This window comes from Dama dama, chromosome 23, assembly GCF_033118175.1.
Source record: "Dama dama isolate Ldn47 chromosome 23, ASM3311817v1, whole genome shotgun sequence".
NCBI lineage: Eukaryota > Metazoa > Chordata > Mammalia > Artiodactyla > Cervidae > Dama > Dama dama.
In genome coordinates this window covers 48,937,783-49,009,871 of record NC_083703.1, presented here as the reverse complement: position 1 = coordinate 49,009,871, position 72,089 = coordinate 48,937,783, and positions in this window count along the sequence as shown.

Sequence of the window (72,089 nt, the reverse complement as noted above, 5' to 3'; positions counted from 1 at the left end):
TACTGTGGGCAGGAATTCCTTAGAAAAAATGGAGTAGCCATAATAGTCAACAAAAGAGTCTGAAATGCAATACTTGGATGCAATCTCAAACATGACAGAATGATCTCTGTTCGTTTCCAAGGCAAACCATTCAATATCACGGTAATCCAAGCCTATGCCCCAACCAGTTACGCTGAAGAAGCTGAAGTTGAACAGTTCTATGAAGACCTAAAAGATCTTCTAGAACGAACTAGAACTAACACCCAAAAAAATGTCCTTTTCATTATAGGGGACTGGAATGCAAAAGTAGGAAGTCAAGAAATGCCTCGATTAACAGGGAAATTCGGCCTTGGTGTACAGAATGAAGCAGAGCAAAGGCTAATAGAGTTCTGCCAAGAAAATGCACTGGTCATAGCAAACACCCTCTTCCAACAAAACAAGAGAAAACTCTACACATGGATATCACCAGATAGTTGACACCGAAATCAGATTGATATTGATTATATTCTTGGCAGCCAAAGGTGAAGAAGCTCTATACAGTCAGCAAAAACAAGACTGGGAGCTAACTGTGGCTCGGATCGTGAACTCCTTATTGCCAAATTCAGACTGAAATGGAAGAAAGTAGGGAAAACCACTAGACCATTCAGGTATGACCTAAATCAAATCCATTACGACTATACAGTAGGCGTGAGAAATAGATTTAAGGGACTAGATCTGATAGACAGAGTGCCTGATGAACTATGGATGGAGGTTCATGACACTGTACAGGAGACAGGAATCAAGACCATCCCCAAGAAAAAGAAATGCAAAAAAGCAAAATGGCTGTCTGAGGAGGCCTTACAGATAGCTGTGAAAAGAAGGCAAGCAGAAAGCAAAGGAGAAAAGGAAAGATATATCCATTTGAATGCAGAGTTCTAAAGAATAGCAAGGAGAGATAAGAAAGCCTTCCTCAGCGATCGATGCAAAGAAATAGGGGAAAACAACAGAATGGGAAAGACGAGAGATATCTTCAAGAAAATCAGAGATACCAAGGGAACATTTCACGCAAAGATGGGCTCCGTAAAGGACAGAAGCAGCATGGACCTAACAGAAACAGAAGATATTAAGAAGAGGTGGCAAGAATACCCAGAAGAACTGTACAAAAAAGATCTTCACAACTCAGATAATCACGATGGTGTGATCACTCACCTAGAGTCAGACATCCTGGAATGTGAAGTCAAGTGGGCCTTAGGAAGCATCACTATGAACAAAGCTAGTGGAGGTGATGGAATTCCACATGAGCTATTTTGAATCCTGAAAGACGATGCTGTGTAAGCGCTGCACTCAGTATGCCAGCAAATTTGGGGAACTCAGCAGCAGCCACAAGACTGGAAATTGTCAGTTTTCATTCCAGTCTCAAAGAAAGGCAATTGCAAAGAATGCTCAAACTACCACACAATTGCACTCATCTCACACGCTAGCAAAGTAATGCTCAAAATTCTCCAAGCCAGGCTTCAGCAATACCTGAACCATGAACTTCCAGATGTTCAAGCTCGTTTTAGAAAAGGCAGATGAACCAAGGATCAAATTGCCAACATCCGCTGGATCATCAAAAAAGAAAGAGAGTTCCAGAAAATAATCTATTTCTGCTTTATTGACTATGCCAAAGCCTTTGACTGTGGGGATCACAATGAACTGTGGAAAATTATAAAAGAGATGGGAATACCAGGCCACCTGACCTGCCTATTGAGAAACCTATATGCAGGTCAGGAAGCAACAATTAGAACTGGACAGGGAACAACAGACTTGTTCCAAATAGGAAAAGAGTACGTCAAGGCTGTATATTGTCACCCTGCTTATTTAACTTAAATGCAGAGTACATCATGAGAAACACTGGGCTTGAGGATGCCCAAGCTAGAATCAAGATTGCTGGGAGAAATAATAATAAGCTCAGATATGCAGATGACACCACCCTTATGGCAGAAAGTGAAGAAGAACTAAAAAGCGTCTTGATGAAATGGAAAGAGGAGAGTGAAAAAGTTAGCTTAAAGCTCAACATTCAGAAAACTAAGATCATGGCATCCGGTCCCGTCACTTCATGGCAAATAGATGGGGTAACAGTGGAAACAGTGGCTGACTTTATTTTTCTGGGCTCCAAAATCCCTGCGGATGGTGATTGCAGCCATGAAATTAAAAGATGCTTACTCCTTGGAAGGAAAGTTATGACCAACCTAGACAGCATATTAAAAAGCAGAGACGTTACTTTGCCAAAAAAGGTCTGTCTGGTCAAGGCTATGGTTTTTCCAGTGGTCATGTATGGATGTGAGAATTGGACTATCAAGAAAGCTGAGCGCTGAAGAATTGATGCTTTTAAGCTGTGGTGTTGGAGAAGGCTCTTGAGAGTCCCTTGGACTGCAAGGAGTTCCAACCAGTCCATCCTAAAGGAGATCAGTCCTGGGTGTTCATTGGAACGACTGATGTTGAAGGTGAAACTCCAGTACTTTGGCCGCCTACTGCGATGAGCTGACTCATTGGAAAAGACCCGGATGCTGGGAAGTGTCAAAGGTGGGAGGAGAAAGGGACGACAGAGGATGAGATGGCTGGATGGCATCACCGACTCGATGGACATGTGTTTGGGTGGACTCTGGGAGTTGATGATGGACAGGGAGGTCTGGCGTGCTGCGGTTCATGGGATCCCAAAGAGTCGGACACGACTGAGTGACTGAACTGAACTGAACTGAGACGAGTTTGACCCAAAAGAAAAATCTAATGAACTGCTGGCTGAGTGTGATCTTGAAGAATCTCTTTGAAAAACAGTTTGTTATTACCTAGAAATATTCAACATTTTACTCTCTACAATCCAGTGTGTTGGTCAAGGTGAGTAATAACTTTGTAATAAACATAATATAGTAAAGTTTAATGTTTTGAGAGGAGCCAGTGATGGTAATTAATCCACAAGTCACGTGGGATTGCTGCTTTTATGGGCAAGGCTTAAAAATCATGAACATTACACGCCAGTCAGGATGGCTGCTATCCAAAAGTCTACAAACAATAAATGCTGGAGAGGGTGTGGAGAAAAGGGAACCCTCTTACACTGTTGGTGGGAATGCAAACTAGTACAGCCACTATGGAAAACAGTGTGGAGATTTCTTAAAAAACTGGAAATAGAACTGCCATATGACCCAGCAATCCCACTTCTGGGCATACACACCGAGGAAACCAGATCTGAAAGAGACACGTGCACCCCAATGTTCATTGCAGCACTGTTTATAATAGCCAGGACATGGAAGCAACCTAGATGCCCATCAGCAGATGAATGGATACGGAAGCTGTGGTACATATACACCATGGAATATTACTCAGCCATTAAAAAGAATTCATTTGAACCAGTCCTAATGAGATGGATGAAACTGGAGCCTATTATACAGAGTGAAGTAAGCCAGAAAGATAAAGAACATTACAGCATACTAACACATATATATGGAATTTAGAAAGGTGGTAATGATAACCCTATATGCAAAACAGAAAAAGAGACACAGATGTACAGAACAGACTTTTGAACTCTGTGGGAGAAGGTGAGGGTGGGATGTTTCAAAAGAACAGCCTGTATACTATCTATGGTGAAAGAGATCACCAGCCCAGGTGGAATGCATGAGACAAGTGCTCCAGCCTGGTGCACTGGGAAGACCCAGAGGAATCGGGTGGAGAGGGAGGTGGGAGCGGGGATCGGGATGGGGAATACGTGTAAGAAAAAAAAAATAATAATAATAAAAAATTTAAAAAAAAAATCATGAACATTACTCATTTACACCCGTGATCCAGAACTAATGCCTGTGCCTCACCAAGCTGCAAGACAATCTAAAGTAACATAGTCTGCATTCACCAGAAGAAACAAAGAACACAGACACAGGTCTCTGCTACTATCCAAGTATTGTGTTCTTGGAAGGTGAAGTGGCATAAGACTCCTTTGATTACCTCAGGACACCTCTTGCTAACAGCTGCACAAAATAAATCAGGGAAGGCACAGCTGCTCACAGATACAGTGCACAGCACTGGTGGCTGGATCTGAGATGTTGAGTATAGCAGAAGTAGCTTGGCAGGGCCCCATGGCTGCTCTGGATGTGTGCTGCCTGGACAATGGCTCCACTGCAAAACATGCTGAGTGTGCTATTTTCCATTTTTTGTCTTTTTTTTTTTTTTTTTTTTTTTTGTAAAATAAAAAATCTTTTTCAGATTTCTTTTAATTAATGAAAACAGAAATTTGAGTAAGTTTCATTAAAGTGAAGTTCAGTTCATTTGCTCAGTCGTGTCTGACTCTTTGTGACCCCATGGACTGCAGCACACCAGGCCTCTCTGTCCATCATCAACTCCCAGAGTTTATTCAAACTCATGTCCATTGAGTCAGTAATGCCATCCAACCATCTCATCCTCTGTCATCCCTTTCTCCTCCCACCTTTTATCTTTCCCAGCATCAGGGTCTTTTCCAATGAGTCAGTTCTTCACAGCAAGTGGCCAAAGTATTGGAGTTACAACATCATCATCAGTTCTTCCAATGAATACTCAGGACTGATTTCCTTTCAGGCGGACTGATTGGAAATCCTTGCAGTCCAAGAGACTCTCGAGAGTCTTCTCCAACACCACAGTTCAGAAGCATCAATTCTTCAGTACTCAGCTTTTTTTACAGTCCAATTCTCACATCCATACATGACTACTGGGAAAACCATAGCTTTGATTAGATGGACCTTTGTTGGCAAAGTAATGTTTCTGCTTTTTAATATGCTGTCTAGGTTGGTCATAACTTTCCTTCCAAGGAGTGTCTTTTAATTTCATGGCTGCAGTCACCATCTGCAGTGATTTTGGAGCCAAATAAATAAATGAAGTCTGCACTCTTTCCATTGTTTCCCCATCTGTTTGCCATGAGGTAATGGGACCGGATGCCATGATCTTAGTTTTCTGAATGTTGAGTTTTAAGCCAACTTTTTCACTATCCTGTTTCACTTTCATCAAGAGGCTCTTCAGCTCTTCTCTTTCTGCCATAAGGGTGGTGGCATCTCTATATCCGAGGTTATTGATATTTCTCCTGGCAATCTTGATTCCAGCTTGTGCTTCATCCTGCCCAGTGTTTCTCATGATGTAATCTGCATATAAGTTAAATAAGCAGGGTGACAATATACAGCCTTGACATACTCTTTTCCCTATTTGGAACCAGTCTGTTGTTCCATGTCCAGTTCTAACTGTTGCTTCCTGACCTGCATACAGATTTCTCAGGAGGCAGGTCAGGTGGTCTGGTGTTCCTAACTTTTTAAGAATTTTCCACAGTTTGTTGTGATCCACGCAGTCAAAGGCTTTGGATTAGTCAATAAAGCTGACTCACAGGAGAAAATTATTAATTCTTATGAATTTTTCAAGCTGATTGCTAAACACTGTTAATATTTTCAAATAAACTAACTTCAACTATTTGAATTATATTAAAAACAAAGATGATAAATACTACATACTCATGTCTGCCTCATTATTTTACTACATTTTACTATTTCATATAATCTTGAGATTATTTACGTCTATTGTATTTGCATAGTTGTCCCCCCTCATCCACTGAGTATATCCTCCAATACCTCCAATGGACACCTGAAACTGCCAATTGTATCAAATCTCAAATCTATACTACTTTCCTACACATCCATACCTATGATAAAGTTTAATTTATAAATTAGGCACAGTAATAGATTTAAAACAATATCTAATTATTAAATAGAACAATTTTAACAAAATACCATAACAAAAGTTATGTGAATTATCCTTCTCTCTCAATATACCCTACTGTACAAATTTAATGCCCTTTCCATCTTAACTAACCACTCATCAGGTATTGTGTCCATAACATTTGCATTTGAGGTAGAAAAGCAAAACTAGCCTGAATTTTATTTCCTTCTTCACAATTTCACATGTAAAAGATTTGTTCTTACCGTAGATGTTGGCATCCTCAGACTATGACTTTTTTCTTTCTTTAGTCAGGAACTTTCACTTTTTCACTTTAAAAAATGCATTTATAGCTTCTTTTTGGCATACCTGACTTGCCAGCATCACTTCTCTTACACTTTGGGACCATTATTAAATTTTTTAAAAGTCACTTGAATATAAACATTGCAATACCATGACAGGTAACCTGATAACCCAGAAGGCTACCAAGTGGCTAATGGGCAGGAGATGCTGGACAAAGGGATGATTCTCATCCTGCAATGGAACAGGAGGGCATGGGATTTCATCACACTACTCAGAATAGCACCCAATTTAAAACTTATGAATTATGTATTTCTGAAATTTTCCATTAATATTTTTGGACCACAGCTAACTGAGAGTAACTGTAACTGAAGAAAGCACTAAATCTCAAATAAGGAGGGACTACTGTATAGTGGAACTATTTAACTTCTTTTTTCCAATTCCAAATTTAATAGCATCATGTTAGGCTGCACTGGGCATATTAAGCCTTTGTGTGCTAAGTCACTTCTGTCATGTCTGACTATTTGTGACCCCATGGATTGTAGCCCAACAGGCTCCTTTGCCCATGGTATTCTCCAGGCAAGAATACTTGAGTGGGTTGCCATTCCCTTCTCCAGGGGATCTTCCCAATTCAGGGACCAAACCCTTGTATTTTGCATCTCCTGCATTGCCAGGTGGGTTCTTTATCACTAGTGCCAACTGGGAAGCCATATTTACCCCATAGAAAATATCAAAAACTACAAATCAGAGCTTTTTGTTTTTTCCAGAGATCCAGTTGTTAAACATTTTGCAGCACATTACTGCTTCAACTGAAGGTTGAGCCAAAGGATCGCTGAGTTAAGAAGTAGGGTTAAGGAAACCAACTAGAGATGTTGAGGCCTCTGGAGACTAGCAGAAGAGGGAAACATTATCACTCTTTGTCCTGATGGAGCAAAGGGAAGCAATGGTGAGAGCCATCACTGGGGAGAAGGGCCCTCTTGGGCAGGAGCCAGAGTCCTGAGGAACCAGCTACTGCCAGAGAACATCGCGGAAAGAGGCAGAGGCATGCAGAATACACCTCCCTTTCCTCCCACCTCTGATCATATGCCACTGGCTAAACCCATCAGGAATCCAGTTAGCACAGAAACCTGGGGGCTGCAGTCCACAGATGGGTCAAGTTCACCAGAGATGGAGGGCCGAGAAGGACATTTACTAGGGAGCATTCTTAGTATGGTCATGTGTGCAATGGAGGGTAAAGAAACAGGACTGGGCAGAGGAGAAGGTAGGCTGTGAAACAGGTGAGCTCTGGAGCTGGGATTATCCTTCCAGTTTCTCTCAAGATCTCTCAAGGCCCCAGGAAGCATCACTAAGAACAAAGCTAGTGGAGGTGATGGAATTCCAGTTGAGCTATTTCAAATCCTAAAACATGATGCTGTAAAGGTGCTATACTCAATATGTCAGCAAATTTGGAAAACTCAGCAGTGGCCACAGGACTGGAAAAAGTTTTCATTCCAATACCAAAGAAAGGCAATGCCAAAGAATGCTCAAACTACTGCACAATTGCACTCATCTCACACGCTAGCAAAGTAATGCTCAAAATTCTCCAAGCCAGGCTTCAACAATGTGTGAACCATGAACTCCCAGATGTTCAAGTTTTAGATTTAGATTTAGAAAAGGCAGATGAACCAGAGATCAAATTGCCAACATCAGCTGGATCATCAAAAAAGCAAGAGAGTTCCAGAAAAACATCTACTTCTGTTTTACTGACTATGCCAAAGCCTTTGACTGTGTGGATCACAACAAACTGTGGAAACTCTTAAAGAGATGGGAATACCAGACAAGCTTACCTGCCTCCTGAGACATCTGTATGCAGATCAAGAAGCAACAGTTAGAACTGGACATGAAACAACTGACTGGTTCCAAATCGGGAAAGGAGTGCATCAAGGCTATATATTATCACCTTGCTTATTTAACTTATACGCAGAGTACATCATGTGAAATGCCAGGCTGGATGAAGCACAAGGTGGAATCAAGATTGCTGGGAGAAATATCAATAACCTCAGATATGCAGATGACACTACCCTTATGACATAAAGTGAAGAAGAACCAAAGAGCCTCTTGATGAAAGTGAAAGAGGAGAGTGACAGAGTTGGCTTAAAATTCAACATTCAGAAAACTAAGATCATGGCATCCAGTCCCAGCTCTTCATGGCAAATAGATGGGGAAACAATGGAAACAGTGAGAGACTTTATTGGAGCGGGGGGCGGGGGGGGTGGGGGGAAGGCTGCAAAATCACTGCAGATAGTGTCTGCAGCCATGGAATTAAAAGATGCTTGCTCCCTGGAAGAAAAACTATGACCAACCTAGACAGCATATTAAAAAGAAGAGACATTACTTTGTCAACAAAGCTTTCTAGTCAAAGCTATGGTTTGTCCAGTAGTCGTGTATGGATGTGAGAGTCGGACTATAAAGAAAGCTGAGCACCAAAGGATTGATGCATTTGAACTGTGGTGTTGGAGAAGACTCTTGAGTCCCTTGGACTGCAAGGAGATCCAACCGGTCAATCCTAAAGGAGAGCAGTCCTGAGTGTTCATTGGAAGGACTGATGCTGAAGTTGAAACTCTAATATTTTGGCCACCTGATGTGAAGAACTCACTCTTTGGAAAAGACCCTGATGCTGGCCAATATTGAAGGCGGGAGAAGAAGGGGGTGACAGAGGATGAGATGGTTGGATGGCATCACCGATTCAATGGACATGAGTTTGAGCAAGCTCTGGGAGTTGGTGATGTACAGGGAAGCTTGACATGCTGTAATCCATAGGGTCACAAAGAGTCAGACACCACTGAGCAACTGAAATAGCTGGCTTCTCTCAAGATGGAGTGAGGTGGTGCTGGTTTTTGTATCCTGGTAATGATCAGTCATTGGACACAGGAGGCAGTTTCTCCAGGAGAGGCAATCCCCTAAAGGGGCTTACATCTGAAGCTTGTCTTCAGCAGCTGAGAGAATAATTCCTTCATTCCTGAAATGGAATCTGGGTGGCATATCACAGTATCTACCACAGCACAGGTCAGCTTCCTGGACAAAGAAGGGAGGAGAATGGGTCTGGAGAGGGATGAGTAACAAACAAATTCTTCAAAACCCAACTTGTGAATCAGACCCTCTCAGCAGGAATGCCTGAATCTCCTGCTTCAAGTACACCCATTGTCTTTCTGGAAAGTTTGATCACGTTTCTCAGGAGACAGTATTCAATTAGTCTGTTTACTAGATTGTCCTCTTATGAGCCCCATGACCACAGGGACTCTACCTTCTTATCTTTATGCCCGTTCTGACTCAAGCTGGAACTCCAGAGGTACTCAATAAAATTACTTGTCAATTGGTAAGTAATTTACAAAGCTTAACAAGTCCATCCTTCATAATTATAGAGCTATCTCAGATGGAAAGAAAAAAAAAATTATCCCGAGGAGGAGAAATCAAGCTGCTACAAGGAAAAAAAACAAAAAACACTATCCTTATGACAACACTCCAGGGCATATTACTTTCCAAATCACCATTGTTGATATGTTCCTGGAAGTTTTCCAGTTAGTTAGCAAGCCTGATGTGTATCTACAAGCCATCATCTGACTGATTCATCAAAGTAAGTGGGGGGAGGGAAGGAATAAGGTCAGTGAAAATATTTGTAATTTTAGGATGAAATGGAGAGGGAGGGTGGGAGGGTCAAGGGTGGGCAGTGCTGTGATGTGGCACCAACATGACAAAAATTAGTTTGAGCCTAGGCATCAGATCGTCAAAGGTTTCCTCTGAGCATCCCCTCCAAGGAGACTGATAAGAAACAAGACATTCAAGTAGCTGCCGGGTTAGCCCATGAGTGTCTCTCTTGTCCAGTCGGCTTGTCAGTTCTCTGGCATCATCATCAGATGTGTGCCATGGCCATCAGCTTTGTGTCACCATGCTCCTCTGTCTTTCATCACCTCCTGGAGCATGAATGGTGCTTTTCTTTTTTCTTTTTAAATGTTCTTGGCCTAATTCGAGGTACAATATCATTGTTCCCTGTAGTCACATGTTTGAAAAAATACATTCTTCTGGCTTTTGGCACTGCTTGAGGCTCTAGAGAATGAAGCTGAATATTCCAGGCCACAGTACAATCTTTTAAGTCACTTAGAATGCATATTTGCAAGGAAAATTTTTGAACTGATTGGTGAAATAAATAGAAAATAGCTAAAATAGAAAAATCCATATTGAGGAGCATTTCCTGCATATGTGTAGTTACTCTGTAAATATATCATTTTATTAAATACTTTATATGCAGCAACATTATGTTTCATTTAATCCTCATGACAACCCTGAGAAGTGAAACCATTCCTATGAGCATTACATGGCTTAATATACAGAAGTTTTGAGGACTTAAGTGATTTGTCCAAGGTAAGGAGTAGAACTGAGACTCAAATCTGTCTTTGATCAATTCAGAGTTATTCAGGGGAGTGAATGAGAGGACAATTTGGATAACTGGTGCTATATGGTGTCACTTTTCCTTGACTAGCACTGGAAGACCAAGGGGACATGGATTAGGAGAGTAGAACCTAAACCAAGGATCTTGTCCTAGTCCAGAATAAATACTTCCTTCCACAACCCCATTTATTTATCCCAGGGATAAGAGGAGGCTCTAACAAAGACAAAAGGTCTTGCAGTCCTTGGCTTAATGGGTCTGCTTTTAATGGTATTTAAGAGAAACACAGAAAGGAAGACACAGGGAAAGTAACCAACACACCATGATTCTCCATCTTCATGTTTCCGTGAAGAGAAGGTGTTGCCCTTTTTCCCATTAAGAGGATGACTCTAGTCCTATAAGAGAGGTACTTCCCTTTCCAGTGCATTATCTGACCAGAAATTGGAAGTTTCTTGGGTTACCTGGCCTGCCCCCTCCATCTTTCACCACCTCTCTCAGATTAAGCATTTTGGGAAGATACTTTCAGAATAGAATGAAGATTTTAGGAGGCAACTTATAATGCAAAAAGATCCAAAGGGACTTCTGAAAACTAAAGTTCATGTCAGCGTGAGATGGTGTCAGTGAATTGGCTAGTTATTTTGAATATATAGTGGCTAATTATATTATACATTATCCACATCAGGTACTATGAAAGCCTGTTACAGACACAATTTCATGGAGTACTCATAACAATGCTGTTTATGCATAAAGAAGTTGAATATTAGAGAGGCTAAGTAATGTGCCCATGTTTTCACAGCTATTAACTTGGAGGAGCAAGGAAACAGTCATAATTTGAAAGCTCATATTCACAATCAGTAAATTGTATGGTTTTCCAGAAGTTAAGAAAAGATTTAGAAGCATAGAAGTGGAAGACAATAATGACCCCACAAAGCAGGACAGATGTGGAAGTAAAAAGAGAGTGTCCACTCACTTGTGTACCCCTAAAGTGTGAAAGTCAGTTGTTTTCTTTTCATACAGCCACAGGCCATGCTGGCTAATTGTTGGTTCTTCCAATATTCAGAGCTTAAGCTAGAGGCAGATAATAGGTCCAGCTCTTTTCAGGGTAATGACTACTACCACCTATGCGTCATGAATTCCTAAAATTATTTCATCAGGGTGCCCTGATCACAATTTGTTATAGATGTTGTGGGGAAATTAACAAGATGGTGCTAGTCAGGCTCTCTCACCCCATGCTCTCACACCCTCTCACCCCATGTTCTGTAAACAATGACTTTGCATGGTTGTGTAACAGTTGATATCACGTATAGCACTGTGCATGCATGCCATGAGGTGCTCGCTTGGTCACGGTCTCCTTTGTGCTATGGGCCTGTGTGAGCTTCACCATGAAGCCCTGGCTGTTGCTGCACTGGGGCTACAATGCGCAACATCATGGTTATGTTATATGAGGTTATATTATGGCTACGTTATGGTTATGTTGTGGCTGCTGCTACAGCTGCTATGCCAGGGAGGAGAGAGTCTATGTTATGGCCGCTGTTCCAGCCAGGAGGGAATAAACATGTTTGCAATTCCTACGGCTCTTCAAGTCTCCTTCCAGCCTCTTAGCTCACAAGTTGCCTACCATAGGTTCAGCAAACAGTGTGAACAGTGAGGTAATTGGCATCACAAACAGCATCAGCAATATAGATGTTAACACAATTTATTATAGATGTGGTTTATCACCACCCAAATGGTAATTCAACAAAACAAGAATCTAAATAAATATTGTCACTCAAAAAATCACTTTGGCAGTGGTGTGCTGAAACCAGTTCACACTAGCTCACAAGATCCAGTTGTTAAACTTTCAGGAATTTTGTGAGCAGATTATTATATATAACCACCTTTGAAATTTAAATCATGTAAGTTTGCAACAAAATAAACTATATCAAAAGTAAAAATAATAAATATTCAAACCTCATCTCCCCTAATTATCTTACTGCATTTTACTATTATCTATGCTCTTAAGGTTATTGATGTCTATTGTGTCTGTATGGAAGAAATTTTATATAATCATATACACTTTGATTATCATTCCAATTTCATGTTCAATGATGTCACATTGGTAGCATGAAATTGGCAATGGTGAACTAGCAAATACTAAAAATCAGGGTTTTGTTTCTTTGTTTTTGTGAGAGCTGATTGTTAAATATCTACTAGCATACCACTCTCTGTTTACATGTGAACACCACTGAAAGAGGAAAAACCACAGCAGCAGACTGCTCTGCATCTCCAAGAAGGCGTGAACTTCTGGCGAGGAGTATTGCTTTCCTATTGCTATGTAAAAAATTTTCTCAAAAATTAGTGGCTTAAAACAATAAATATTTATTATCTCTCACAATTTCTACATGTCAGAAGTTTGGAAGCAATTTGCAGGATGTTTCTGGCTTGGAGTCACGGATGAGGTAGCAGTCCAAATATCTGCCAGAGCTGCTATCACCTGAACTCTTAAAGTCTTGCCAGGTCCCTATCTTGCAGGATCTGCTTCCAAGATGGTCCACTCACAGGGCTGGAAAGTTAGTGTTGCTGTTAGTATGTGGCCCCAGTTTTTTCCCATACAGGACTCAACACAGGACTGCTTGAGTTTCCTGACACCATGGTGACTCGTAACCTCCAGAGCAAGGAATCTAAGAGACCAAAACAGAAACCGCAATGTTTCTTGATGACTTAGCCATAAAAATCACACACCATCATCTCTGCCACATGCTGTTGGTCACAGGAAGAATTTCTGACACATTTGGAAGGAGATTACACAAGCACAAGTACCAGGAGGAGGGGATCAGTGTGAGCCTTCTTAGAGATGTAGTCCATGCTCTGACATGTTACGGAATTGCCTTGATTTGACTTGCTCAATCAAGATTCCAGAATGGCTTTATCTGATGTCTACACTCTATAAAATTATTAATATTTGAGAATACCAAGGCCTTGCTGTGAGTCGCAGACTAGCTTCTGGCCACAGGGGGTTAGTTTTCTCTTCCTCAATACACATATAAAAAAGGTCAAAAGGAGGGAGGTGAGAAGGAGAGAAGAAAGTTGATCAAATCCTGCTATTTCTCATGTTGTTGTTGTCTTGGTTTAGTCACTCAGTTGTGCCCGACTCTGTGACCCTATGAACTGCAGCACGCCAATCTTTGCTATCCTTCACTATCTCCCGAGGTTTACTCAAACTCATGTCCATTGAGTTGGGGACACCATCCAATCATCTCAGTCATCCCTGTCACCCCTTTCTCCTCATGCCCTCAATCTTTCCCAGCATCAGGGTCTTTTCCAATGAGTTGGCTCTTCATATCAGGTGGCCAAAGTATTGAAGCTTCAGCTTTAGCAACAGTCCTTCCAATGAATATTCAGGGTTGATTTCTTTTAGGACTGACTGGTTTTATCTCCTTGCACTCCAAGGGACTCTTAAGAGTCTTCTCCAGCACCACAGTTCCAAAGCACCCATTCTTCAGTTCTCAGCCTTCTTTACGGTCCAACTCTTATATCCATACATGACTACTGGAAAAACCACCACTTTGACTAGACAGATCTTTGTCAGCAAACTGATGTCTCTGCTTTTCAATACACTGTCTCATGTACTGTATCTTATTTCATTTTCATTTTACAACAGAGAAAGGTGGCAAGAGGTTAACAGATTTTCTGAGGATTACACAGAAACTAGGCATACAGCTGTAATAATTAACTAAAAAAACTTAGTAATTCCCCACTAATGTTTTTTATTTGTAAACAAACAAGGGAAATGAATTTGGTAGATGGGTCATATAAGCTTCCAAATCTGGAATTCTTTGCATTAGGTTCATATACAAACAAAATGTATGTGAGTTTGTCTGATTCTCTGCTGACTCTCAGCATTTGTGTGCAAATTCCTCCAATCTGTTGTTCCAAAACCCATTTATTATTGTTGATAGCCCCATGTTTGGAGTATTTTCTTCCAAAGTAATCAATCCTTACCACAAAAAAGGAGCAATCATGCAAATAAATTAATGCATCTGAGAATTTTTAAAATGAATATACATTCTAACTTTAGAACATGGATTTTTCACAGAAAACTCCAAGACATCTTGGTCTTCAGTGAATTCCAAGAAAGGTTCAAGCCCATGGGAACTGCCCAACACTTATCAAAGAGAAGTACTCTAGAGACATTACAACAAAAAGTCAGATAGGATTAAATCTTCCTTAGATAACCTACAAAATGAATGAATCATACTAAAGTGAACCTAAAAGTAGAAAACCCCATACTCTTGAGTTTGTAAAGAAGCTTATGATAACTCAGTATATTGATGTTATGTCTACACCCAAAATACTAGAAACCATCTCATGTTTACAACATCAAGGTAAAAAAACAATACACCTATTTGGATTGTATGCATTGTTTCAGGTTTCCAGTGCTTAGTAATAAGTAGTTAAAGTGATATTCTGAGACTGATGAATAAATTAATAAATCTACATCTTATAAAAGATCTGTGGGAATACTTTGTTACAGAAAAATTCATGGCAGAGTATAAATCCCAAATATAATTTACTAGAATCTCAGTATACGCATTGGTATGGAGGAAAACACGTAACTAATGGTATTCTTTTTAGTAAAGGAAAAATAAACACTTCACTCAGAAACAAATCAATAAAATGCTAGTACTTAATGACTTTAATTCAGAAGCTAATTTTGGTACTTTTTATTTTTTAAAAATCAATTAGTATTTTGAGTTTAATGAGCCTAGATCCAGACTCCTCCTGTAAAACCAGTTTACCTATAGCCAAACTAAACTCTCCATTTGAAAGAACATAGCAAATTTACTGAGACTTTCTCTTTAAACTAACTTTAGCACATTCTCTAAGTTTTAGCAGGAATTCCAGCATGTAAGTTATAAAACAGAATCATTGCAAGAGTCACTTCTTCTGTAGGGTATGGTAATAATATCCTCTCTTTGCAGAATCTCACCACACACAATTTCAAAGGCAGGGGGAAAAAAAGAGAATACCTGAAAAGCTAATTACAGAGCTGGATAGATACATGATAAAGCATTAAAATAAATGAGATAGATGAATTAGCAGCGGGCAGAGCTGAAGACTGATGAACCATATTTAGTACACTAATCCCAAGTGTTTATTTTGCATTCTTCTGGCCTTTAAAGATGACAGGTTGTGATCAATTGCTTCCCTTGAAGGCTGGCTGCTTTCCTGCCCTAGTATTTAATTTCTGTTTGATGTTCTTCACTTTGTGTCAATGTATGAACTACTGTTAAGATATATAGCAGCGATTAAAATAATTCATCCATCTGCTTATAATTAAAGACCAAGTTAAACGTAATGACAACTTTATCTAGCAAGCTAGCTAGAATCCAAAAAAGGAGGTTGACCCCTCAACAATTTCTCCAGCAGATAAATTATTCTAATTAGTAGTAATTCAAAAATTTTCCTTCAAAGAATGGAGATTTTAATCAGTGATGTCACTGGACAAGTGAAATGGGAGAAAATATAAAAATATCTTTAATTTCTTTTCTATATTAACAGAAAATACCTTGTGGCTAGCTCAAAGGCTGGAGGAGAAAAGTGCCTTTGGAATTAATATTTTTAAATTAATCAGTCACAAAAAGAGAAGCCACTGGAAAAAAACCAAGTATCCCAAATTACATTTTTAATGAGATCCCTGAATATGCTGCTATTTTAAAATAAAGAACAAATATCTTAGAGTATTTTTCTTAATTTATTGCCATTTCAGCATAAACAGAACCTCCAGTTATATTTTTAAATGCATTTTTAGACATGAAACTCGAGTTGGGAGGTAGTTACTAAAACATTCACTCATATTCTCCACCACCTGGAAATAAATAAAATGACTGATTCATATTTTATTTAATAGCTTTCTGCCTTTTCCCAACCAGATATATACACATACACATAGATCTTTTACAAAATTGGAGTCGTATTATGATATGGTGTTGTGAAAACTTTTTTTCACATGACAATACAGTATGAATACTTGAAATTATTTAAACGGTTTTAAAACCTCAACCAGCAATTTTATATTCAATAGAGTAAGGAAGCCAAAATCTAGTCTCAAATATCCTTTGATCGCTCTCTGGTAAGTACAATTGACTAACTACCAAAAGAGCTAAAGATCAAAATGAGAATATTATTGGCCATCATAAATTTAATAGAATTGCACATGAGTAAATGGCTCAAAAATTACCTCATTCAAATGACTTTTTCAAGTCATGTGAGCAAGCTGTTTTAGATTTTAAATTTACTTTTTAAGATAACCAAAGAAAGATTCAAAGGCTCCCCTGAGGACAAGTCTCACACCTTCTGTCCACCAAAACTTCCCAACCCCTGGTTTCATTCTTCAGCTTCAGACTATAAATCCTTTAAAATGTAAATGTCCTCTGGCTGGATATGACCTTAAATTAGTATCTTCAACATGGAACCCCAGGGGACTGAGGGTCAGCAATGTTCTAGAGTAGGATTGGATAAGCGATAAAGAAAAGACTTCCTGGGGGATTGGGACCTGAGGGATACAGGATTGCTCTCCCAAGAAGGATTATAGCAATCTCAGATCACCAGGCACCAGTCTCTCTTTTGCAATGTTGTGAAAAGTTTCATACTTAATACTTCAATTTCATTTCCAATATAGTTTGTAATGGAAGCTACAAAAGTTCATCAATTTTCCTCTGATTAAAGTATGATATAATTATCTTTGATAAAAATGTTAATCTTCCTTGACTGCCCAATGAAATATTTTATACCTATTCTTCATGGAACAGAATGAAACGCTATCATATTTTGGAGTGGTTTCAGTCTTTATAATTACTGCTCACCCTAAAAGCTTGGAGAGGTGTGGGTGACAAGATCAAACTTGTTTCTGCTTAAACTGAGCCAGGTTTAAACCAAAGTCCCCAGAGATGAAAGGACCAAGGCCTTATTCAGTTTCAAAGACCAATACACGTTAAATAATTTTTAATGTAAAAACAATATTTAAAAGAAAATAATCTTAAATTGTGAGCCATGTGAGAAATGAGAGATGCATGTAAAGACAGAGGCACATTTTCATCCAAAGCAATAATTTATTTTTAAAAAGTGCAAAATACCAACCAAATAAGAAAGCAGATCTTCGTCATTAGAGTTTTTAATCTAATAAATTTTGCCTCCTTCCTCACCACAAAAACATTAAATTTCACTCCATTTTCCCAAGTAAGAGCTAGTAATAGTAACTATGTCAAAAGTTTTTTTAAAGATAATAAATAAAGCTTAAACCAATGTAAGTCCTATTTTAAATGGGTTTTTCAGGACAGTGTGCTCTCTTTTTGATAATGCTGAACTGAAGCTTGGCTAATGTTCAGAACTGGGAGAAAAAATGGGTACATGCTTGAGAAATGTTTCTGTTTATATTCATGTCCCAAAGCTATGATTTAAGAAGGGGGGTTCTTCTTTAACAAGTGGTGCTGGGAAAACTGGTCAACCACTTGTAAAAGAATGAAACTAGAACACTTTCTAACACCATACACAAAAATAAACTCAAAATGGATTAAAGATCTAAATGTAAGACCAGAAACTATAAAACTCCTAGAGGAGAACATAGGCAAAACACTCTCCGACATAAATCACAGCAAGATCCTCTATGACCCACCTCCCAGAATATTGGAAATAAAAGCATAACTAAACAAATGGGACCTAATGAAACTTAAAAGCTTTTGCACAACAAAGGAAACTATAAGTAAGGTGAAAAGACAGCCCTCAGATTGGGAGAAAATAATAGCAAATGAAGAAACAGACAAAGGATTAATCTCAAAAATATACAAGCAACTCCTGCAGCTTAATTCCAGAAAAATAAATGACCCAATCAAAAAATGGGCCAAAGAACTAAACAGACATTTCTCCAAAGAAGACATACAGATGGCTAACAAACACATGAAAAGATGCTCAACATCACTCATTATTAGAGAAATGCAAATCAAAGCCACAATGAGGTACCATTACACGCCAGTCAGGATGGCTGCTATCCAAAAGTCTACAAGCAATAAATGCTGGAGAGGGTGTGGAGAAAAGGGAACCCTCTTACACTGTTGGTGGGAATGCAAACTAGTACAGCCACTATGGAAAACAGTGTGGAGATTTCTTAAAAAACTGGAAATAGAACTGCCATATGACCCAGCAATCCCACTTCTGGGCATACACACTGAGGAAACCAGATCTGAAAGAGACACGTGCACCCCAATGTTCATCGCAGCACTGTTTATAATAGCCAGGACATGGAAGCAACCTAGATGCCCATCAGCAGATGAATGGATACGGAAGCTGTGGTACATATACACCATGGAATATTACTCAGCCATTAAAAAGAATTCATTTGAACCAGTCCTAATGAGATGGATGAAGCTGGAGCCCCTTATACAGAGTGAAGTACGCCAGAAAGATAAAGAACATTACAGCATACTAACACATATATATGGAATTTAGAAAGATGGCAACGATAACCCTATATGCAAAACAGAAAAAGAGACACAGAAATACAGAACAGACTTTTGAACTCTGTGGGAGAATGTGAGGGTGGGATGTTTCGAAAAAACAGCATGTATATTATCTATGGTGAAACAGATCACCAGCCCAGGTGGGATGCATGAGACAAGTGCTCGGGCCTGGTGCACTGGGAAGACCCAGAGGAATCGGGTGGAGAGGGAGGTGGGAGGGGGGATCGGGATGGGGAATACGTGTAAATCTATGGCTGATTCATATCAATGTATGACAAAACCCACTGAAATGTTGTGAAGTAATTAGCCTCCAACTAATTAAAAAATAAAATAAAATAAATTGAAAAAAAAAAGAAGGGGGGGTTCTGCCTTAATCACAAAAAGTCTTTGTATATCTCAAGTAAGTTTGAATCTCTTTGGTTTGGCAGAAACCAAATATTTCTACATCTCAAATCAAGCAAATCAAACAAAAGGCATAATTAGACATGCAAATAAAGATCTATGAGAATGTACAAAGGACATCTGGGTAATTTGCCAACTTGTTGATATTTAGCCCTCCAGTTTTAACATAGATATTATGTGGCTGTATTTTATAACTAGTAAATGTTATATGGCACTGCAGCACATAAACCTGAGTCATGAAATTTAAATAATATAGATTGCATACCCTTATAGTCTATCATCACTAAAAAAACCCTATAATGTTAAGAAAATATCTAACAAGCTGTTCCCATCATTGTTTGTTACCCAGAAAGAAGAAATGTTATAAAACCTCTCCCAATGAGGACAAACTGTACTAGGTAAGTTTGGGTAAGTTTTTAGGTAAGTATCTAGACCTGAATCTCTGACCTTAACAATTTCAACCATTGTTATGAGCTTGTTGATACATTCATATAAGATGTAGCCTCCTGAAGCCTGAACACAAGATACAGAAAATGAGAAAGGTCACCAAGAAGTGACATAAATCATACAGAAATTTACTTAAGAGGTAAAATTGGGAAATTGAAGATGATTTATATTTTCAAAAACCAGATAATTAGAAACAAAGGTGAGCTTAATTTACATGCATTCATCAGCATTTCCTGATGACATAATTCACATTCAAGTTAGAAATGCAGTTACATAAGGATACTTCTGACTCTCAAGAAGAGATTTAAAAATCTCTTTGGCCCTAGCCGTAGAATCAAGACAACTCTGTACTAGATTTTCCCCTCCCTCATGTCCTGCAAGTCTCCAGCATTGCAAGCAGATCTTTTTCCATTGAGTCACTGGGAAAGCCCTTATTCCCCCTACCCACCCCCCTTTATTAAAAATTTTATTGTGGTATAGTTGCTTTACAATATTCTGCGATTTTCTGCTATATAGCAAAATTTTAATAGCAGAAAATCATAGAATACATACATCAGTTCAGTCGCTCAGTCGTTTCCGACTCTTTGTGACCCCATGAATCGCAGCACGCCAGGCCTTCTTGTCCATCACCAACTCCCGGAGTTTACTCAAACTCATGTCCATCGAGTCGGTGATGCCATCCAGCCATCTCATCCTCTGTCATCCCCTTCTCTCCTGCCCCCAATCTCTCCCAGCATCAGGGTCTTTTCCAATGAGTCAACTCTTCGCATGAGGTGACCAAAGTACTGGAGTTTTAGCTTCAGCATCAGTCCCTTCAATGAACCCCCGGGACTGATCTCCTTTAGGACGAACTGGTTGGATCTCCTTGCAGTCCAAGGGACTCTCAAGAGTCTTCTCCAACACCACAGTTCAAAAGCACCAATTTTTCATCACTCAGCTTTCTTCACAGTCCAACTCTCACATCCATACATGACTATATATATATATATACACACTCCTTTTGGGTTTCCTTCTCACCTAGGTCATCACAGACCATTGAGTATAGTTCCCTGTGTTATACAGTAGATTCTCAGTGGTTATCTACTTTTTATATAGTAGTGTATATATGTCCTGCCATTGGCCCTGGCCTATGTCCAGTTGTAAAATTCAGACTATGATCAGTCAATCCAGATGCAAGCACAGTGAAAGCATGACTTTCCTAAAGAGAGTCAAGATGGCAAATGGAGTGTTTCTGAAGCCTCCTTGAGGGCTGGCTTTAAAAACCTAGTCACACAGGGTCCCACCAGCAGAAGGGCCCTGCACTTAGTTTAATGCTCTGCTATCACCCTAATAAAATTCATGATTTTTTTTTGAACTTGTGTTTTGTAAGTGAAATTTCATGGAACATTTGAATGTGTGTGTGAGCAGAGGAAATAGTCTGGACTGCCCACACATGTAGGATGCAGCAGGTGCTGAAAATTGCAGCAATGTTTTAAAACAAATATATACACATTTACAAACAAAAATTAAACATAAAGATTGTCACACTTAGTGGGAAAATCCCACAATTTTCATATGAAGCCTCAGACGACAAATTTTTAACCATAAAAAAGACATTTTGATTTTTTTCTTAAAATTGTAGGTACAAGGATGGTGTGCTTAAGAAGGTATCTTGAATTATGTACAAATCACAAAATCACTTTCAGTTTCTTGTTCAGCCTCCACACATCTAGGAATTAACAGAGGAAACATTAATATGCTTATTAATGTGTAATATGTGTACATATTTATATTAAAATGCAATTACATCTAAAGCTAAATTTAGAGTTACACAAAACTGATCTTCAAAAGGAGTTAAATCTATTTAGAAAAATGTACCTTCAGAATCATCAGTTATAGATGCATAAAAATTTGTATTTTGAGATAATTTACCAGAAGTTGTCCCAATGTCACAGCTTTAAAATGCTCTTAACAGGTTCAGTGAACACTGCATCAGCAAAATATCCTCCTCAAAATGAAAAATCACTGTGACTTATTTACAATCTTTCATTTGCCAAAAGCAATTGATCTTGTTTTCAATTACTCAACCTTAAAAAGGAACAAATTTGAGTCAGTTGAAACGAGATGGATGAACCTAGAGCCTGTTATATAAAGTGAAGTAAATCAGAAAGAGAAAAACAAATGTTAATGGATATATATAAAATCTAAAACTGGTATTGATGAACCTTCTTGCAGAGCAGGAATAGAGATATAGATGTAGAGGATGGTCATGTGGACACAGAGAGAGAAGGAGAAGGTGGGACAAATTAAGAGAGTAGCATCAATGGAAATTAAAGAAACAATCCCATGCACCATTGCAAAAAAAGAAAGAAAGAATAAAATACCTAGGAATAAACCTACCTAAAGAGATAATAATAATAAACAATAATAACCCTACCTAAAAAGACAAAAGACCTGCACACCGAAAACTATAAGACGCTGATGAAAGAAACCAAAGACAATACAAACAGATGGAGAGATATACCACGTTTTTGGATTGGGTGAATCAATATTGTAAAAATGACTATTCTACCCAAAGCAATGTATGGATTCAATACAATCCCTATTGAATTACCAATGGCATTTTCCACAGAACTAAAACGAAAAACTTCATAGTTTGTATGGAAGTACAAAAGACCGCAAATAGTTAAAGCAATATTTAGAAAGAAAAATGGAACTAGAGGAATCAACTTCCTTGACTTCAAGTTATATCACAAAGCTACAATCATCAAAACAGTGTGGTACTGGCACAAAACTTAAAGCTCTTAAAGGAAAACATAGGCAGTACACTCTTTGACATAAATCACAGTAAGATTCTCTCTGACCCACATCCTTGATTAATGGAAGTAAAAGCCAAAATAAACAAATGAGACCTAAGGAAAGTTGAAAGCTTTTGTACAACAGAGGAAACCATAAAGGATATGAAAAGACAACCTTCAGAATGGGAGAAAATAATTGTAAACTGACAAAGGATTAACCTCCAAAATATATAAGCAGCTTACACAGTTCAACATAAGAAAAAAATCCAATCAAAAAATGGGCAGAAGACCTAAACAGATATTTCTCCAAAAAGACATAGATGGTCAATAAATACAGGAAAAATGCTCAACATTGCTCATTATTAGAGAAGTGCAAATTAAAACTACAATCAAGTATCACCTCACAGTTGTCAAAATGGCCATCATTAAAAAATCTACTAACAATAAATGTGGGAAAGGATGTGGAAAAAAGGGAACCCTCTTGCACTGTTGGTTGGAATGTAAACTGACACAGCTGTTATGGAAAACAGCATGGAGATTCCACAATTCTAAAATACATGTGCACCCCAACATTCGTTGCAGCAGTATTTACAATAGCAAGGATGTGGAAGCAACCTAGATGTCCACCGAAAGATGAACAGATAAAGAAGTTGTGATACATTTATACAATGGACTGTTACTCAGCCTTAACAAGGGGCAAATTTAAGTCAGTCTTTAAGTGAGGTGGATGAACCTAGAGCCTTATACAGAGTAAAGTAAGTTAGAAAGAGAAAAACAAGTAACGTATATTAACACATATATATGTAATCTATAATAATACTACTAAAGAACCTAGTAGAGAATGGACTTGTGGATGCAGTGGGAGAAGGTGAGGGTGGGATGAACTGAAACAGTAGTATTGACATATGTACATTATCATGTGTAAAGTAAATAATTGGTGAGAAATTGCTAAATAACACTGGGAGTTTAGCCTGGCATTCAGTGATGACCTAGAGGGGTGGAATGGGAGGAGAGAAGGGAGGGAAGGGATATATATATAATTATGACTGATGAGTTGTTGTATGGCAGAAATCAACACAAAATTGTAAAGCAATTTTCAACCAGTTAAAAATTAAATATGTTTAAAAAGAGATATTACATTGACATATACACCATCTTGTGTAAAATAGATAGCTTGTGGGAAGCTGTTATATAACACGGGGAGCCTAGCCCAGTGTTCTGTGAGGCCTAGTGGGGTGAGATGGAGTGGGAAATGGGATGGAAGGGTGGGTGGCAGGGAAGCACAAGAGGGAGGGTATATATATATATATATATATATATATATTTACTTATTTATTTATTTATTTATTTATTTATTTATGGCTGATTCATGTTGATGTATGGCAGAAACCATCACAACATTGTAAAGCAATTATCCCCCAATTTAAAAAACATTTAGGTTATATTTTTTAAAGAGAAAATGAAAAGTTTAGAAGTATACATTTTGATGAATTAATGAATTTGCTGAGAATTGAGTGAGAAAATTTTTATATTCAATAAAGATGTCATATTAATAAAACATTTTTATTGTATTACATAAAAATATAAAACCTATAGCAGCTTCCCAGGGCAGCCATAAAAAGTACCCTGGGAGTGATCTCTGGTATTTTATATTTAAGCTTTATCCAATTGAAGAGCCTCACCACTCTCCCAGATTCACAATGGGAGTTTGGCTCCTCTCTGCACTTCTGTCTAAGGTACTTTTAGTCCATAAACCAAAGGTAGCAGGTAGTACTGGGAACTGAACTGTTACAGCCTCTGGAAGTCTATATGAGCTCTGGTTGGGGATAACAATGACTCAGAGACATCCTCCCAGAGGACAAAATTAGGCACTGTGGGAGACAAGAGACCGTAGAATCTTTTCAGAGAATTGTGGCCTGCTTTATTGGCTGACCAAGGAAGTTACTCCAATGCCAATGGAGGAATCCACACTATTCCTTAAAAGCTGGTGAGAGAATATGCAATGTCATGTTATTGTTTCTACTCTTCTCTTCCCTCAGTGGAAGTTTTTTTTTTTTACCATAATTACACTGTTCTCTCTACATCACCATCTACTGTATACTGGCTGCGTTGGGATGCATGTCTCCTCTTGAGTTACTGGTCTCCAAACCATGAAAGAACACATTCTAGAAGTAATTAAACAAAACCCAGAAATTCTGAAAACTTGTTTTCAACTCAACACCTTTGTTTTTCTTCATTCCTATAGCAGAAATCCATTATTTAATTCCCACATTTCACTTGGGTGTGCTCACTCCACATACCCTGCATTCACACTTCAAAGGAGTATGCTACTCACTTCTACAAGCCTGCTCCCTACTGCATTCAGCAGGGGCTCAATTCCATCTTTCAGGACAGATCCCCCTGACTCCCCATCTCAAATATTTTTCCTTCCCTTGATTTAATTTTCTTCACAGTATCACTTTGTTAAATTATATTTGTGTTTATCTGTTATTATCTATTGTTAATAACCACAATGATGATCTCCACCATATTCATATTTTTAATATGTGTACACAAATAATGATGAAAAGGAGAATAATAACTAATATTTGGGTCTCTAATACAGGGCTGCCTGTGGTCTGTGGCCACAATTGTCATCTATTGGTCTAATTTAAAAGTCAGAACCAGATAGTGACATTCACACACTAACTAACACTAGCTACATGTTTACTTGACACTTGCTAAACAGATCATCTTCATTATCCTGAAGTTTTCATTCCTGGGCTTCCTTTGGCTGAAAATATTGACCCTCTGATGAAACAGAAATAATTCTCAAAGAGACAGATATTTAAACTTCCTAGTTAACATCCAAATTTTAACAAAGGGCCCTGACAAAGAACAGAACGAGGAAAAGTTTGAGAGTGGTGTATGGAGAAGGAAACCTTCATTAAAGAAGAACAGGCAAAGTATAAAATAAAGATAGACTGCCAGGATCACAATTTGTTCAAGATCTTTCAGGTTCTAGTGACAGATTTCTTCTATAACAGTTTAATACAGTATTCATTATGCTAATGGTAGTGTAGTTTATGCAAGGAACTAAGTATGCCCATGACACACGCTGAGATGCCATGATTCAGGCTAACCAACTCATCATCTAACCAACTTCATGAAGAAATTAGTTTTCAACTAACACTTTTCTCAAAATCTGCTGTCTGATTTTCTCTGGAAACTGTAAACTTTTGGGCAAAGTTTTGTTATCTATAGAAAATGATTTCTATTTATCCCTAACCCAGTATAAGATGGTAATTTTAAGATCCCTAACGGTTATTAATGCATGCAGGAATGGTGGCTCAGGTGGTAAAGAATCTGCCAGCATTGCAGAAAGACCCAGTTTTGATCCCTATGTTGGGAAGATTCTCTGGAGAAGGGAATGGCTACCCACTCCAGTTTTCTTGCCTAGAGAATTCCATGGACAGAGGAGCTTGGCAGGCTATCATTCATGGGGTCTCAAAGAGTTGGACATGACTGAGCAACTAACACTTTCAATGATTATTAATACTAGAAGGCTTTTGCTACACAAAAGAATAATGCATCTAGTTTTCAACTTTTGTTAATGAATTCCATTAAATCCAGGAGACCCACCTACTTAAGTCCCTGCAATTGTGGTTCAGTTCTGTTACTCAGTCATGTCCGACTCTTGATGACCCCGTGGACCACGGCACACCAGACCTCCCTGTCATCTCCATTGAGTTGGTGATGCCATTCAACCATCTCATCCTCGGTCGTCCCCTTCTTCTCCTGCCCTCAATCTTTCCCAGCATCAGGGTCTTTTCAAATGAGTCAGCTCTTTGCATCAGGTGGCCAAACTATTGGAGTTTCAGCTTCAACATCAGTTCTTTCAATGAAGACTCAGGATTGATCTTCCTTAGGATGGATCGGTTTGATCTGCTTGCAGTCCAAGGGACTCACAAGAGTCTCCAACACCACAGTTCAAAAGCATCAATTCTTCAGTGCTCAGCTTTCTTTATAGTCCAACTCTCACAACCATACACGACTACTGGAAAAACCATAGCCTTGACGAGATGGACATTTATTGGCAAAGTAATGTCTCTGCTTTCTAGTATGCTGTCTAGGTTGGTCATAACTTTCCTTCCAAGAAAAAGTGTCTTTTAATTTCATGGCTGCAGTCACCATCTGCAGTGATTTTGGAGCCAAAAAAAAAAAAAAGAAAAGTCTGCCACTGTTTCCACTGTTTCCCCATCTATTTGCCATGAAGTGATGGGACCAGATGCCATGATCTTACTTTTCTGAACGTTGAGTTTTTTGTTTTGTTTTGTTTTGTTTTTTCTATTAGTTGGAGGCCAATCACTTCACAACATTTCAGTGGGTTTTGTCATACATTGATATGAATCAGCCATGGATTTACACGTATTCCCCATCCCGATCCCCCCTCCCACCTCCCTCTCTACCCGATTCCTCCGGGTCTTCCCAGTGCACCAGGCCCGAGCACTTGTCTCATGCATCCCACCTGGGCTGGTGATCTGTTTCACCATAGATAGTATACATGCTGTTCTTTTGAAATATCCCACCCTCACCTTCTCCCACAGAGTTCAAAAGTCTGTTCTGTATTTCTGTGTCTCTTTTTCTGTTTTGCATATAGGGTTATCATTACCATCTTTCTAAATTCCATATATATGTGTTAGTATGCTGTAATGTTCTTTATCTTTCTGGCGTACTTCACTCTGTATAAGGGGCTCCAGTTTCATCCATCTCATTAGGACTGGTTCAAATGAATTCTTTTTAATGGCTGAGTAATATTCCATGGTGTATATGTACCACAGCTTCCGTATCCATTCATCTGCTGATGGGCATCTAGGTTGCTTCCATGTCCTGGCTATTATAAACAGTTCTGCGATGAACATTGGGGTGCACGTGTCTCTTTCAGATCTGGTTTCCTCAGTGTGTATGCCCAGAAGTGGGATTGCTGGGTCATATGGCAGTTCTATTTCCAGTTTTTTAAGAAATCTCCACACTGTTTTCCATAGTGGCTGTACTAGTTTGCATTCCCACCAACAGTGTAAGAGGGTTCCCTTTTCTCCACACCCTCTCCAGCATTTATTGCTTGTAGACTTTTGGATAGCAGCCATCCTGACTGGCGTGTAATGGTACCTCATTGTGGCTTTGATTTGCATTTCTCTAATAATGAGTGATGTTGAGCATCTTTTCATGTGTTTGTTAGCCATCTGTATGTCTTCTTTGGAGAAATGTCTGTTTAGTTCTTTGGCCCATTTTTTGATTGTGTCATTTATTTTTCTGGAATTAAGCTGCAGGAGTTGCTTGTATATTTTTGAGATTAATCCTTTGTCTGTTTCTTCATTTGCTATTATTTTCTCCCAATCTGAGGGCTGTCTTTTCACCTTACTTATAGTTTCCTTTGTTGTGCAAAAGCTTTTAAGTTTCATTAGGTCCCATTTGTTTAGTTATGCTTTTATTTCCAATATTCTGGGAGGTGGGTCATAGCGGATCTTGCTGTGATTTATGTCGGAGAGTGTTTTGCCTATGTTCCACTCTAGGAGTTTTATAGTTTCTGGTCTTACATTTAGATCTTTAATCCATTTTGAGTTTATTTTTGTGTATGGTGTTAGAAAGTGTTCTAGTTTCATTCTTTTACAAGTGGTTGACCAGTTTTCCCAGCACCACTTGTTAAAGAGGTTGTCTTTTTTCCATTGTATATCCTTGCTCACGAACCTATGGACACCTTATCTTTGAACGTTGAGTTTTAAGCCAACTTTTTGACTCTCCTCTTTCCATTTTATCAAGAAGCTCTTCAATTCTTCTTCACTTTCTGCCATAAGGGTGGTGTCATCTGCATATCTGAGGTTATTGATATTTCTCCCAGCAATCTTGATTCCAGCTTATGTTTCATCCAGCCCAGCGTTTCTCATGATGTACTCTACATATAAGTTAAATAAGCAGGGTGACAGTACACAGCCTTGGCGTACTCCTTTTCCTATTTAGAACCAGTCTGCTGTTCCATGTCCAGTTCTAACTGTTGCTTCTTGATCTGCATACACATGTCTCAGGAGGCAGGTAAGGTTGTCTGGTATTCCCATCTCTCTCAGAATTTTGCACACAATTTGTTGTGATCCACACAGTCAAAGGCTTTGGCATAGTCAATAAAGCAGAAATAGATGATTTTCTGGAATTCTCTTGCTTTTTCAATGATCCAACGGATGTTGGCAATTTGATCTCTGGTTCCTTTGCCTTTTCTAAACCCATCCTGAGCATCTGGAAGTTGACGATTCACATATTGTTGAAACCTGGCTTGGAGAATTTTGAGCATTACTTTACTAGCATGTGAGATGAGGGCAATTGTGCAGTAGTTTGAGCATTCTTTGGCATTCTTTGGCCTTTCTTAGGGATTGAAATGAAAACTGACCTTTTCCAGTCCTGTGGCCACTGCTGAGTTTTCCAAATGTGCTGGCATATTGAGTGCAGCACTTTCACAGCATCATCTTTCAGGATTCGAAATAGCTCAACTGGAATTGTATCACCTCCACTAGTTTTGTTCATAGTGATGCTTCCTAAGGCCCACTTGACTTCACATTCCAGGATGTCTGACTCTAGGTGAGTGATCACACCATCACGATTATCTGGGTCATGAAGATCTTTTTTCTACAGTTCTTCTGTGTATTCTTGCCACCTTTTCTTAATATCTTCTGCTTCTGTTAGGTCCATACCATTTCTGCCCTTTATGGAGCCCATCTTTGCATGAAATGTTCCCTTGGTATCTCTAATTTTCTTGAAGAGATCTCTAGTCTTTCCCATTCTATTGTTTTCCTCTATTTCTTTGCACTGATCACTGAGGAAGGCTTTCTTATCTCTCCTTGCTATTATTTGGAACTCTGCATTCAAGTGGGTATATCTTTCCTTTTCTCCTTTGCTTTTCACTTCTCTTCTTTTCACAGCTATCTGTAGGCCTCCTCAGACAGCCATTTTGCTCTGCTGCGTTTCGTTTCCATGGGGATGTTCTTGATCCCTGTCTCCTGTACAATTGTGGTTCTTTAACATATTTCTCAAAATATAACTCTGGGATGAAACACAGACTACAGGTGTCCACAGATAGAGGGCAGTCATATTTATAGATATCACAAAAGCTTAAGAAATATAACAAAGATAAGAGATGACAGAATTTGTTCTACTAGTTTCTAAACAAAGACACAAAAAATGCCATAGCAAGAATTTTAGATCTTAAATCACAGAGTCAAGATTCACGTGATCCTTGGAAAGGAACCAATCGGTAGCTTTAAAATGATTAGATGTTTTCGAAGTCTACACAGTAAAAAAACAACTTTGGTTTTATTGTTGTCTTTTTTTTTAACTTTTATTGAAGTATAGTTGATTTACAATGTTGTGTTAGTTTCAGGCCTACTGCAAAGTGAATCAGTTATATATACACATTTATCCACTCCTTTTCAGATTCTTTGCCATATTGGATATTACAGAGTACTGAGTATAGCTCCCTCTGTTATTCAGTAGGCCCTTATTAGCTATTTTATATATAGTACTGCGTATATGTCAACTCCAGTCTCTCAATTTATCCCTCCCATGCCTTACCCTCTTGAAACCATAAGTTTGTTTTCTACATATGTAACTCTATTTCTGTTTGTAGATAAATTTGTTTATACTCTTTTTTTTAATTCTACATAGAAGCAAAATCATTTATTTGTCTTTCTTTGTCTGACTCACTTCATTAAGTAGGACAATCTCTAGATCCATTCATGTTGCTTCAAAGGCATTATTTCAGCTTTTCTATGGCTGAGTAATAGTCCACTGCAGGCTTCACAGATGGTGCTAGTGGTAAAGAACCCACTATGCAGAAGACATAAGAGATGCAGGTTTGACCCCTGTGTTGGGAAGATCCCCTGGAGGAGGGCATGGCAACCCACTCCAGTATGATTACCTGGAGAATCCCATGGACAGAGGGGCATGGTAGGTTACAGTCCTAAGGGTCACAAAGAGTCAAACACAATTGAAGCAATATAGCACACACGCATGCACACATTTCACTGTATATATCTTCTTTATATATCTTCTGTACCACATCATTATACATTCTTCCACTGGTGAACATTTAGGTTGCTTCCATGTCTTCGCTAGTGTAAATAGTGCTGTAATGAATATTGGGGTTCATGTACCTTTTCAAATTATGACTTTCTCTGGATATATTTCTAGGAGTCAGAATCCTGGATGATGCGGTAGCTTTATTTTTAGTTTTTAAAGGAGCGTTCATATTAGTCTCCGCAGTGGCTGCACAAATTTACATTCTCATCAACAGTGGAGGAGGGTACCCTTTTCTCCACACCCTCTCCAGTATTTATTGGCTGTGAATTTTTTGATGATGCTCATTCTGAACAGTATGAGGTGGCACCTCATTGCAATTTTATTTGTATTTCTCTAATAATTAGTTATGTTGAGCATCCTTCCATATTTTTGTTGGACATCTGTATGTCTTCTTTTATGAAATGTGTATTTATACCTACCACTCATTTTTTGATTGGGTTGTTTGCTTTTTGGATATTGAACTGCATGAGCTGATTGTATATTTAGAAGATTAATCCCTTTTTGGTTGCTCCATTTGCAAATATTTTCTCCCATTCTAAGAGTTGTTTTTTGCTTTGTTTATGGTTTCTTTTGCTGTACAAAACTCTTAAGTTTAGTTAGCCACTATTTTTTATATCCATTATAACAATGTGTTAAAAAAAAGAAAAAAAAAAAACAGAGACATTACTTTGCCAACAAAGGTCTATATAGTCAACTCTATGATTTTTCCAGTAGTCATGTATGGATTTTAGAGTTGGACCATGAAGAAGGTTGAGTTGTGAAGAATTGATGCTTTTGAATTGTGGTGCTGGAGAAGACTCTTGAGAATCCCTTGGACAGCAAAGAGATCAAACCAGTCAACCTTAAAGGAAATCAATCCTGAAAATCCATTGGAAGGACTGATACTGAAGCTGAAGCTCTAATACTTTGGCCACCAGATTTGAAGAGTGGACTCACTGGAAAAGACCCTAAACCTGGGAAAGATTGAGGGCAGGAGGAGAAGGGGGTGACTGAGGAGGAGATGGTTAGATGGCATCACCAACCCAATGGACATGAGTTTGAGCAAATTCCGTGAGATAGTGAAGGACAGGGAAGTCTGGCATGCTGCAGTGCATGGAGTCACAAAGAGTTGAACATGACTGAGTGACTGAACAACATCTCTAAGAGGTGGGTCAAAGAGGATCTGGCTGTGATTAACATAAAGGGCGTCCTACCTCTTTTCCTCTAAAAATTTATAGTATCTAGCCATAAATTTAGATATTTAATCCATTTTGAGCTTATTTTTGTATGTGGTGTTAGGAAGTGTTCTAATTTCATTCTTTTATGTAGAGCTGACCAGTCTTCCCAGCACCAGTTGTTGAAGATACTACTTTTTCTCCATAGTACAGTCTTGCCTCTTTTATCAAAGATAAGGTGCCCTTAGGTGTATGGATTTTGTCACTAGACTTTCTATCCTGTTCCATTGTTCTATAATTGTTTTGTGCCCATACCCAATTCTTTTCATAAATGTAACTTTGTAGTATAATTTGAAGGCAGGGAGGTTGATTCCTTCAGCTCCATTTTTGTTTCTCAAGATTGCTCTGGCTATTTGGGGTCTCTTGTGTTTCCATACAAATTACAAATTTTTTTGTTCAAATTTTGTGAAAAATTCTATTGTGATTTAATAGGGATTGTATTGAATCTGTAGATTGCTCTGGGTAATATAGTCATTTTGAGAGTATTGATTCTTCCAATCTAAGAACATGTTATGTCTCTCCATCTGTTTGTGCCATCTTTGATTTATCAGTGTCTTATAGTTTTCTGAGTAATGGGTCTTTTGCTTCCTTAGGTAGATTTATTCCTAAGTATTTTATTCATTTTGATGTGATGGTAAATGAACTTGTTTTCTTTATTTTTCTTTCAGATATTTCACTGCTAGTGTATAGGAATGCAAGAGATTTCTGTGTATTAATTTTGTACTCTGCAACTTGACCAAATTTATTGATTAACTCTAGTAATTTTCAGGTATCATTTTTTCAGATTTTCTATATAGAGTATCAGTTCAGTTCAGTCACTCAGTCGTGTCTGACTCTTCAAGACCCCATGGACTGCAGCACGCCAGGCCTCCCTGTCCATCACCAACTCCCAGAGTTTACCCAAACTCATGTCCATTGAGTCAGTGATGCCATCCAACCATTTCATCCTCTGTCGCTCTGTCGTCCCTTCTCCTCTCGCCTTCAATCTTTTCCAGCACCAGGGTCTTTTCAAATGAGTCAGCTCTTCATATCAGGTGGCCAAAGTATTGGAATTTCAGTTTCAACATCAGTCCTTTGAATGAACACTCAGGATTGATCTCCTTTAGGATTGACTGGTTGGATGTCCTTGCAGTCCAAGGGACTCTCAAGAGTCTTCTCCAATACCACAGTTCAAAAGCATCAATTCCTCAGCACTCAACTTTCTTTCTAGTCCAACTCTCATATCCATACATGACTACTGGAAAAACCATAGCCTTGACTAGATGGACCTTTGTTGGCAAAGTAATGTCTCTGCTTCTTAATATGCTGTCTAGGTTGGTCATAACTTTCCTTCCAAGGAGTAAGCGTCTTTTAATTTCATGGCTGCAGTTACCATTTGCAGTGATTTTGGAGCCAAAAAAAAAAAAAAGTCTGCCACTGTTTCCCCATCTATTTGCCATGAAGTGATGAGACCGGATGCCATGATCTTAGTTTTCTGAATGTTGAGCTTTAAGCCAACTTTTTCACTCTTCTCTATCACTTTCATCAGGAGGCTCTTTAATTCTTCTCTTTCTGCCATAAGAGTGGTGTCATCTGCATATCTGAGATTATTGATATTTCTCCCAGAAATCTTGATTCCAGCTTGTGCTTCCTCCAGCCCAGCATTTCTCATGATGTATTCTGCATATAAGTTAAATAAGCAGGGTGACAATATACAGCCTTGACGTACTCCTTTTCCTTTTTACAACCAGTCTGTTGTTCCATGTCTATTTCTAACTGTTACTTCCTGACCTGCATACAAATTTCTCAGGAGGCAGGTCAGGTGGTCTAGTATTCCCATCTCTTTCGGAATTTTCCAGTTTATTGTGATCCACACAGTCAAAGGCTTTGACATAGTCAATAAAGCAGAAATAGATGTTTTTCTGGAACTCTCTTGCTTTTTTGATGATCCAGCAGATGTTGGCAATTTGATCTCTAGTTCCTCTGCCTTTTCTAAATCTAGTTTGAACATCTGGAAGTTCACAGTTCAAATATAGGCTTCACAGTTGAAGCCTGGCTTGGAGAATTTTGAGCATTACTTTACTAGCATGTGAGATGAGTGCAACTGTGTGGTAGTTTGAGCATTCTTTGGGATTGCTTTTCTTTGGGATGGGAATTTAAACTGACCTTTTCCAATCCTGGGCCCACCGCTGAGATTTCCAAATTTTCTGGCATATTGAGTGTAGCACATTCACAGCATCATCTTTTAGGATCTGAAATAGCTCAGCTGAAATTTCATCACCTCCACCAACTTTGTTGGCAGTGATGCTTCCTAAGGCCCACTTGACTTCACATTCCAGGATGTCTGACTCTAGGTGAGTGATCACACCATCATGATTATCTGGGTCATTAAGATCCTTTTTGTACAGTTCTTCTGTGTATTCTTGCCACCTCTCATCTGCAAACAGTGACCGTTTTACTTCTTTGCCAACTTGAATTACTGGTTTTTTTTTTTTTTTTTCTTCTCTGATTGCTGTGCCTAGGACTTAAAAAAACTATGTTGAATAATAGTGGCAAGAGTGGACATCCTTGGCTTTTTCCTGATCTTAGAGGAAATGTTTTCAGTTTTTCATCATTGATGATGTTTGTTGCGGGTTTGTCATATATGGTCTTTACTATGTTGCGAGAGAATACCTCTAAGCTTACTTTCTGGAAAATTTTTATCATAAATGTGAGTTGAATTCAAAAGCCATTTTGAAGTTAAGTTTCATATCTTCTGATAGATAATGATTTACCTTTAAGGACCACCTCAGTTACTTCCCGACTAAAAATAATAATAATAAAACAAAATAACGACCACCTTTCAAATATTTAACATAGCTATTTTTTGAAAGTTCACTAAGCTAAAAGAAAACGTCATGGGTAAGAAAACCATGAGAAAGATTTCTGTACATAAATTGACATTAAATTTTATTGGTGCTTTGAATAGTGATCCACAAATAGAGGCTCTGTTCACTTACATAGAATGTTTCATCCTTTAATGAATTTTGGGAATCTATTTTAAGAAGAAAAAAAAAAACACTTTAACCACTAATTGATTAAAAATTACCATGCAATGTTAAGCCTAACTAGAAATATCACTATTGACTCTCCTGTGGTGGTCTTGTGTTTCCATATCCAATAAAGTCTAGAAATAGGAAAAAGATGAAGTTTAATTTCTATTAAACTTCAAAACAGAAAGCTCAGACCCTTTTTAACTTGGTTTTTCATTTCCTTGAAACATATTTATTTATCTTTATTACAAAAACTTATAGAATGTAGAAATGACAGTTTAGTTTAGCTAAATGAAACCCAGAACAAATTCCTGGCAAAAGAAAGCCCTCAGAAGAGCACCTATTGTTCCCATTATTGACTTGTAACAGTATTTCACTCAAACTTTCAAATCTTGAGTTCCACCATTGAGAAGAAAAACAAGTAAGAAATTAGTGTAATAAGGCTGATTTTTTTTTAGTAATACTCATATTTAGAGCTTGAGTTGTTTGATAATTCTCTTAAAGCCAATTCAGCTAAGAAGATGCTCACAGTGGACACTTCATAAATCTCAAAAAATAATTTGCTGACACAATATACTACATTTTGACCTTAGAATAATATTAATCTATCATTTCAATACAGTGTTTTCTGATATAAGAAGTAACTCAAGTAAGTTGTTTTGGTAAATGCCTACATGTCAAAAATTTGTTCTCCAACTACTTACTAGAATCTCTTTAAGCACAAATGACAGAAATCATATAAGAAAAAAATAATTCCAACAAAGGAAATGACACACTGGAGAGATGAAACTCAAGTCCACAAAATAGGTTGCACAAGATTATTCAGAGCAGCTTATTCATAATAGCCCTGTACTGAAAACTCAAAGAATTTTGAGTACTGAAAGCTCAAAAAATGGACAAACTTTGATATATCCTGACAACAAAATACTACTCAGCAATAAAAATGAACATGATTTATACCCAACAATATGGATGAATCTAAAAACAAGGGGAGAAGAAATAAACAAACAAAAAAAAATAACACTTATGCTAACCAACAGAAACACAAAAACGTACACTCTACGTATATGTGTATATATATATGATTCTATTAATATGAAGTTTAAAAACAGCCAGAATTTATCCATAGTGATAGTTCAGAATAATGGCTAACTGTTTGGGGAAGGAGGAGGCAGGAGAGGGGGACAGGGCAAAAATTAACTAAGAGCACCGGGAACTGGGCTAATGGATATGTTCTAAAACTTGATTGCAATGGTAGCTCCATCTGTCAAAATTCATCAAGCTACACACTAAGATTTGCACATTTTTCTCTGTGTAAATTGTGCATCAATAAAATCCTGCTAGCATCAAATATTCTTGACATAAAAGAGGTTAGATGAAAAAATACCATGGAAAGTTGATAATTGTCAGAGCTGTATTTGAAAATACAAGGCATTTTATCTTCTATTTATAGTGAATTTTAAAGTTCATTGTTTTTGTATTAATACTGTTTAAATAACTAGAAGTCAAACAAAAGCAGAAGAGATTAAGAAGAGGTGGCAAGACTACACAGAAGAACTATACAAAAAAGGTGTATAACCAGATAACCATGATGGTGTGGCCACTCACCTAGAACCAGATAATCCTGGATTATGAAGTCAACTGGGCCCTGGGAAGCATCACTACAAACAAAGCTAGGGGAGGTGATGGAATTCCAGCTGACCTATTTCAAATACTGAATGATGATGCTATTCAAGTGCTGCTCATGGTATATCAGCAAATTTGGAAAACTCAGCAGTGGCCACAGGACTGGAAAATGTCAGTTTTCATTCCAGTTCCAAAGAAGGGCAATGCCAAAGGATGTTCCAATCACCATACAATTGCACTCATTTCATATACTAGCAAGGTAACACTCAAAATCCTTCAAGCGAGGTTTCAGCAGTACAGTGAACCAAGACCTTCCAGATGTGTAAGTTGGGTTTTGAAAAGGCAGAGGAACCAGAGATTAAGTTGCCAACATCTGCTGGATCATAGAGAAAGCAAGGGAATTCCACCAAAACATCTACTTCATTGACTGCAAAGCCTTGGATTGTGTGGATCACAACAGGCTGCAGACAATTGTTTGAGAGATGTGGATACCAGACCACCTTGCCTGTCTGCTGAGAAACGTGTGTGTGGGTCAAGAAGCAACAGTTAGAACCAGACATTGAACAACAGACTGGTTCAGAGTTGGAAAAAGGAGTATAATAAGGCTGTATATAGTCACACTATTTATATAACCTATATGCAGAGTACATCATGTGAAATGCCAGATTGGATGACTCACCAACCTGGCATTGGAATCAAAATTGCCAGCAGAAGAATTAACAACCTGAGGTATGCAGATAGCACACTTTAATGGCAGAAAGTGAAGAGAAACTAAAGAGCCTCTTGATGGAGGTGAAAGAGGAGAGTGAAAAAGCTGGCTTAATGAGAATATAGCGAGAAAAGTGGAAACATTGACAGATTTTATTTTCTTTGGCTCCAAAATCACTGTGGACAGTGACTATAGTCATGAAATTGAAAGACGCTTACTCCTTGGAAGGAAAACCATGACAAAGTTAAATAGCATTTAAAAAACAGGCATCATTTTGCTGACAAAGATCCGTATGGTCAAAGCTATGGTTTTTCCAGTAGTCATGTAAGAACGTGAGAGTTGGACCATATAGAAGGCTGAGTGCCAAAGAGCTGATGCTTTTGAATTGTGCTGGAGAAGACTCTTTAGAGTCACTTGGACTGCAAAGAGATCAAACCAGTCAATCCTAAAGAAAATCAATCCTGAATGTTCATTGAAAGGACTGATATTGAAGCTGAAGCTCCAATACTTTGGCCACCTGATGAGAAGAGCCAGCTCATTGGAAAAGACCCTGATCCTGGGGAAAACTGAGGGCAGGAGGAGAAGCAGGCAGCAGAGGATGAGATAATCAGATGGTGTCACTGACTCAATGGACATGAGTTTGAGCAAACTCTGGGAGATAGAGAAGCACAGGGAAGCCTGACATGCTGCAGTCCATGGGGTCACAAGGAGTTGGACACGACTTAAACGACTGAACAACAAACAATATTAAATTAATACTGTTAAAATAACTAGAAGCCAAATAAAAATTATGAAAATAAAACAGTATTTTCACTACCAAAAATAATTCATTCTGATATTTCTGTAAACTATCAACTAATGAGTTCCAACAATTTCACAATTTGAGATTTTTATGCCTAATAAGGAAGCATTTAATTAAAAACATTTAATTGCATGGTATCAATGCTGCAGAAAGTAAGTTCTACTGCTGCTATTAAGAAGCACAATAATAGAGTCAATCTTAAATAAAAATAATCAAGTGTCAGTTTCCTTCCTATATATTAAAGTATCACAGAAATAACAAATGAGGGAGAGAAATGAATCTCAAGAGATCATTTCATTAGGCCTCTTACTGTCATGCAATTGAACACTGCAACCATCCAGGACTGTCCCCCAGTGCAGTCCTAGCATGTAACCTCTTCTTTATGTCTGTCTAAAGTACAGGCAGCTTTAACTTAAGCCCCTGCCTCACTGTTTTACCTTCTTTGGGGAAAGATCTCAAAAAGGCTAAGATTTTAATAAATTATGGTAAATTCAAATAACTAATACTGTTCATTCTGTTCTACTTGCTCTTGTAGGAGAATATTTTTAACAATGGAAAAACAATCAAAATATTTTGTTACTGAAACAGCAAATTAAGAATCAATAGACTCCAAAATTTTATTTTTATAATTATAAAATACAGATATTATGTGATACAATATAGCTATGATTTCTAGAGGAAAAGAATATGGTAGATATAAAATAAGTATTAACAGTGATTATCCACGTGAAAAGATGATGGATGATTTTTATTTTCTTCTGTTAGCTTGTTTGCATTTTCTAAAATTTCTGCAACAAAGGTCTGCTACTTTTGTAGTTAAAAATAGGTATTTAAAGCATAGAATAAGTCAACAAGTATTAGAAGGAGTTTTGTTAGTCTTGTAACACAACTAGTCTTAAAAGTCAAAGAAGTTCTAAAGGAAAAGACAGATAATTTTTATATTTTAGAATGATATAAACTCCAGCCAATTATTTTTTTTCCTTTTTTGTAAAATTAATTTATTTATTTTGATTGCAGGATAATTACGTTACAATATTGTGATGGTTTTTGCCACTCATCGGCATGAATCAGCCACAGTTATACATGTGTCCCCCCTCTCCTGAAACCCCCTCCCACCTCCCTTCCCACCCTATCCCTCTGGGTTGTCCTAGAGCACCAGCTTTGGATGCCCTGCTTCATGCATTGAACTTGCATTGGTCATCTGTTTTACATATGGTAACATACATGTTTCAATGCTATTGTCTCAAATCATCCCACCCTCGCATTTTCCCACTGAGACTAATAGTCTGTTTTTTAAATCTGTGTCTCCTTTCTGCCCTGCATATAGGATCTTCGGTACCATCTTTCTAGATTCTATATATATGCGTTAAAATACAGTATTTGTCTTTCTCTTTCTGACTTACTTCACTCTATATAATAGGTTCCAGGTTCATCCACCTCATTAGAACTGACTCAAATGCATTCATTTTTATAGCTGAGTAATTTTCCATTGTGTATATGTACCCCAACTTCCTTATCCATTCATCTGCTGATGGACATCTAGGTTGCTTCCATGCCCTAGCTAATGTAAACAGTGTTGCAATGAATATTGAGGTACATGTGTCTCTTTCAATTCTGGTTTCCTCAGTGTGTATGCCCAGCGGTGGATTGCTAGGTCATATGGCAGTTCTATTCTCAGTTTTTAAGGAATCTCCACACTGCTCTCCATAGTGACTGTATCAGTTTACATTCCCACCAGCAGTGTAAGAGAGTTCCCTTTTCTCCACACCCTCTCCAGCATTAATTGTTTGTAGACTTTTTGATGATGGCCATTCTGACTGGCATGAGATGACACCGCATTGTGGTTTTGATTTGCATTTTTCTAATAAGGAGTGATGTTAAGCATCTTTTCATGTGTTTATTAGCCATCTGTATGTCTTTTTTGGAAAAATGTCTGTCTAGGTCTTTTCCCCACTTTTTGATTGGGTTGTTCATTTTTCTCATATTGAGCTGAATAAGCTGCTTGTATATTTATGTATAACCTGGTCTAGGATGGTTTGGAAATACCAACTTTATCAGTACTTCCTTTTTTATTTCTTACATTGGTATTATCTATAAAATAACCATATAACTTGTCATCCACAAGTGAGAGGAGGTGTTTTGAATAATTTTGTTGGGACGATAGACATAAACTAGAACTGTTATGGGCAAGCCAATAGCTGTTGAGGCACAGTATTGCACTCTTACTGGTAATGTTCAGTATTTCCTTTAGAGAAATTTAGGAAGCATGTTTTAAGTATATGACACATATTTCTTGAATAATTTAGTGGAAGATTGGCGTTTGGGAAAATGAAGAGAAATAATAACATTCTAATTATACAAATTTGCTTCCATGAAAGAAATTAGTTTTTACCAAAAAGCGGAAAAGAAATTCCAAGCAGTGAGTTTACTAATATCCAAACAAGATAAAACAGTGTTTGCATCTCAAAGCAAGAAGCCCATAGGCAAGATAAAGGAGGGAGATCCTCACAGAAAGAAAAAAGCTAAAAAATGAAACAGAACTATCATGAACACAAATGCTCTCAAGTGGGAAAGGACATCCCAGAGGAGGCTATTTCTTAAAGTAGATGTTAAGCTACAGGACAGAATTCTTGAGCTTTGATAAAATAGCTTTTCTAGTGGCTTCCACTTTTGTCTCAGTGAGCCAGGGAAGGCAACTATATAGAAGCTGAAATGTTCTCTTCTAGGTTGTCCGTCTCTTGGAGGGTTTCCCCACATCCTATCTGTCTTACTAAGGGCCACTTCTCAGCCACTAGCTGTACCTAGTCTCAATCCTATTACTTCAGAGCTAATTCATATGATACATTCATTAAGTCTCATATGCTTGATTTTGCTCAACATCACATTCATTTGAATTTTTAATGGGCACAATCTACAGTTTAATCCACAAAGCATTCATGAACTAAAGTCAGAAGGTGAATGGGGGTTTTCTGGATGCTTCCTTTTTCTGCTAACAGAATACCAGACAATGATAATCAGGCTCAGGACACACCTCTGAAAGGAAACTCACACATGCTGGAGTGGAAGCCTTTAAAGTCATGTGATTTGACTGAATAGCCACTGGATCACACATCTTGAGATCTGTGGGCTAGTCCTGGCTTTGTCACAGACATGCTGTAAAAGCTAATCCCAACATATCAATGTTCCAACTGCCTCATTGGTTTTACAGGTGAGTGGGACAGAGGGGTGCCACTACAAGTATATAAACCAAAAATTAACTGTGACAATTTAGAGGCAAGAATATAGAGATATTTAGAAGGGATTTACCAATGTTAAAGGTACAGTTGGTCATCATTATTCACAGATTTCATATTTGTGAATTCACTCACCCACTAGAATTTATAACCTCCAAGTCAACACTCATAGCATTTTAACAGTCATGTGCAGACATGTGCAGAATTGCAAAATATTTGACTTATCCAACCCACATACTCCCAGGTAAGACAGAAAAACAAAATCAACCTTCTTGTTTCAGTTCAAATACTGTAAACAAGTGTTCTTTTCGCAGTCTCCTTAGTGTGCCACTTTTCTCACATTTTTTGTGCTTCCTGTTGGAAATTTCCCTGTTTAAGTTGGCCCCCAAGCTTAGTGCTGAAGTGTTGTCTTGTATTCCTAATTGCAAGAAGATGGTGATGTGCCTTCTGAAGAAAATATTTGTGTCAATTAAATCTCATTAAAGCTTGAGTTATAGTGCTGTCAGCCATGAGCTCAACATTAGTGGGTCAACTCTATATAGTAAACAAGTGTCTTTAAACAGAAGCATGCATAAAATAAGGTTGTGTATTGGTGGATTGATGAAAATATGACAAGAAGGTCACAGGAATGTAACCCTGTGTTTCTCCTTGGAGTAATGATTCAGCATTTGCTAATTCAGAGTTCATAGAGAGTCTTCTGGAAGAGCGGTCCCCAACATTTCTAACATGAAAGACTGCTTTTGTGGAAGAAAATTTTCCACAGAATGGGATGGAGGGTGACTTCAGGATGATTCAAACACATTACATTTACTGTACACTTTATTTCTATTATTATTACATTGTGATATATAATAAAATAATTATACAACTCACCATAATGCAGAATTAGTGGGATACTGGAGCTTGTTTTCCTGAAACTAGACAGTCCCATTTGGGGGGTGATGGGAGGCAGTGACACATGAAGTGTGTTGTCTGTGTCCAGTCCACTCTGTAATCTTGTTTTGGTTGCTGTCACTAGAGAAAGCCCTGCTACACAGAGGTAGAGGTAAGATGTTGGAAATGGAAGCAAGCTTTTCAGTGCTTTTTTGGCAATCTCAGCATATTCCACTTGAATCCAGAATGTATGGAGATTTGAAGTTGTCTCAAATATACTTTCAAGGCCACCGTCATTTGCAGTCTCAAGCAGTTGATCCTCTTCTAGCACAGACAAAGTTTATTCACCTGGTTTATTCACAGATGGGTCACAGATCCATTCCTTGCCAGTCTGGACATCTTTTGTGATCGGGAATTAATGCTCAAACTCTTTTGAAAGCTGAGATAGGTGATCGTGAACCAGCTGGGAGAAAGAAGGCCCTCACTCAGTCTCTTTCAAAATCTCTGCTAATGTTTAAAACATATCAAAAATCCCAATGTTCACTTGTTGCCCTCATAATTCCAGTTTGGCTTCGAATGCAGACACTTTATCCTCTGATTTGAACAGAGTTGTCATTCTGCCACGAAGTGACAAATTAAGTTCATTAAGCAGGTTGAATATGCCACCCAAGAAAGCAAATTTGTGACTCATTCTGTGTTATTGAGATGTCTGCCAGTGGTGACTGTTTTCCTAAAAGAAATCTCTGGAGTAGCTCTTGTAACTCAAGAACTCTGGCCAGTGATCTACCTTTAGAAAGCTATCTTACTTCTCTGTATAAGATAAGATGTGTGTGTTCTACATATATCTCCTCACAGAGCTGCACAAACAGACATGAGTTAAGGGCATGTATTTAAATGTGGTTGATTATTTTAATCTTACCCTGCAAAACACTGTTAAATTCAGGTGACAGTTGTCAGTTAGCCAGCATTTCTGAATGGATAACACAGTGCATAGAATCAAATTCAGAAGCACAGATTCACATTCAGAAGTGACCTGTCTGACCCAAGTAGTGAAACCAGAAGGCAATCCAGTCGTGGCAGCTGCTCTGTCCATGGATGTACCAACACAAAATGACCAACTCAGTTTTCCTGATATGTGTTAATTCAGACTAAAATAATTCTGCAGTTGTAGTGTTGGTTGACAATAAAAAGGCACATGACAAATCCTTGTGCACATCCTCCTGAAAATGTATCACCTAAAAACAAGCATTGTTGCCTTGTTATCAACATCAGTAGAGTTGTCAACCTGGATTACAAACTACAGTGACTCATTAATCCTCTCTAACAGTTGTGCCTCAATATCCTCTGCTATTTCATCAATTTGTCTAGTTATAGTGCTAGCCAAAATACTTGCCACCTTTGAAAGTGTAGCCTCTCCTAAAAGTTCACAACAAATGTCCTTAGCAGCAGTCAGGATTAACTTTTCACCAATAGTAAAGGGATTTCCTAGCTTTAGAAATATAGTTAGCACCAAGAATGATGCTCTCCAAGCAGAGAGCATGCTCTTCACACATTTGATGAAATGGTGGACTTCAATAATTGCTTCTGTTCTTTGTGTTTGTGGTTTTTTTTCTTTTGAAAAACTCCAATGGCTTGTCTTTTAATGTAGGGTGTTTGGTCTCCATGTGGTGAAGCAATTTTTAAGGTTTCATGGCTTCATTGGATAGAATTATAAAAGGTAGGCTTGGAGAATGTGAATTAACTGTTGCAATGAACCCATAATTTAAGAAGGACTCTTGGTATTTTCTTTTAAATGAACTTTCTTTTTGTTGGCAGTCTTAAAGTCTTCTGCTGCCTCATCATTGGATCTTTCCTCCTTTTCAAAGAAGCTCTCCAGTAACATTTGCTTTTTACTCATTTTGGCTAGGGTTGGCTTGTGGGCTTGCAAAAACTGTGACTGAGATAAGTGCACAGTGTGGGAAAGAGGCATGGACAAAAGTGGTAAATAAAAAAATGGGCAGGCCATGTGCAAACTGAAATAACTGTTGAATTCTGACTTAAAGCCTGCCACCAGATGCAACTGTGCAACTGAAATATATCAACTCATTTGCCACTATAAATCTTGCCACCAAATGCAGCTTAATTGTCACTTGCCACTCACTGATAGGGTCTTGATATAAGTCTTCAAGCAGTTGATTTACTATGGTCTTTGAGCAGTCAAACCTCTATACTAATGATAATCTATATTTGCACCCACTCCCCAGTCCTAACATCACTGCCTCAGCTCCACCTTAGATCATCAGGCATTAGATTCTCATAAGGAATACACAACCTAGATCCCTCACATGTACATCACAGTAGGGCTTTTGCTCCTTGTTGCTATTAAGTCATTCAGCCATATCCCACTCTTTGCAATGCATGCCAGGTTTCCCTGTCCTTCACTATCTCCCAGAGTTTGCTCAAACTCATGTCCACTGAGTTGATAATGCCATCTAACCATCTCATTCTCTGTCATCCCTTCTTCTCTTGCCCTCAATTTTTCTCAGCATCAGGATCTTTTCAATGAGTTGGCACTTCACATCAGGTAGCCAAAGTTTTGGAGCTTCAGCTTTAGCATTAGTCTTTCCAGTGAATAGTCAGAGCTGATTTCCTTTATGATTGACTTGTCTTATCTCCTTGCTGTCCAAAGGACTCCAAGAGTCTTCTCCAGCACCATGATTTGAAAGTATCAATTCTTGGGCACTCAGCTTTCTTTATGATCTAGCTCTCACATCCGTACATGACTACTGGAAAAACCATAGCTTTGACCATGCAGACCTTTGTCAGCAAAGTGATGTCTCTTAATATGCTGTCTAGGTTTGTCTTAGCTTTTCTTACAAGAAGCAAGTGTCTTTTAATTTCATAGCTGTAGTCACCATCCAAGATTCTAATGCTGCCACTGATCTTACATGCTCAGGCAGTAATGAAAGTGAGAGGGAATGGCTGTAAATACACATGAAGCTTGCTGGTCCACCACTCTCCTCCTGCTGTGCAGCCCAGTTCCTAAAAAGGGGTTGGGAACTCCTGTTCTAGAACATAGGGACCATGAATGAAAATTGACTGTGCTTGATAGGGAGAAAATTTGGGGAAGATTGTAGAGATCACTGTGGAGAAGAAAACAGAAAAAAAGTTTTTAATTTTTCTTGTTCACAGTTGCCTTTTAAACATTTACTATTCCTACTGCTATTACTAATTCAGCTGTTTTTCAAGAATGTGGTTTCCCTTGAAACCAAAAGAACTAAGTTCCAGGTGACTTTTCATGCCACCATTTGGGCAAAGAGAATATAAGAGATGACATGTCTCCTGCCTTTGAGATGACCGGCCTTTGAAGGGCAGAAGACTAGGAATCATATTCAGGTAGTGGGGACAAGGGGTTGGATGAACAACAGAGCTGGTAGAAAGTCATGACTGTAAATAAGCAAGGATACTCCAGAGACCAGTTGGGAAATATGTGACTCAATTGGCAATGCTGCAGTTAGAAACACTCGGTCAGCAACATCAAGTTTAATCAGCTCCCCACAAATCTTTTTTTTTATGCTTTTTTTTTTCATTTATTTTTATTAGTTGGAGGCTAATTACTTTACAATATTGTAGTGGTTTTTAAAGATGGTAATGATAACTGTATATGCAAAACTCCCCACAAATCTTGGCCAGGTATTTATGGACTGAACTTGGTGGCAACAAGCCCCTCCCCACACATTATCTTTCAAAAATTCAGACATTCAAAGATTCAATCTCCATTGAATATGACTGTTTGATATCCCACTCTCTTCTACAACTCACTTCTTTTAAACTGTATTAATCAGGCAAGGTTTGAGATAATACAAAATTAGACATGAAAACTATACCAGATGCATAAAGTCATTGGCCTACTCTTCAGTCAAGCAAAGAAGGATTAAATAAAATTGTTAAAAATAAGCAATGTGACCCATAATAATGTTGCGCTTAAATTGCTAAATACTACCTTACAGCTTCACAACCCATATCACACATATCATCTGATGGATATGTAAAGAGCTATTTCCTAGATCTTAACATTTGCACTACTTCATATATATATATATATATATATATATAATTATATATATATTTATATATATATGATTGGTATGTGTCTAGGACAGTGTCATTTTCTTAAAGGTTATGTTTTCTTAAAGCTGTCACATTACCATTGTTTACTTAGAAGGAAATCTAAATCTGAATTTCTAAAATCTATGGTTCCATCTACTAGCAAACAGTACTCAGGAGTCTTCTCCAGTACTACAGTTTGAAAGCATCTAGTCAAAGCTTTGGTTTTTCCAGTGGTCATGTACAGATGTAAGAGCTGGATCATAAAGTAGGCTAAGCACCAAAGAATTGATGCTTTAAAACTGTAGTATTGGAGAAGACTCTTCAGAATACTTTGGACAGCAAGGAGATCAAACCAATCCATCCTAAAGGAAATCAACCCTGAATATTCATTGGAAGGACTGATGCTGAAGCTGAAGTTCCAATACTTTGGCCACCTGATGCAAAGAGCCGACTCATTGGAAAAGACCCTGATGCTGGAAAAGATTGAGGGCAGGAAGAGAAGGGGAGGACGGGGGTGGTTACAATAGGATTAATGGTTAAAATAGGACAGAGGATGGGATCGTTGGATGGCCTCATCAACTCAATGGACATGAGTTTGAGCAAATTCTGGGAGATGGTAAAGGACAAGGAAGCCTGGCACGCTGCAGACCATGGGTTTGCAAAGAGTCAGACATGACTTAGTGACTGAACAACAACTTTATAAAATAAATCTTTGAACTTTCCTTCTTTTTCTATAATTGGAATGATTTAAACTGTTAAGAAATCTACTCTTAAGAGGTATATAAACCTGCTCTAAAACCTCCTGAAACTGTTGTCTTTCTTAAAATGATATATCATGATCTTACAAAAATCTAAATGACAACTAATCAATTCAAGTTTTCTACTTGCTTTCTTGTCAATTTTAGTTGATATTTTGCTAAGACACCATGCATGTCCACTAGATTTTAAAAAATTATTTCCAGAGAGTTACACATAATATTTTCTTATTACTCTTACTCTTTTACCCTGCTCTATAACCATGACTATATTTGGTTCCTCATCCCTACTTTTGTCCTGTTTTATCTTTTTCCTTAATTATTTTTGCCACTGGTTTATTTAATTTGGAAGTTTTATAGAAGAATCTATTTTTCATCTTTTTATCCTTCCTACTCCATTTTTGCTTTCATTTAATTTAAAATCAGTTTTTGTCTTTATTAATCTGCTCTTCCTCCTCTTTACAATCTGACCTTGTTGTAACATTTCTTATTTCTCAGGTTGTTGCCTCTAAACACTTTCCCTCCTCCATCAGAACACCCAGTGACTCTGCCAGCAGTTTTCCATCCACAGTCCTTTCTCATTATCAGTCACCAATCACCATTCCAGTCATTCCTTACAGATTTCAGAACCTCACACACCCTCTTTCCATCCACTGCTATCATTTCACTATTCTCAGTGGCTTCACCATCCATGTAGGTGATTCATTCTACCCTGCATCTCTGTGTCATGACCTTCCCAATTCCAGTAATGTTTTTCTCTACTCCAGTCACTGAGACTTTTCCTTATGACATCTATGACTTCATAGAACTTGTCACCATCAATATTTGCTTTGCCTCCAAACAGAGATCTCTAGAACAACACTCTGGAATGATAATACTTCCTATATTTCCATCTTCTTATGCGTAATACTTCTGTTCCATTCATTATTCAATCTCATTGATCTTATCATTTGCTTACAGTCTATCACCCTCTTCATGTTTCCAATTCTTTTATTTCCCAAATTAAAGTTCATGCCACACTCATAATTACTTTTTTATAGACTCAGTTTCCTCAGTGTCTGTTATGGATTGAATTTTGTCTTCCGCTAAAATTCACATGTTGAAATCTTAACCCCCAGTGTGATGATATTGAGAGGTAGGGGCCTTTGGAAGTTGATTTAGTCATGAGAGTGAAGCCCTCCTGAACAGGATTTGTGCCCTTCTAAAAGAGAGCCCAGAATAGCTCTCTTTCTACCATGTGAATATACAACAAGAAGTCAGAGTTTGCAATCTAGTAGAGGGGGCTTACCAGACCCAAATATGCTGACAACCTGGTCTCATACTTCCAGCCTCCAGAAATGTGAGAAATAAATTTCTATTGTTTATAAGTCACCTATTACTTTGTGATAGCAGAGCAGCCTGACTAAAACAATCACCTATTCTCTATTTTCCACTTTAACCCTTGGAAAAATCAAACCCCAAACTCACCTCTGCACAGCCCACGGCTGCCTTTGAAGGAAACTTCACAAGTGTGCACACTTACCTCACTTAAAATTTATACTCAGATCTTCAGTGGGCTTTTGACACAGCTCAGCAGTTCCACTGCTGCTGCTGCTGTTAAGTCACTTCAGTCGTGTCCGACTCTGTCGACCCCATAGACGGCAGCCCACCAGGCTCCCCCGTCCCTGGGATTCTCCAGGCAAGAATACTGGCGTGGGTTGCCATTTCCTCCTCCAATGCATGAATGTGAAAAGTGAAAGTGAAGTCACTCAGTCGTGTCTGACTCCGAGCGACCCCATGGATTGCAGCCCACCAGGCTCCTCCGTCCATGGGATTTTCCAGGCAAGAGTACTGGAGTGGGTTGCCGTTGCCTTCTCCCAGCAGTTCCACTACACTTCTAATCTCTAAAACCACACCTGCCCTCCTTAGACATGCGAAACACATCCACACCAGTCACTCTCAATTGATGACATCATCTTTTGTTTCGTTGAAAAGATACATACAATTAGAAAACCATGAAATATGCAAATTTAAATAATGGCACTGACTGATTCTTGTCATAATGAATGAATCATTCCTGCTTCACTCTAACACCAAGCCCTCTACCAGATTCCATCTCCTATCACTTCAGTGATCCATCTCTCTCCTGCATCATCATTTTTATCATCATTTTTATCATCATTCTCATCTCTCTTATGTCACCAATCTTTAAAAATAATTTAAACTTCTCTTGGCTCCACATCTCCTTCCAATTTCTCCAAATCTCTCTACTTCTCTTTACAGCAAAACTCTCCCCAAAAATATACCATTAGTTGATTTATTGCTTCACCTCCCATTTTCTTCTCTATCCATTCAAACCAGATATTGGCCTCCAAAAATCTACTGAAATTGCTCTTATTCGGTTAAGAGTAACTTAATTCCCATCTAGCCAAATACAGGTGTCCATTTTCATCAATATTTGATATGGCTGACCTCTGTTTCTAAGAAATATCTCTTCCTTTGGTATCAAAGCATCCTGGTGTACAAAAATGTAAATTTTAAATTTTTTTAATCTCTAACTAAAGTTAGTTTCTATTTGAGTACTTATTCTGCCTAATGGCATAAATATATAATCCAGTTGGCTCCATGTAAACTCAATCATTTGAATGTCCTTTGCTGGTTCCTCCGTAGATGTTTAGCCACTAACTGTTGGAGATTACCAGAGATACTTAAGTTCCTGTGTGTCATGACCCCTCCGATACCCTGGTAAAGACTATGGATCTTTTATTAGGATGATGTTTTTAAAGGTATAAAATAAAATTTATAGAATTATAATGGGGAAAAGTATATCCTGCATCAAAATACTGTTGTCAAAATACCTTAAAAACTATTTTAGGAGATGTGAAATGCTTTTCAATGCATCAAATTACAAGATCAAGAGGGACATTTCATAAGCATTGCAATCTCAAGGTAGTAATGATGAATTTACATAGAAGCAATAACATGGAAGGATATCTACAACTACTATAACATGTTGTAAAAAGGTCTCTGATTTCTATTGGTGACAAAGTCGCCTGACATCTTTGCGTGTCTCACTCCCTTGACTCAGGGATCTGTTCAAATATTACCTTTTCATGGGTGTTATCCATGATGCCCCTGTACAATAACCCCAATTCCTTAGACCTTTACCCACTTTATCTCCACCACTATTAATGCCACTTGAAGTTATGTTACTTCTATATTGTCATTTTGACTGATAACATCCTTTGTAGATATTCCATCAATGGAATTTCTATCCATTAGAACAAGGATTTGATATCAGAAGCTCCACCTACTCCAGATACTTAACCTGTTTTAAATGATAAAGATACAAACATATCTGAGCTTAAAAACAGGAGTGAAAACTTCAGGTATTATAAATGAGAAGGAAATTCATATCTAAAGCCATGGAGCTGAGCAAAAGTTGAAACCACGTGGCCTTTGAGGACATGCAGGCTGAAAAGGTGCTTTATGGTTTCAGTTATATAACCAGGAGCTAGAAAAGAACACCATCCTGAAACAGAGTCCAGTAAAAACTCAGCCACTACCTACAGTATTGGTCCAGTCTGTGGCAGGGTGGGGAAGTTGACAGAGAGAGTTTTGAAGCACTTAGCCATGTTGTACACGTATGCAAACCTAAATGGTACATAAAATCTAAGTATAAATTCTAGTATACAAACTAACTTGAAGTCAGTAAATACAACAGAACGGCAGCAGAAACTATGCTGAAACCACGTTTGGGATGCTTGCACAATTTAGGTCAATCAGAGAGGTCTTCAGTGAAATATTCTTCACCAAAAATGAGGTCATACATAAAAGTAATGAAGCACACAAAGGAAAGAGGCCATTACTAGAGATAATCAGTATGGAATAAATGAAGAATTTGCCAGGAAATAACTAGAACACATAGAACAAAATCTTAAAGAGTCTTCAAGGAGAGAACAAGATGGCGGAGGAGTAGGTGAATGTGGAGTACATCTCTCTCCATGGATACATCAGGAATACACCTTCAGACACAAAAATCCTTGCAGAACACCAGTTGAGAGTGGACAGGAGTACCTGACCAGAGGAAAAGAATATATAGAACCACACAAAACTTGATAAGACAAAGGAACTAGGGGGGAAAACAGGAGTGTTAGCAGGAATGGACCTGTCCTCAGTGGGTGGGGGAACTAAAGCAAGGGTCCAATCCCCACATTGGGGTAATTGTCTGAGTCAGGGGAGAAACATTTAAGGCTGAGAGTGAAACAGCTGATCTGTGGCAGCCTAAGTGGAATGAGAATCAGACATCCTTGCCACAGCCATACATACCCCAGACAGAGATGAGGGTCCCCGAAAGGTGCAGCGGCTGGGAGCTGGAGTATAGGGAGTGTGAAGCGATCCCAGGGCGAGGGTTACTGTTGACTGCAGAGAAACAGATCGAGGGGAGGTGAGGGAGAAGATTGTGATGGGAAATGCCTTTGGAGGAAAGCCGGGCAGCCTTGGAAGCAAGGTGATAATGTTGAGTCACATGTAGGGGGTGGAGACATCACAATAGCCTCTCTCTCCCCATATGCCAGCATTGGCAGCTGAACAATGGAGAGACTGACCCATCAAATGCCTGACGCACTGAACTACAGAGTAGGACCCCACCCAGGGTGTTCCTTTCGGTGACTGATGCACCGATCTATAGAGTAGGACCCCAGCCACTGGGTGCCCCTCTATGTGCCTGACATGCCGAACAACAGAGAAGGACCCCCAGGCAAGGGAGCCCTCTGAGTGCCTGAATGGGTGGAGCTACAGAGAAAGATTGGCCAAAGAGGCCTTCTGATCACCAGCTACAAGAGACTTGAAAAAAGACTCTGACAAGGCCATAACACCTGCAGTTGGGGAAGTCCCTGTCCCTGCACACTTGGTGCCACCAGGGTCCCTGAAAGTCAAGCAGCGTACCACCTTCACACTCAACTGGGGCAGAGCTGCCCCAGAAAAAAGACTTGCATCTATGCACAGAGTCACTTCAGTTGTGTTCGACTCTTTGCGACCCTGTAGACTGTGGCCTGACAGGCTTCTCTGTCAGGGAGGGTGGTTCTCCAGGCAAGAATACTGGAGCATATTGGCCAATACTGGTTGCCATACCCTTCTAGAGCACTATATTTCCTGCTGCCCTAGCTGCAACTCCCCTGAGTACCTGGTGCTGCCAAAACCCCTGTGACTCAAGCAGTTGCACCACCTCCACACCTGGCCCTCACAGGGGCAGGCCCAAGTCCTCCAGGGCAGACTCAGGAGCAAACCCCAGTGGATGACCCACATGCAGAGGTGGAAATAAAACCACAATTGAAACCCGGGGGCAGTGTGGCTAAGGAAGAAGACCAAACACCTTCCCACCAGCTGTACAAGCTGCAGATTAGATCCACAATTAACTAGGCAGACTCTGTGTCTGTGGACTATATAAAAGGTCATGGAAAGCTCCCATAATAAAGTAATTAGCCTCCAACTAATAAAAATAAATAAATAAATTTAAAAAATAGTACCAGAGGAAGGAGTTAAGTTCAAAAAAAAAAAAAAGAAAGAAAGAAAGCTCCCACAAAACAAAACGCACTAGTTCTGATAGCTGTGGACATTGGAGGCTAGAATTTTTAATTTTTAATCTTTATAAAAGCCTCATTTTTTTCTACATTTATTCTTTTGTTTGCCTTTCCTACTGTTCTTTTCCCCTTGCACTTAATCTTTAATGTTTATAAATTATCTTCATCTACCTCTATTTAACTGTGCATATCTATTCTCTTTCTTTTCTTTCTTTCCTTTCCTCTCAACATATCTGTTAATTTTGTTTTCATTGCTTTATTCCCCACTTGTCCCCTTGTTTTAGTTTAGCTTTCCAGTTTGTGCTTTAGTAAGTTTTGTTCTTAACTGGTAGACATATAATTTTTGATTTACTTTGTTCACTGGGTCAATCTACTGTGCTTTATTTTTGTTTTACTGTTTTCACTTTGCTCATGGGTGTATATGTATATATTTATATTCCATTGTTTTAATTATTGTTTGCCTGATTTTGTAACTGACATTTGTCTGGGGTTCATCTTTGGTTTTCTCATTTTTGGATTTTTTTTTTTTTTTTTTTACTCTCCCTTAATGCCACAACAAACCACTAGTGGAATCTTCATTCCTCACCAGAAATCAAGCCCTGAGCCTTTGGAGTGGGAGCACTGACTCCAAGAACCTAGACTACCAGAAAACTAACCCTAGGGAGTATCAAATAGTGAGAACTCACACGAAGGAACCCACTTGAATATGAGACCCAGCATCACCCAACCACCAATAGCACCCTGTGCAGGATGCCTCATCTAAACAACAAATAAAAATATAAACCCAATCATCAGTAGACAGGATTACCACCTCACTCAGCCTTGACCATCAGAGGGAAACAAACAAACAAACAAAAACTCACTACAAATCTCATCCTCTACAAAGCGTACACAAACCTCTGGTCCTCCTAAAGGAGGGCAGAAACCAAAAGGAAGAAAGAATTCAATCTTGAAGCCTGGGAAAAAGAGACCTCAAACACAATAATTTAAATATATATATATATATATATATATATATATATATATATATATATATATATATATATATATATATAATGAAAAGGCAGAGAAATGCTTCACAAATGAATGAACAAAGTAGAAACACATAAGTCCAAATAGATGAAGAGGAAATAGGCAAACAACCCGAAAAAGAATTCAGAATAATGATAAAGATGATCAAAAACCTTGAAAGAAAAATGGAGAAAATGCAAGAATCAAATGTAACAAAGATGTAGAAGAATTAAAGAATAAACATACAGAGACAAATAACACAATTACTGAAATTAAAAATGCTCTAGAAAAAATCAATAGCAGAATATCTGAAGCAGAAGAACAAATCAGTGAACTGGAAGACAAAATAGTGGAAATAACTTCTGAAGAGCAAAATAAAATAAAAAGAATGAAAAGAACTGAGGATAGTCTCAGAGACTTCTGAGACAATATCAAAATCACCAATATTTTAATTATAGGGGTCCCAGAAGAAGAAGAGAAAAAGAAAGGGTATGAGAAAATTTTTGAAGAGATTGTAGTTGAAAATTTCCCCAACATGGAAAAGGAAATAGTCAATCAAGTCCAAGAGGAACAAAGAGTCCCATACAGGATAAATCCAAGGAGAAACATGCCAAGATACATACTAATCAAACTAACAAAGACTAAACACAAAGAAAGAATATTAAAAGCAACAAGGGAGAAGCAGCAAGTAACATACAAGGGAAACCTCATACGCTTAACCGCTGATCTTTCAGCAGAAATTCTGCAGGCCAGAAGGGAATGGAAGGATATATTTAAAGTATTGAAAGAGAAAAATCTACAATCAAGATTACTGTACCCAGCAAGGATCTCATTCAAAATTGATAGAGAAATAAAAAGCTTTCCAGACAAGCAAAAGTTAAGAGAATTCAATACAACCAAACCAGCTTTGCAACAAATGTTAAAGGGACTTGTATAGTCAAGATATATATATAGTATATAGGAGTGTATATATGTATATTATATAAGATATATATATATTTAAGTGTAAATGGATTAAACCCTCCAACCAGAAGACACAAACTGGCTGAATGGATACAAAAACAAGACCCATATATATGCTATGGGTCTACAAGTGGATCTACAAGAAACTCGCTTCAGTCCTAAGGACACATATAGACTGAAACTGAGAGGATGGAAAAATATATTCCATGCAAATGGGAAGCAAAAGAAAGTTGGAGTAGCAATCCTAATATCAAAAAAAAAATAGACCTTAAAATAAAGACTACAAGAGGTAAGGAAAGACACTACATAATGATCGAGGGATCAATCCAAGAGGAAGATGTAACAATTGTAAATATCTATGCACCCAATGTAGGAGCACCTCGATACATAAGACAAACACTAACAAACATAAAAGGAGAAATCGACAGTAACACAATAATAGGAGACTTTAACACTCCACTCACACCAATGGACAGATCATCAAAATAGAAAATTAATAAGTAAACACAAGTCTTAAATAATAATTAGATGAGATGGATCTAATTGATATCTTTAGGACATTCCATTCAAATGCAGAAGAATACACCTTCTTCTCAAGTGCACATGGAACATTCTCCAGAATAGACCACATCTTGGGTCACAAATCAGACTTCAGTGAATTTAATAAAATTGGAATCTTATCAAGAGTCTTCTCCAACCACAATGCTATGAGACTAAATATCAACTACAAGAAAAAACTGTAAGAAACACAAACACATGGAGATTAAACAACATGTTTCTAAATAACTAACAGGTTATTGAAGAAATCAAAAGGGAAATTTAAAAATCTCTAGAAACAAATGACAATGAAAACACGACAACTCAAAACCTATGGGATGCAGCAAAAGCATTTCTAAGAGGCAAGTTTATAGCCATACAATCCTACCTCTAGAAAAAAGAGAAACATCAAATAGACGACCTAAATTTACACCTAAAAAAACTGGAAAAAGAAGAAGAAAAAAAACCCAAAAGTAGTAGAAGGAAAGAAATCATAAAGATTCAAGCAGAAATAAATGAAAAAGAAATGAAAGAAGCAATAGTAAAGATTAATAAAACCAAAAGCTGATTCTTTGAGAAGATAAACCAAATTGTCCTTTAGCCAAACTATCAAGAAAATAAGAGAGAAGAATCAGATCAACAAAATTATAAATGAAAAAGGGGAGGTTACAATAGACAATGCAGAAATACAAAGGATTATAAGAGACTATTATGAACAACTATATGGATAACCTGGAGGAAATGGACAGATTCTTGGAAAAGTTCAATCTTCCAAGACTGAACCAGGAAGAAATGGAAATTATGAACAACCCAATTATAAGAACTGAAATTGAAGCTGTGATAAAAAAATCTCTCAAAAGATGAAAACCCAGGACCAGATGGCTTCACAGGAGAATTCTATCAAACATTTAGAGAAGAGCTAATGCCTATACTTCTAAAACTCTTTCAAACAATTGCAGAGGAAGGAATACTTCCAACCTCATTCTATGGGGCCACCGTCACCCTGATACCAAACCAGACAAAAACAACACAAAAAAAGAAAACTGCAGACCAACATCACTGATGAACATAGATGCAAAAATCCTCAACAAAATTTTAGCAAACAGAATTCAACAACACATTAAAAAGCTCATACACCATGATCAAGTTGAATTTATTCCAGGGATGCAAGGATTCCTCAATAAACACAAATCAATCATTGTGATACACCATATTAACAAATTGAAAGGTAAAAATCATATGATCATCTCGATAGATGCAGAAAAAGTCTTTGACAAAATTCAGCACCCATTTATGATTAAAAGTCTTCAAAAAATGGGCATAGAAGGAACCTACTTCAACATAGTAAAGGCCATATATGATAAGCCTACAGCAAACATTATTCTCAATGGTGAAAAACTGAAAGCATTACCCCTAATATCAGGAACAAGGCAAGGGTGTCCACTTTCACCACTATTATTCAACATAGTTCTGGAAGTCCTAGCTACAGCAATCGGAGAATAAAAAGAAATAGAAGGAATCCAGATTGTAAAAGAAGTAAAGCTGTCACTGTTTGCAGATGACATGATAGTGTACATAGAAAACCCTAAAGATAATATCAGAAAATTACTAGAGCTAATCAATGAATTAAGCAAATTTGCAAGATACAAAATCAATATACAGAAGTTACTTGCATTTCTATATACTAACAATGAAAAATCAGAGAGAAATCAAGAATCAATCCCATTCACCATTGCAACAAAAGGAATTAAATATCCAGGAATAAACCTACCTAAGAAGTCAAAAAAGCTGTACACAGAAAATTATAAGACACTAGTGAAAGAAAGGCAATGCCAAAGAATGCTCGAACTACCGCACAACTGCACTCATCTCACATGCTAGTAAAGTAATGCTCAAAATTCTCCAAGCCAGGCTTCAGCAATACGTAAACCATGAACTTCCAAATGTTCGAGCTGGTTTTAGAAAAGGCAGACGAACCAGAGATCAAATTGCCAACATCCGTTGGATCATCGAAAAAGCAAGAGAGTTCCAGAAAAACATCTATTTCTGCTTTATTGACTATGCCAAAGCGTTTGACTGTGTGGATCACAATAAACTGGAAAATTCTGAAAGAGATGGGCATACCAGACCACCTGACCTGCCTATTGAGAAACCTATATGCAGGTCAGGAAGCAACAATTAGAACTGGACATGGAACAACAGACTGGTTCCAAATAGGAAAAGGAATATGTCAAGGCTGTATACTGTCATCCTACTTATTTAACTTATATGCAGAATATATCATGAGAAACGCTGGGCTGGAGGAAGCACAAGCTGGAATCAAGATTGCTGGGAGAAAGATCAATAACCTCAGATATGCAGATGACACCACCCTTATGGCAGAAAGTGAAGAGGAACTAAAAAGTCTCTTGATGAAATGAAAAGAAGAGAGTGAAAAATTTGGCTTAAAGCTCAACATTCAGAAAACTAAGATCATGGCATCTGGTCCCATCACTTCATGGCAAATAGATAGAGAAACAGTGGAAACAGTGTCAGACGCTATTTTTCTGGGCTCCAAAATCACTGCAGATGGTGATTGCAGCCATGAAATTAAAATACACTTACTCCTTAGAAGGAAAGTTATGACCAACCTAGACAGCATATTAAAAAGCAGAGACATTACTTTGCCAACAAAGGTCCATCTAGTCAAGGCTATGGTTTTTCCCGTAGTCATGTATGGATGTGAGAGTTGGACTGTGAAGAAAGCTGAGTGCCGAAAATTGATGCTTTTGAACTGTGGTGTTGGAAAGGACTCTTGAGAGTCCCTTGGACTGCAAGGAGATCCAACCAGTCCATCCTAAAGGAGATCAGTCCTGGGTGTTCATTGGAAGGACTGACACTGAAGCTGAAACTCCAATACTTTGGCCACCTCATGCGAAGAGTTGACTCATTGGAAAAGACCCTGATGCTGGGAGGGATTGGGGGCACGAGAAGAAGGGGACGACAGAGGATAAGATGGCTGGATGGCATCACCGACTCAATGGACATGAGTTTGAGTAAACTTCAGGAGTTGGTGATGGATAGGGAGGCCTGGCGTGCTGCAATTCATGGGGTCGCAAAGAGTCAGACACGACTGAGCGACTGAACTGAACTGAACTGAATGAAAGAAATCAAAAATGACATAAACAGATGGAGAGATATTCCATGTTCCTCATAAGAAGAATCAATATTGTAAAAATGACTGTACTACCAAACACAATCTACAGATTCAATGACATCCCTATCAAATTACCAATGGCATTTTTCACAGAACTAGAACAAAAAAAATCACAACTTATATGGAAGCACAAAAGACCCCGAATCTTGAGAAAGGAAAACAGAGCTGGAGGAACCAACCTTCCTGACTTCAGTTTATACTACAAAGCGACAGTCCTCAGGACAATATGGTACTGGCACAAAAACAGAAATACAGACCAATGGAACAAGACAGTCAACCCAAAAAAAAAAAACCCATACACCTATGGGTGCCTTAGTTTTGACAAAGGAGGCAAGAATTTAAAATGGGGCAAAGTCTCTTCAATAAATTGTACTGAGAAAATCGACAGCTACATGGAAAAGAATGAGATTAGAACACTTCCTAATACCATACAAAAAGATAAACTCAAAATGATTAAAGACTTAAATGTAAGACCAGAAAATATAAAACTCTTAGAGGAAAACATAGGCAGAACATTCGACGACATAAATCAAAGCAAGATCCTCTATGACCCACTTTCTAGAGTAACAAAAATAAAAACAAAAGTAAACAAGTGGGACCCAATTAAATTTAAAAGCTTTAGCACAGCAAAGGAAACTATAAGCCAGGTTAAAAGACAACCTTCAGAATGGGAGGAAATAATAGCAAATGAAACAACTGACATTTTTTGATTGGGTCATTTATTTTTCTGGAATTGAGCTGCAGGAGTTGCTTGTATATTTTTGAGATTAATCCTTTGTCTGTTTCTTCATTTGCTATTATTTTCTCCCAATCTGAAGGCTGTCTTTTCACCTTACTTATAGTTTCCTTTGTAGTGCAAAAGCTTTTAAGTTTCATTAGGTCCCATTTGTTTATTTTTGCTTTTATTTCCAATATTCTGGGAGGTGGGTCATAGAGGATCTTGCTGTGATTTATGTCGGAGAGTGTTTTGCCTATGTTCTCCTCTAGGAGTTTTATAGTTTCTGGTCTTACATTTAGATCTTTAATCCATTTTGAGTTAATTTTTGTGTATGGTGTTAGAAAGTGTTCTATTTTCATTCTTTTACAAGTGGTTGACCAGTTTTCCCAGCACCACTTGTTAAAGAGGTTGTCTTTTTTCCTTTGTATATCCTTGCCTCCTTTGTCAAAGATAAGGTGTCCATAGGTTCGTGGATTTATCTCTGGGCTTTCTATTCTGTTCCATTGATCTATATTTCTGTCTTTGTGCCAGTACCATACTGTCTTGATGACTGTGGCTTTGAACTAAACAGACATTTCTCCAAAGAAGACATACAGATAGCTAACAAACACATGAAAAGATGCTCAACATCACTCATTATTAGAGAAATGCAAATCAAAACCACAATGAGGTACCATTACACGCCAGTCAGGATGGCTGCTATCCGAAAGTCTACAAGCAATAAATGCTGGAGAGGGTGTGGAGAAAAGGGAACCCTCTTACACTGTCAGTGGGAATGCAAACTAGTACAGCCACTATGGAAAACAGTGTGGAGATTTCTTAAAAAACTGGAAATAGAACTGCCATATGACCCAGCAATCCCACTTCTGGGCATACACACTGAGGAAACCAGATCTGAAAGAGACACGTGCACCCCAATGTTCATCGCAGCACTGTTTATAATAGCCAGGACATGGAAGCAACCTAGATGCCCATCAGCAGATGAATGGATAAGGAAGCTGTGGTACATATATACCATAGAATGTTACTCAGCCGTTAAAAAGAATTCATTTGAACCAGTCCTAATGAGATGGATGAAACTGGAGCCCCTTATACAGAGTGAAGTAAGCCAGAAAGATAAAGAACATTACAGCATACTAACACATATATATGGAATTTAGAAAGATGGTAATGATAGCCCTATATGCAAAACAGAAAAAGAGACACAGAAATACAGAACAGACTTTTGAACTCTGTGGAAGAAGGTGAGGGTGGGATATTTCAAAAGAACAGCATGTGTACTATCTATGGTGAAACAGATCACCAGCCCAGGTGGGATGCATGAGACAAGTGCTCGGGCCTGGTGCACTGGGAAGACCCAGAGGAATCGGGTGGAGAGGGAGGTGGGAGGGAGGATCGGGATGGGGAACACGTGTAAATCTATGGCTGATTCATATCAATGTATGACAAAACCCACTAAAATGTTGTGAAGTAATTAGCCTCCAACTAATTAAAAAAAAAATAAGATAATAATAAAAAAAAAAAAGAAACAACTGACAAAGGATTAATTTCCAAAGCATAGAAGCAGCTCATACATCTCAATATCAGGAAAACAAACAACCCAATCAAAAAGTGGGAAAAAGACCTAAACGGACATTTCTCCAAAGCAGACATACAGATAGCTAACAAACACATGAAAAGATGCTCAACATCGCTCATTATTAGAGAAATGCAAGTCAAAATTACAATGAGCTATCACCTCACACTGGTCAGAATGGCCCTCATCAAGAAGTCCACAAACAATAAATGCTGGAGAGGGTGTGGAGAGAAGGGAATGCTCATGCACTGTTGGTGGGAATGTAAATATGATACAGCCACTATGGAAGATGGTATGGGGATTCCCTAAAAAACTAGGGATAAAACCACCAAATGACCCAGCAATCCCACTCCTAGGCACACACCCTAAATAAACCAAAATTGAAAAAGACACATGCATCTCATTGTTCATTACAGCACTATTTACAATAGCTAGAACATGGAAGCAACCTAGATGTCCATCAACAGATGAATGGATAAGGAAGTTGTGGTACATATACACAATGGAATATTACTCAGCCATAAAAAGGAACACATTTGAGTCAGTTCTGATGAGGTGGATGAACCTACAACCTATTATACAGAGTGAAGTAAGTCAGAAAGAGGATAAATATTGTATTCTAACACATATACAAAGAATCTAGAAAAACAGTAGTGAAGAATTTATTTACAGGGCAACAATGGAGACACAGACATAGAGAATAGACTTGTGGAGATGAACAGAGTGGAGGAGAGGGTGAGATGAATGGAAAGAGTAACATGAAAACTTACATTACCATATGTAAAATATATAGCCAATGGGAATTTGCTGTTGTGGCTCAGGAAACTCAAACAGGAGCTCTGTATCAACCTAGATGGGTGGGATGGAGAGAGAGATGAGAAGGACGTTCAAAAGAGGGGGGTATATGTATACCTATGGCTGATCCATGTTGAGGTTTGACAGAAAACAACAAAATTCTGTAAAGCAATTGTCCTTCAATTAAAAAAAAATTTTTTAAGGAAAAAAGAGTCTTTAAAATAAATACGTTTTTAAATGTTTAAAGACATCTAAGAAACAATAGAATTCATAAAGAACAAAATCTTTTCTCCACTCCACAATAAACAACTAGAATGTCTATAACTTTCACCTTTCTTTCTTTCCTTATCCTATATCTTGAAGCCCCCAAATGCATTAGTGAGCTCAGTCACACAGTCATGTCCAACTCTTTGAGACCCCATGGACTATATAGCCCACCATGCTCCTCTATCCATGAAATTTTCCAGGCAAGAATACTGGAGTGGATTGCCAAATATTAAAAACTGCAAATAGTTATCAAGAAAGTAATTCTTTCTCCATTCTTATGTGGATATTGTGGTTGTCAACAGGGGAATGGTAAAATTCTGTGAAACGGAGGTTTATAATGGCTGTGAGACTGATCGCATTAGATTTTAAGGTTTATGCATCTAGGTATACATCTACATTGTCTAGCTTAATAGAAACCACTACCTGATAAGAGAATATAAAACATTCTCTAAGTTTTTTATTTTAAAAAATAAAACTTATAACACTTAAAAGGTAATGACTGCAAGAGACTTCTAAATTGTTAGGTCTAGTTTCACAGTTAATCACAACAGAGACTGGCACTACAGCACAAAAAACGAAACAGCTTCTAAATCCAAGGGTTCAATCTGGTATCCTTCTGACTTAGGCTAATTCTAGTTCTATATTTCATTATTCACTGTATTAAGCAGTTCTCATAAGAAAACTAACAAAGCCAAACCAGAATCTCAGCTTCCAGCCTGAATTAAAGAATTACACACACTAGCTGAGACTATCCACTATGTCATTTTTTAGGATATCATTTTAAAAGGTCAAAAAGAAATTCTAAAATTTAAAACTAAAATCTTAGAAAATGAAATGGTTATACAGTAAACTAGACATAGCTGAACAAAGACCTAGTGAATCAGAAGATAGATGTGAAGAAATCATCCAATATATGGCACAAAGTTGTGGATCATGCTTTAAAAATATGAAGCAGAAAATTTATATCCTTAGAGATGCATATTTGAAGAAAACAAAAAAGATTAGGAATTAATGAGGTAAAAATTCTATTAAAGAAGCTGGACGAAGGAAAAAAAGAATAAATATAAAGAAAAAGGAAGGAGATAAGATTACAAGCAGAAAATAGTAAAGTAGAATTCAATGAAAGCTTAGAGATAATTGACAAAACCAACTGAGCTTTTGACTATAATGTTCCAATCTTTTATGTTCTTGCTCACTTGTAGTTTTATTTTACCCATAAATATATTACAATAATCTTGTTTTAAATCTTTTTTTTTATTCTTAAGAGCTTTAATTTTCTGCCCTTGGATGTCATATTTTTGAAAAATAAAGTTATGGATATGGTCACTTATATCTCAGGGTCCTACTATAGTGTCTTCATTGAGAAAACTGGGAAAGTTGGAATCTCAGATCCTTTCCTGTGATTTCATTCTATGAATATACACATTTCTCAAAGTTAGACAAAGAGAGACAGAGAGCTGCAACCATTCTAACTTCACACATAATCACAGTTTTTAACCAAACACAGAGTTCTATTTGGGAAAAGAGGGCATTGCCTCCTCTTACTTTTTGTTTGTAGGAACTACAAATATACATCACAAATACAATTCACTGATTCAGACTTCAGCTTTCTGAAACATGGTGGGCAAACTATGGAAATCTAATAACCAAGCAGCCAATCTATTTAGAAGAGCCTGGATTCATCAGTGCTATCACCAGGTGGCAATTTTTATTTTTCCAAATTCCTATGCATATTGATTGTTAAAAATGGGCATCAATTCTCTACCCCTCCCTGATCCATGCCCTTTTCAATATGTCTTCACACAAATGCCCACCAAAAGGCAGAGTCTATTTGCCCACCCCTTGAATCTGAACTTTCTTTGGGATTTGTTGTAGCCAATTAAGTTCAGTTCAGTTCAGTCACTCAGTTATGTCTGACTCTTTGCGACCCCATGAACCACAGCACATCAGGCCTCCCTGTCCATCACCAACTCCTGGAGTCCACCCAAACTGATGTCCATTATGTCGGTGATGCCATCCAACCATCTCATCCTCTGTCATCCCCTTCTCTTCCTGCCTTCAATCTTTCCCAACATCAGGATCTTTTCAAATGAGTCAGCTCTTTGCATCAGGTGGCCAAAATATTGGAGTTTCAGCTTCAACATCAGTCCTTCCAATGAACACTCAGGATTGATCTCCTTTAGGATGGACTGGTTGGATCTCCTTGCAGTCCAAGGGACTCTCAAGAGTCTTCTCCAACACCACAGTTCAAAAGCATTAATCCTTTGGTGCTCAGCTTTCTTGATAGTCCAACTCTCACATCCATACATGACTACTGGAAAAACCATAGCCTTGACTAGATGGACTTTTGTTGACAAAGTTATGTCTCTGCTTTTTAATATGCTATCTAGGTTGGTCATAACTTTTCTTCCAAGGAGTAAGTGTATTTTAATTTCATGGCTGCAATCACATCTGCAGTGATTTTGGAGCCCAGAAAAATAACATCTGACACTGTTTCCACTGTTTCTCCATCTATTTGCCATGAAGTGATGGGACCGGATGCCATGATCTTAGTTTCCTGAATGTTAAGCTTTAAGCCAACTTTTTCACTCTCCTCTTTCACTTTCATCAAGAGGCTCTTTAGTTCCTCTTCACTTTCTGCCATAAGGGTGGTGTCATCTGCATATCTGAGGTTATTGATCTTTCTCCCAGCAATCTTGATTCCAGCTTGTGCTTCCTCCAGCCCAGCGTTTCTCATGATGTACTCTGCATATAAGTTAAATAAGTAGGGTGACAAGATACAGCCTTGATGTACTCCTTTTCCTATTTGGAACCAGTCTGTTGTTCCATGTCCAGTTCTAACTCTTGCTTCCTGACTCACATACAGGTTTCTCAAGAGGCAGGTAGCCAATAGATTATGCAAAAAATGATGTTTCATGGGTTCCAAGCCTAGGCTTCAAGAGAACTTGCACACTTCTATTATCTGGACCCCTGCTTAAACCATAATAATAAGCCCAGATTATCCTGCTGTAGGGTAAGAGGCCACATGGAGCAGAACTGAACTGCCAGTTGACTAAGATGCATGGGCACAGCTAGACAAATGTCACCCAGCAATCACATAGACTCAAGGGGAAAATAAATGTTCAATATTGCACAGTACTAAAGTTTGGTTATTTTTTGTTTTATAACATTATAGTGACAATAACTAACTGGAAATTTTTCAGAAACATTTGTTGCGCTGAGTGGAAATTCACTTCTCATGATACTGATTAGTATAGCTTTTTTGTTTCTGCTTTTATTTCTGTTTTGTTGAATAAGAATTTTGCTTTATTGAAAGGTTTATGCATTTGTATTTAGTTTGTTTGTCTGTGTGGCAGAGAAAATAATATTTCTTCCTCCTCCATTAACAGTGTTTTGTGGAACTTAAACTGAAGGACTGTGTTTGCAGGACCGTCACCTCTGTCATGTAAGCTCTCAAATATCTGATGGTTACAAAGGAAAGCAGAACTGCCCTCCTTGGTCTGTGAATCAACAGAATCAAACATAAACTTAGGAACAGCGAAACTCCCCCGTACAATCACACCCTGGAACACTAAAAAGCAGCCTGTTTCAAAAACACTCATATCTCTCAAAAAAAAGAAGAAAATACATACCACTATCCAAAGCCTTCCTCGATGACTCAGTGGTAAAGTATCTGCCTACAATGCAGGAGATATGCAAGAAACTTGGGTTTGATCACTGGATTGGGAAGATCTCCTAGAGAAGGATGTGGCAACCCACTCCAGTATTCTTTCCTGGGAAATCCCATGGACAGAAGGAGCCTGGGGGGCTACAGTCCATGGAGTCCCAAAGAGCCTGACACAACTGAGCATGAACGCATGCACATTACCATCCAAGCTGAGATAGAAGAGCTCCATATCAAAAAAATAAAGTGGGAGTGGAATCAAGCTGGCTGATCTCATATGTGATTTTACAAATATCAGTGCGCTTTGTGTGAGTGACTCTCTATTGCATAACACATACTGAACACAATTTTAAATGTCATTTACTCTCTGTGAAGCAAATAGTATTTTTCAAGTAAAAAGTGGGTGAGGAGAATTGGTGTTGAATAGAATTTTCAGAAAAGAAGTTCAAAAGTGAGGGAAGATTGAACTTCATTGTTGCTGCACAAGAATCTACAAGACCTATTACTTGCAGCAGTCAGTCTGTTCAGTTGCTCAGTCGTGTCCAACTCTTTGTGACCCAATGGACTGCAGCACACCAGGCTGCCCTGTCTATCACCAACTCCCGGAGCTTGCTCAAACTCATATCCATTGAGTCAGTGATGTCATCCAACCAACTCATCCTCTGTTGTCTGCTTCTCCTGCTGCCTTCAATCTTTCCCAGCATCAGGGTCTTTTCCAGTGAGTTAGTTCTTTGCATCAAGTAGCCAAAGTATTGGAGCTTCAGCTTCAGCATCAGTCCTTCCAATGGATATTCAGGACTGATTTCCTTTAGGATTGACTGGTTTGATGTCCTTACTGTCCAGGGGGCTCTCAAGAGTCTTCTCTAACACCATAGTTCAAAAGCATCAATTCTTCAGCACTCAGCTTTCTTTCTGGTCCAACTCTCATATCCATACATAACTACTGGAAAAACCATAGCTTTGACTAGATGCTTTCAAACTACTACTGCAGAAGACTCTTGAGCACTCAGGTTGCTAGTTGATGGAACCATAAATTTTAGAAATTCAGATTGAGATTTCCTTCTTAGTAAACAATGGTAATGTGACAACTTTTAAAAAGCATAACCTTTAAGAAAATAACACTTTCCTAGACACATATCAATCAGACTAATGAGTAGCAACCAAAGTAACAGAGCAATGAATCTAGAAGTTACCTCTTTAAAGTTAACTCGTGGGGAAAAAAAACCATTAAAAACTATATGTATAATTATATATGCATATATATATATATATATATGTAGTAATGCAAATGTTAAGATCTAGGAAATAACTCTTTAAATATCCATCAAATTATATGTTTGATGCAGGTTGTGAAGCTGGAAGGTAGTATTTAGTATTGACCTTTGTCAGCAAAATAATGTTTCTGCTTTTTAATATTCTGTCTAAGTTGGTCATAGCTTTTCTTCCAAGGAGTAAGTGTCTTTTCATTTCATGGCTGCAGTCACCATCTGCAGTGATTTTGGAGCCCAAGAAAATAAAGTCTGCAAGTTTCCATTGTTTCCCCATCTATTTGCCGTGAAGTGTTGGGACCAGATGCCATGATCTTAGTTTTCTGAATGTTGATTTTTAGCAAAGTTTTTCATTCTCCTCTTTCACTTACATCAAGAGGCTCTTTAGTTCCTCTTCACTTTCTGCAATAAGGGTGGTATCATCTGCGTATCTGAGGTCATTGATATTTCTACTGGCAATCTTGATTCCATCTTGTGCTTCCTCCAGCCCAGCATTCCACATTATGTACTCTGTATGTAAGTTAAATAAGCAGGATGACAATAAACAGCTTTGATGTACTCCTTTCCCAATCTTCAACCAGTCCATTGCTCCATGTCTGGTTCTAACTGTTGCTTCATGAACTGCACACAGATTTCTCAGGAGGCAGGCAAGTTGGTCTGGTATCCCCATCTCTTTAAGAATGTTCCACAGTTTGTTTTAATCCACACAGTCAAAGGTTTTGGTGTAGTCAATAAAGCAGAAGTAGATGTTTTTCTGGAATTTTCTTGCTTTTTCTATGATCCAAAGTATGTTGGTAATTTGACCTCTGGTTCCTCTGCTTTTTCTAAATCCAGCTTGAACACCTGGAAGTTCTCGGTTCATGTACTGTTAGAGCCTGGCTTGGAGAATTTTGAACATTACTTTGGCAGTGTGTGGGATGAGTGCAATTGTGCAGTAGTCTGAACATTCTTTGGCATTGCCTTTCTTTGGGATTGGAATGAAAACTGAGCTTTTCCAGTCCTGTGGCCACTGCTGAGTTTTCCAAATTTGCTGGCATATTGAGTGCAGCACTTTCACAGCATCATCTTTCAGGATCTGAAATAGCTCAGCTGGAATTCCATCACCTCCACTAGCTTTGTTCATAGTGATGCTTTCCTAAAGCCCACTTGACTTCACATTCCAGGATGTCTGGCTCTAGGTGAATGATCACACCATCATGGTTATCTGGGCCATTAAGATATTTTTTGTATAGTTTTCTGTGTATTCTTGCCTCCTGTTCTTAATCACTTCTGCTTCTGCTAGTCCCATAACTTTTCTGTTCTTTATTGTGCCCATCTTTTTATGAAATATTCCCTTGGTATCTCTAATTTTCTTGAAGAGATCTCTAGTCTTTCCCATTCTATTGTTTTCCTCTATTTCTTTGCATTGATCACTGAGGAAGGCTTTCTTATCTCTCCTTGCTATTCTTTGGAACTCTGCATTCAGATGGATATATCTTTCTTTGCCTTTCGCTTCTCTTCTTTTCTCAGCTATTTGTAAGGCCTCCTCAGGCAACCATTTTGCCTTTTTGCATTTCTTTTTCCTGGGGTTGGTTTTGATCACCACCTCCTGTACAATGTCATGAATCTCTGTCCATAGTTCTTCAGGCACTCTGTCTATCAGATCTAATCCATTGAATCTATTTGTCACTTCCACTGTGCAATCACAAGAGGTTTAATTTAGGTTATACCTGAATGGTCTATTATTTGCATCATCATACAAATTCCACATTGTTGGTTGTTGTTGCTGTTCAGTCACTAAGTCATGTCCAACTCTTTGCCACCTTATGGACTATAGTCCACTAGGCTCCTCTGTCCATGGGATTCTCTAGGCAAGAATATTGGAATGGGTTGCCATTTCCTTCTCCAAGTGGTCTTCCCAGATCAGGCATTGAACCCACATCTCCCATATTGGCAGGTGGATTCTTTAGCACTGAGCCACCAATAAAGCCCATATTTCACATTATGCCTCCATAAAAAATTTTAAGCAGGACAAATGGAAGTAGAATTAGGACTGAAACTAAAAATATAAACCATTTGGCATACATCTCAGCTAATTGTTCTTACATTTTTCAAAATTATTGTTGAAAAATGAGTACATTTACTGTAGAAAACCTAGAAACTATAGCCAAGTAAAAAAGGAAGTTAAAATCACACATTATCCAAAAAAAAAAAAAAATCACCCATTATCTTACCACCTAGACTTATTTTACAGAAATAAATGATTTTTTCCAAACAGATATTATCATAAATATATTAATAGTGAATATATTTCACCAAAATTGAATAATATTCTATTTGGTCAGTTTTTTCTACTTAATATTATATTTCAAACCCTTTCCATGTCATTAAAAATTGTCTTTAATTTTTGAAGAATAATGATAAGATCATTCATCTTCATCACTTTACAACCAATTTCTCATTGTTAAACATTGATGCCATTTACTTTTTTTTTTACTATTTCATCAAGATGCTGTGATGAACAAACATCTTTATAGTTGTGCACTTGAGTACATCTGTGATCCTTTAAATAAATTCCTTAAAGTCATCTCTATTAATACATTTTCCTAGTTAGTCTTAACAGCTTTGATAAAGACAACCCTTATCTCCCAAGGTTGGGTTATATTTGTCTGAAAACCACTTTGGTACTACCATATTGTTCAAGTATGGCTCTCCTTGGCCCTCTGCCTTTTATGACTTAGCCTCCTCTAAGTTGTTTACATTTTGGAAGGACACTCTGCAAATCAAAGAAGCAGGGAGAGTTTCCTCTCAGTACCTCTCTTCCTAGTCACAGCAATCTTTCTTCCCCAAAATCTCAACTCTCTTATGTTCTCATCAATCCCTTTCACTCTAACATCCCTAGCAGATTACAAAGTTAGACTAAATATTCAACTAGAGAAGTTTAAGGTGTTGTCTCTTCAGTGTTGCAGATTTTACAAATGAGAACAAATTAAATATATATATATCCATTATCCAATAGAAACATAACTTCCAAGCATCAAAGGGCCTATTTAGGAAATTTGGGTAAAAGAGGAACTTCCTTCCTATGGTCAGATTTATGGGTTATGTAGTGTTGAGCAAAAAAAGAAAAAAAAGTAAGAGGAAAATGCAAAACAGCAGGTTCAATATGCTCCATTTATACCAAGTGGTGTGTGTGTGTGTGTGTGTGTGTGTGTGTGTGTGTGTGTGTGTGTGTTGGGGGTGGGGAGGGAGGGATACTTTGCTCTTATAAGCATGAAATAGTTCTACTAAAGTACACAAAGAGTGAGTAATAGTAATTTATTTGGGAGAGGAAAACTAGGTGATAGGTAGATAAGAATGAATGAAAATATATTTGAAATCTGAGATATAATGAAATACATTTATATGTTTCCTCATGTATATTGAAGTGAAATTTAAATTTTTCTGACCTTAAAAACTCTATATCTTTGAATGCTCCCCCAATTTTTAAATTAAATTTAAAACAACATACATTCATGACATAAATTGCTACTTACTTTGCGAACAGACAATTTATACACAGGCTTGAAAGGAATTTTTATGATAAATTATGTCAACTCATTTCCCATGCACCCAAGAGGAAGACAGGAGCCAAGATACTTTGGCCAGAGAGGGTGTCATTTGACCCACAAAAAAGTCATCAAATCGAACTCAGTAGAGAATGGGAATAATTGTTGGAAACAAAAAGAATCAATGAGATATAAACATGAAGATCAGGCACTCTCTCATTCCAATAATTAAATAAAAACTATTTTCTGTTGTCCTGTCTATAGTAGCAATTCTCTGTTTGTAGTGGAATGGAGAAAAGAAAAAAAAAGACAAACTGACATATTATTCTGGCAAATAGCCATTGGTATAAGAGAAAGGAGCATTCAGAAGATCCATTTGCAGCTCCCAAGTCCATTTATTTCACACTTCTGTCATCTCGGGTTGCCTTTCCAGCAATCTGTCAACAGTTTCTATCTGCCAAAGACACATTTAGCATCCTAAAGGAATGATAAAGTACATCCAGCTCAAAACCTATGGAGCTTAGATATGGCTCAAAAATAAAACCAGGGACAAAACTAATCAGACTATTTTTCATTTGCACAATTTTTGTGTTTTATAAGCAAGTGACTAGCAAGTGAAGATATCTGTTACTGTCTTACATATCTCTGTTCACAAGATTTAGGGATTTCTTCTTTTGTTTATTGACCTCCTACTGAAGAGGTATGCTTGGGACTGAGGATAGAAGGATGGACAAGAAATGGTCCCTGCCACCAAGAAGACTTGGGACTAATGAAGAAAGACAAAGAAGTACACTGTCAATTATAATTCAGTGCAATCTATGCCCTAATAAAAGTATGCCAGAACATTATGGGAACACAAAAGAGACAGACTTCGGACTAGCAGGATCACAAGAAAGATTTCTGGAAGAGCAACACTGAATTGGATTCTAAAGGCAGGCAGGAAGTAGCAGGATAGAGAATTAGAGAAAGAACACCCCAGCCCAGATTCTAGTGTGGATACTGATCACCTGCTGTGATGACCCTGACACTCTTGTCCCTCCCATCCAGGGCTCAGCTCTCAACTTCTTGGTATTAAATCTCAGGGGCTGACTCCTGCAGCCTTTGTTTCCCAGGTTCTGTCAGTTCCTGAGATTCAGGACAGAGAAAAGGAGGGTTCAAAACTGGATCAGAGGGAAAATAGGCCCAGAGCTCTCATAGTAGGTAAGCGATATTCACAATAGAATCCTTATTGGGCTTGTTCAGTGGGAGGCAGAGACAGGAGGTAGAAGAGCAGACAAAGAGAAAAGCCAGAGTCTGTCTTCTCTGCCTTGGACAGTGTCTCCAACACAGCATCCCACTGTGATCCCTGCTCACACTGAATAGGCCCACTTGAGGTTCTTGCTTCCAAGAGTTGATCTCTCCAAGCTAACTTTACCTCCTTCTTCTCCATCTCCCTCCTGCCAAGAGATGGTATGGTATTCTTGCTGTTGCTAATTTCTGGTGGCTTCATTGGTCACTCTTTGGCTTCAAAGCTCTTCTAAAACCTTTGATCCCAATTCTCTGCCATTACTATTCTTTTGTCACTAAAGTCCCTTTGTTTTACATACTCAAGACATTTTCAGGTGAGACCCTCAGAGATAAACTGTCCATATTCCCACAGAATCTGAGCTACTCAAGGACAAAAATGACCTTTGAACCGTTTTACCCCATATACCCAAAGACACACCAAAATGAGAAAGTAGGGAAGAAATGGAGGATAGTATAGAAGAAACAAAGAAATAAGCAATCATAATTCAGTTCAGTTCAGCTCAGTCGCTCAGCCATGTCCAACTCTTTGTGACCCCATGGACTGCAGCACACCAGGCCTCCCTGTCTGTCACCATCTCCCAGAGTTTACTCAAACCCATGTCCATTGAGTTGGTGATGCCATCCAACCATCTCATCCTCTGTCATCCCCTTCTCCTCCCACCTTCAATCTTTCCCAGCATCAGGGTCTTTTCCAAGGAGTCAGTTCTTCGTATCAGGTAGCCAAAGTATTGGAGTTTCAGCTTCAGCATCAGTCCTTCCAATGAGTATTTAGGACTGATTTCATTTAGGCTGAACTGGTTGG